This window comes from Scyliorhinus canicula, chromosome 1, assembly GCF_902713615.1.
Source record: "Scyliorhinus canicula chromosome 1, sScyCan1.1, whole genome shotgun sequence".
NCBI lineage: Eukaryota > Metazoa > Chordata > Chondrichthyes > Carcharhiniformes > Scyliorhinidae > Scyliorhinus > Scyliorhinus canicula.
In genome coordinates this window covers 81,992,555-82,050,517 of record NC_052146.1, presented here as the reverse complement: position 1 = coordinate 82,050,517, position 57,963 = coordinate 81,992,555, and the positions used below count along the sequence as shown (strand labels likewise).

General features: G+C 48.3%; 1 protein-coding gene across 1 annotated transcript; it reads right to left on the bottom strand.

The window, feature by feature from the left end:
- Positions 1 to 300: 300 nt before the first annotated feature.
- LOC119964525 (derlin-2) lies at positions 301 to 35,426 on the bottom strand. Its single transcript, XM_038794121.1, has 7 exons — positions 35,256 to 35,426; positions 13,893 to 13,958; positions 13,553 to 13,626; positions 4,037 to 4,130; positions 2,613 to 2,808; positions 1,518 to 1,608; positions 301 to 711 (listed from the first exon to the last, which is right to left on the bottom strand). The coding sequence occupies exons 1-7, from the start codon at positions 35,349 to 35,351 to the stop codon at positions 603 to 605; spliced, it is 726 nt and encodes a 241-aa protein (XP_038650049.1). The 5' UTR covers positions 35,352 to 35,426; the 3' UTR covers positions 301 to 602.
- Positions 35,427 to 57,963: the final 22,537 nt, after the last annotated feature.

Genomic DNA, 57,963 nt, shown 5'->3' with positions numbered 1-57,963 from the left:
TCCAGAGGCAAATGAAGTTAGAGGGCAGGATCCAGTTTGCCAAATTCTTTTCCATTTCTGTTCCAAACAGCTTGCTCCCTTTTACCTGGGATGAGTGAACCATCAGCTCTGGGTTGGATTTAGCCTGGGTCTAAAGCCCAGATACAGACCCGACAGATTCCTCACCTCACTTTCCTGAAACTTCCAACTCTCGCTGGCGCCATTCTTCATGGACAGTGAACGTCAGCAAAATATTCCACATTGCATACAGGGTGTGAGCCTACACAGTGTGAGCCTACACAGTAACAGCAGCTCTCAGTCTGTGTTGAATACTGCTCGTGTATTAAGATTCTCTCGGGTTACAATGGACTTACACACAAATGAAAAAGTTCAAAGCTCTTCTGCCGAGAATAAAACTCAAAGATATTCTGGAATTTGTCCATGATGGTGATGCAATAACTGATAAGTTAGCATTTTAATTGCCATAGTCAGAAATCAAAAACCGTGAATGGACCACAATCTCTACATAAAATAAAAATATTAAAAATCAACTCTCTTCAGTTCAATAATGTCCAGTCTCTCGACAGAATGTGAAGTATCACTGTCTTGCGTTAAGGCTCTGTTCATTCTGGCCCGAGTCTTTGCCCCTGACCCCAGTTGAATCCCCCAGGCTGATCTTCAGGCAGCACATTGTAATTGGGATCTTCCTCTGCGACATCAAATATGGCCTTCCTGTAATTTGGAGAGGAGCAGGAAACAGACTTACATAGTGCATGGAAATTATGATAAAAATCTCGACTACTGTGGCAGTATCCAATACAGCAGAGACTCTAAGCCCCAATAGTAATGGTGCAGCAGGGCATTTGCATTATCAGATTAACTGATCAGGCACAACAGGTTATTGGTTGTACATATTCAGTCTGAAATAAGATCACTACTAGAAAGGCACTCTCGCTAATACACAGGAACAACTGCCAAAACATGAAACCCATCAGTTGATTCTTCTAAGCTGACTGCATTGGGTGTGGTTATTATAGCTGGAGGGTTGTGAATACTGTACTGTAATAGATTTGAAGTCAGTTCTGGGGTACATGTACCAACCGTGTGTGGTAGCAGGAGCCTGAGGTCAATGCTGAAATAGCAGTGGAAAAGCCACAATTGGCCTCAGTAACTTTGGGATATGTAGCAGGAAAACCAAGACAACCTGGTGCTCACTCAGGGCACAAGGTCCAGTTTGGCTGTAATGTTACTGAAGAGATTGTTAGCACAGTGTTCAGAGGGAGAACTCAGGACAGGATATGAGAATACAGCAAGTGACATGAAAGCCTAACGCAGCATCAGGCAGCAACCTTCAGAACAGGTTAGAAAATAAAATTAACTGAAGCCAAATAATTGAAATTATGGAAAGGTAGAACAATGATTGCTTCTTGGAGTGAAGGGGATTTACTCCCTTGCTCGGCCAGCTCCATTTTGACAAATTTCTTCATTGTAACAGAAATGGTGTTAAATTCTAAACGAGAGAGAGAGAGAAGACTTACAGAAACCCGGGAGTCACCAGCAACTTCACTCCTCCCGGCTGATTTGGGAATACATCTTCCAGGAAGTAATATATATGGCCAACTGCAATCCCTGTTTCAAAGAGGGAGAGAATACAGATTTCAGTCTACTCAGGGTCTGATATTGATTCCATTGGCAGAATGATTTGACACTGTAGAGATGGGGAGGGAGTAGGATTAGATAGTACATTTGTACCTCACACACAACAGATTACATTTATGACCCAGGACATGATTCACTGTTAGTTTGCACTTTGAAATTCTTCCATTCATCAGCCCACGCTCCCCTGCATTCTTCCTCCCTTCCCCTCACTCCACTCTCCCCATTCCTCACTCTAACAATGCCTCTCCTGACCCCCTGGATATATGCACACACAGATCACATTGGAAGTCAAGGTAAGAAAAACAGAAAATGCTGCAAATTCTTGGCAGGTCTGGCAGCATCATGGTGAGGGAAACAAGGTTAACATTTCAGATCCATGGCCTTTCACCAGAACCATCACAACCTGAACTTCTTGCTGCACAGATGCTGCCAGATCTGCTGAGTATTTCCAACATTTTTAATGCAGGTTTCCAGAATCTGGAATATTTTGCTTTTGGGAATTCCACACAGAGAACAATGAAACAAAATCTCTCCTTCCAAACTGCTGTTTAAATCAACATTGATGAAGTTTATTAAAATAAAAGTTTAGAGTACCCAACCTTCTTTTCCAACTAAGCGGCAGTTTAGCACAGCCAATTTACCAACCCTGCACATCTTTGAGTTGTGGTGGTGAGATCCACACAGACTCGGGGAGAATGTGCAAACTCCACACTGACAGTGACTTGGGGCCAGGATCGGGATCCTCAGCGCTGTGAGGCGGCAGTGCTAACCACTGTGCCGCACAGCGCATTGATGACGTTTAAGAGCAAAGCAATAGGCAGATTGATATCCCCCTTTATAATACTATTTTCAGAAACAATTCGCAGAATCTACTTTGAATCAGTTTCCCATTAGACATAAACAACGATTAATTCAATTAGACTCATCTGGGATGAACATGAACAACTTTGTAAATTCAAGCACTTCAATCTTACCCAACAAGTCAACGATGACAGAGTTGCCCAGAAGCAGTGAGAATCCCATCAGCACCCATGGTAAGAATGGAGCCTGAAAGTTTAGCAGCCCAAAGAAATTCATTCGTACAAATGGGTTCCTCCTGCTCCAGATGTACACCAGCATGATGGTGAAGGCCTGGCCCAGGAAGAACAAGCTTGCAAAGATTCCAAACAGCTGAGTATTAGAGTCAAGGGTCACTGGACAGGAAGAACAGGTTAGACACTGGGCTGGTTCTCATACAGTGAACTGCCTTACATTCAAGTGCATTTGATGAAAGCTAACCTTTTGCTTTGTTTGCTCATTGCTTGGTTCATCAGTCACTGAAAGTAAAAATGACCCCCTGTTTATCACAATGCTATTTAACAAACACAGAAGATGTCATTAAAAAAAAAAAGAGTAAAACTCACACTACCAGCCGCCCCCTCTGCTAACAGGCCAGCATTTCTTTGCTTTCCTGTGAATGGTTTATAAACTATTCCCGAGCTGTACAATTTTGTAAGCAGTCCCCAGGTACTGTGCATAGACATCTGCCAGGCCTTCGTTTTGCTTATTACTGCCGATGCTGGAATCTGAAATAAAAACAGAAAATACTGGACAATCTCAACAGGTCTGACAGAACCTGTGGAGAGAATAAGGAGCTAACATTTTGAGTCTGGATGCATAGGGAGTCATCCAGCCTCGAAACGTTAGCTGCCTTTTCTCTCCACAGATGCTGTCAGACCTGCTGAGAGTGTCCAGCATTTTGTTTTCATCCATTCCCCCTTCTGGAATGATGTGTACAGCTGAGCTCATCTTTCTGTGGGCCATTTGTGCTCACTCAGAAAGTTGCATCAAGTGGACTCCAGGTGAACAGCTACATCCAGACTACAATGCTGTCTAGCTCCTGAAAATTGGGAATTAATATTTAGTGATTTACAGGAAGTTCCTCTTTGGTGCTCTTCTGAGCCCAGCGTTTCACACTGCTGATTGGTCAATCACCCTGAGCCCAGTACATGCACTGGGAGAGGGAGAACTGGCCATGTTTCACTGCATTGGAATCATTTCCCTACATTGCAACAGTGACTAAACTTCAAAAAGTAGTTCATTTCACGTAGAGCATGCTGGGAGATCCTTGACTGTGATAGGCGCTATATAAATGTAAACCTTTCTTTTATTACAAACAACCCTGCTCTGAATACAGTACTTAGAACAAAGTGATCAAAAATTCAGCATGGTGGATAGTCAGGGAAGAGAGTTGTGATCCTCACTACACAGTCCACAGCAAAAAGTTCAGAATGATCTTCATCAGCTTAGAAATGAGGCACTCATCATTCTGAGAAGAAGAAAACATATAATGAAGCACTGTATGAGAAACCAACAATAATGACGACGGCAGCTATCAGGTACATTGCAAAAAGGATACGGTCATTAAAAACCCACCAAAAATAAACATGAGCAGAAAGTCAGCTGTCCTTCCCCTGAATGATCCTTCTTCAAGCATTCGACAATATCTGTATCTGGGACACTTGAGTGAAAGAAGACAGACTGCAATTCACCATCACATCCAATCCCACTGAAGTTGTGGGTATTCAACCCAAAACCCACCCAGCCCCCCCCCCCCCCCCCCCCTCCACCCAAGTTACCACACAAAACCAGTCACTTTACAGATACTAGGATTCAGAAATTACAGACACCGCATGGTATGATCCTGGATGCTATCCAATACTGTGACTGCCGGGGGGGGGGGTAACTGGCGAGGTTTGCAATTCTACTCTCCAACACTTCATTCTGCACCTCAACCATTCTGGGATGAGATCCATTAACCTATCCCACCAATGATTCACTCAAATGGATACTATTCATGCCTAAATAGGGAATGTTGGCCAGGATTTCAACTCTATGGGCCGCCCGATCACGTATAGCAAGAATCACTTAACACAGATATCAGGAGAAAAGATAGCTTACGGATATATCACAATCTCTGAACCAACAAGCTGACTTGGCATGGAGCCGAGACCCAAACAACATTCAATCAAGCACAAATTGGATTCAGTAAGATCTCAGTGGTTTCACTCCTTTAAACACACCCTTCAAATGTTCTGACTGCCAGCTGAAGGATGAAATTTCTGAAATGTGTACAGGAGAACATCCTTAACCAGAAGGTTCTCGTTCAACTGAATGAGATGAGGGAATGATGATGGGCGAAGAGGACCAAGTAAATGGAAAGAGTGATCATTGTATCATCAACTTTAGATTAGTAATCGAGGTGTAATGAACTCCAATTGGCTTTATTGGTTGGCCAATTGGAGTATGAGCTCCCTCAATGATAGCTCATTGAGGGGGCACATATAATCACCCGTGTAGGCTTTGTGAGCAGTCTTAAATTGACTGGACTGTTAGCAGCACTGTTTGTAGCTGCTCCTGTAATATCGTTATTGTAAATAAATATTGGTGTGGTGACGGAACTCCTGCCTCCCGTGGATTACTACAGTGGCGACGAGGAAAACTACGAATTTTGCAGAGACCAGCTGCCGCACTCGGAGGGTAAGCCTTGCCATTAAAAAAAATGCCGTTTTTTGGGAGGTTAGAGGCATTCGACCCGGCTATTGAGGACTGGTCCCAGTATGTGGAGAGAATGTGTTACTTCTTCCGGGCAAATTATATACTGACGGACGAAAGGAGACGGCTTATCCTGCTGTCGGCGTGCGGACCCTCCGCTTTCGCCATTATACGTAGTCTGACTTATCCCGATGCGCCGGACACGAAAACTTTCCAAGAAGTAACGGAATTGGTGAAAGAGCACTACGACCCAAAACCACCCCTCATTTTGCGTAGGTACAGATTCTACACAGCAAAGCGGGAAGACAGGGAGTCAGTCACGAATTTCTTGACCCGCCTGAGAAGGCTGGCGGAAAAATGTGAGTTCGGCCCGACGCTAAATGAAATGCTTCGGGACCGGTTAGTGTGTGGTATAAACGACCTCACAATACAGAAACTTCTGTTGGCGGAAACGGAGCTAGACTGCAGGCAGGCGTTACAGCTCGCACTGTCCCTAGAAAAGGCAGCAAGTGGGGCGCAGCAACTACAGGGCACGCCAATGGAGGTAGATACCTGTGAGCGGGACTACCACAATGGGTCCTGCTACCGGATAGCCGCTCTCAGGAAAAACCTGAGGAATAGAGGGAAAAAGGTACACCCCGCTCACTTCGGAGAACGACCCGGCGGACGACGCAGAGGTGACAGACCCAGACACGAGGAGCAGGAAGAAGCTCAGAGGAATGCCAGCTGCCAGGAATTCCTAGGACCTTGGGGGGGGGGGGGGGGGGGGGGTGTAATGAACTCCAATTGGCTTTATTGGTTGGCCAATTGGAGTATGAGCTCCCTCAATGATAGCTCATTGAGGGGGCACATATAATCACCTGTGTAGGCTTTGTGAGCAGTCTTAAGTTGACTGGACTGCTAGCAGCACTGTTTGTAGCTGCTCCTGTAATATCGTTATTGTAAATAAATATTGGTGTGGTGACGGAACTCCTGCCTCCTGTGCATTACTACAGAGGAGTATTTTTAACTGGAGTTTACAAAGAAAGAGGAAGCTGACAAAATATAAATATTTGGTAGAGGTAAATGGATGGGGTAAAAATTGATATGCAGGACATACTGGAAAGGCTTAAAGAGTGAATAAGTAAACTGGTCTGAATGGCTTACATTCCTCGGTCACTGAAGGGGGGGGGGGGGGGGGGGGGAGTGAGGGAGAGAGAGTGAGAAGAGATACCAGATGATTGAATAAAACACTTCCCCAAAAATTGGTGTAAGGACAGTCCTAACGTCAGTGGTGGGTAACGTTTTAGGAACAAGAATCAGGAGTGGGTTGAATTAATTAAAGAGAATCAGCAGAAATTGGTAAAAGAAACACTGAATTTCTCTAAACAAATTTAACATTTTGATGAAACAACAGAGACGGTTCATGAAGGGAATATGGTGAATGGTGTCTTACATGGATTTCCAGAAATTGCCAAAGTATCAAATAAGAGGCTGGTTAACCAAATTGATGCGCCTTAAACATACCTCTTTGACCAAGCTTTTGTTCCTGTCCTAATGTTATGTGGCTTGGTGTCATATTTTGTTTCATAATGCCTCTCTGAAGCACCTTGGATGTTTCATTATGTTAATGGTGCTATATGAATACAATAAGACGTCTTACAACACCAGGTTAAAGTCCAACAGGTTTGTTTTGAATCACTAGCTTTCGGAGCACAGCTCCTTCATCAGGCTCCTCGCCTGAGGAAGGAGCAGTGCTCCGAAAGCTAGTGATTCAAAACAAACCTGTTGGACTTTAACCTGGTGTTGGAAGACTTCCAACTGTGCCCACCCCAGTATCTCCACATCATATAAATACAAGCTGTTGTTGAGGATTTGCATTATCTATTCATAAATCCTTGTTTTAAATTGTTTAAATTAAAGGCATAATTAACACTAAATGTGACTCTTTCTTTCTCTACTATTCACAAACTAACCTAGTTCCAGTACCTGTTCATTCCTTATTTGGCACAGTTTGGTCAAATATCCCACAAGGCAATTCTCAGAGGAGTGGCTTCAATCCCAACCCCCTACACAAACTCTCCTCCATTCTGACCCATTGGGAGGCAACCCCTCTAACCCAGCTCTATACCTTCTCCACATTCGCTGCCCAGTAATAATACATTAGGTTCAGAAGACCCAAACCCCCTGCCTGCCTTCCTCTCTGTCGTGGCACCTTTCTAATTCTGGCCAGCTTTGGAGAGTGATATTGATTACTTTTAAGGATTTCAGATTGTGTGAAGTTAAATTTTTACTTTGGTTTTTCAATAAGTTGGTGCTGACTTTCATCGTGTTACTTTGACCCATCTTGTCCACACCGGCACGAGGACACCTACGTGCCATTTCTAATCTCACCTTCCTGCGCCCGGTCCAGAGGCCTGTAGATCCAGGCATTTTTTTTCTTCATTTTTAAAAAAAAAGTGTTTAGGGTCTCTACCTCCACCACCAACTCGGGCAGGGAATTCCAGACTCCCACTACCCTCTGCATAAAAAAGCTCTTCCTGATGTCCCCTCTATACCGTCTGCCACTTTTCTTGAATCTATGTCCCCTGGTTCTAGAATTCTCCACCAAGGGAAACAATGTTATCCTGTTCACTCTATCTCTTCCCCTCATAATTTTGTACACCTCGATAAAGTCACCCCTCAGTCTTCTTTGTGCCAAGGAAAATAACCCTGACCTATCCAATCTCTCCTCATACACTTTTCTAGACTTTTCTACACTTCTCAAGCCCTGGCAACATTCTTGTAAACTTCTTCTGCGCTCTCTCCAGAGCAAATATGTCCTTCCTGTAATGTGGTGACCAGAACTGCACACAATACTCCAGTTGTGGTCTCACCTGTATTTTATACAATTCTAACATTATATCCTTACTCTTATATTCTATACCTCTTGCCAATGAAGGAGAGTATGCCATATGCTTTCTTTACAACCTTGTCTACTTGACATACTGCTTGTACACCAAAATCTCTCACTTCATCTACCTCTATTAGTATATTCCCATTTATTGAATATTCCCTATAACTGTTTGACTATATATACTCCCTATAACTGTTTGACCTATATATTCCCTATAACTGTTTGACTTATATATATTCCCTATAACTGGTTGAATAACCTTTGCAGTCTCTGTCCTCAGTACAGTTCATTCAAAAATAAAAACTTAGGTCCATAACCTCCAGGCTATGGGGCATTTTAACTGGAGGGTTCACAAAGATAACCCACCCAAGCCCCAGAATCCCCATGTAAGGATTGCCAGCAATTTCCTGGAAAGATCAAACTTCCATTGAGCAAACACCCTGCAATGGGAACCATCTGAAACTAAAATAAAACTCCCACACACTGACCAACCTCCTGACCACCTAAGCCACCCTACACCACCTGCCCCAACACCACCACACCTACCCATTAATTTATACGCTTACCCTCTCTCTAGCTTCTCAAAGTGGGTGGACCTTTAAACCTACCTGCTTTTCAACAACCTCCTTACCTAGGGCTCTGCTGCCCTTGGCACAGGTGTTAGGGACCCACTTCACTACACAGTTTTCACCTGACACGAGTCAGAAGGTTGGGCGAGAAAGGAGCAGCTTAAGTTCCAGGTAAAGAGGGCGGCACAGTGGCACAGTGCTGCCTCACGACACAGAGGACCCGGGTTTGATCCCTGCCCCGGGTCACTGTCTGTGTGGAGTTTGCACATTCTGTGCGGGTCTCAGCTACAACCCAAAAAGATATGCAGGGTAGGTGGATTGGCCACACTAAATTGGAAAAAAAGAATTGGGTACACTAAATTTATTTTTTTTAAAGTTCCAGGTAAACAAAGAGCAGATTCGAATCCGACTGGGATCAACACTCCTTGGAAAATTCCTGATTTAGAAAGACAACTCATTTCAGTTTCCTTCCTGACTTGAAAACATCAACTTTATTGCAATAAAACTCCATGTGTTGACTAGCCTGTGATATTTTGGCTTTCTATGTCAGCCTAAACAACGAATTGTGCCAACCTATTCTACCACAGGAATATCACACTCAAGCCCTCATCCTTTCCTTACCCAATTTCCACCCTAGGAATTGCAGGATTTTACAGTGTAGGAGTCACCAAATCACCCTGTGTGCCTGCTCGTTTATCTCTTTTAAAAAAACACTGATGGGGCAGCACGGTGGTGCATTGGATTAGCCCTGCTGCCTCACGGCGTCGCGGTCCCAGGTTCGATCCCGGCTCTGGGTCACTGTCCGTGTGGAGTTTGCACATTCTCCCCGTGTTTGTGTGGGTTTTGCCCCCACAACCCAAAGATGTGCAAGGTAAGTGGATTGGCCATGCTAAATTGCCCCTTAATTGGAAAAAATGAATTGGGTTCTCTAAATTTATTTAAAAAAACACTGATTAAATAGAATAATGCTGCAACTGGGGGAGGATGAGGGGGAGCGGTGGAGGGGATAGAGTGATTGTCAGGTCCTCCTGGGTAATTGAGTAAAGGTGGGCTAAATAGTATTCCTCATCAATAATAATCTTCTTAATGGGGAAATGAAGGAAAATCTATTTCCACTGGGATAAGAGAAATGTTTTCATATGTGAAGACATTGATGTCAAAACTTTACCAAAGGGGTGGTAACAGAAGCAGAGAATTTTGCACGTACCTAGTGAAGATTAAACATTTGAAGTTGGGCAATGGGTTTAGTTTGGGGATTGATGCAGGGCTACGGAGAGACAGTGAGGCAGTGGGATTAATTTGGGATTGATACAGGGCGATGGGGAGAGAGCGGGACAGTGAGATTAGTTTGGGGATTGATACAGGGCTGCGAGGAGACAGCGGGCCACTGGGATTAGTTTGGGATTGACACAGGGCTATGGGGAGAGCGCGGGGAGTGGGATTAGTTCAGGATTGATACAGGGCTATGAGGAGAGAGCGGGGCAGTAGGATTAATTTGGGATTGATTCAGGTCTGTGGGGAGAGTGCGGGGCAGTGGGATTATTCTTGATTTGCTCGACAAAGAGCCAACACAGCTTGATGAGTCGAATGATTTTTGCTGTAATGTAAATTCATAGGGTACTAATTTAATTGGGTTAGAAGGTTACTAGGGTATTAATTAATAGGGTTACAGTGTTAACAGGTTACAGGGTTAACCAGGGATTAATTTAATAGGATTACAGGGTTATTGGGAGGGTTTAATTTAGTAGGTCACAGGGTTAACAGGTTATTAATTTAATAGGGTCACAGCGTTAACCAGGCATAATTTTAATCGGGTTATAAGGTTAACAGGGTTTTATAGGGTTTCAGGGTAATGCTCTTATGACCTTGTTCTATCTCATTTATCAAAACAATTGCAGGAAACCATTAATTACTGTGTGACAAGTTTACTAAGGCAGTTTCCACTATAAATATGGACAAAGAAATTTAGAATAGAACATTAAAATAAACGGAGATTTGTGACTTTAAAAGATTGAATTCCAGTGTCCTTCAGTTACCTCCCCTTGCAAACCCACTTTACATGAAGGTTACGCTAGGGTTGTACCTACCCCCCACGCAGTCACCACAGGAGGTAGACTGGTTAAAAAATTATCAAAGGCCGTAACCTCAAATATTCACACGTTTTCTCCTGTGCAAATAACATTTAATTACAGGTCAAGGACAGAGCAAGTTCATGCAGAAACTTCCAATAATGACAGTACAAGAACAAAGCTGAAGCTTATTGAGAGTTTGTGCTGCTTCTGCTGCCTAGGAGCACGAGGGTGGACAGAGCAGGCACCTTACACCTGGGTAGGATGCTTTTTCAGAGGGTCAGTGCAGACACAATGGGCCAAAATGGCCTCCTTCTGCACTGCAGGGATTCTATGTATACAATAGGTTTCTATGTGTCAGGTGTGGCTCAGTCAGCAGCACTCTTACTTTGGAGACAACAGGTTTCATTCAAGTCTCACTCCAAGGCTTCAGCACAAATACCTAGACTGACACTCCAGTGTCGTACTGGGCGAGTGCTGCACTATTGGAGGTGTGACCTTTCAGTCAAGACTTTAAAGCGAGGCCCCACCTGCCCTGCTCTGGTGGATGTAAAAGGTCTCACAGCACTATTTGAGAGCAGAGTTATCCACATTTCCGACATTACAACAATGACTGTATTTCAAAAGTACTTCACTGGTTGTGAAGTGATTGAGATGTCCAGTGGTCGAGAAAGGTGCTGTAAAAACAGAGTTCTTATGGAAATCAGAATGAAGTAATGCCAATATGTTAAAATGATTCAATCCTTTGGTTAAGCCCGCAGGTCACAGGAAGTTCAAGGATATTAAAGACATGATAGCTCACCGTTCAGATGGCTCCAAAAGTGACCTAGTGGAACCAGATGATCACCGCTTCCAAATGCTACCAGAATGCATGAGCAGAATTTAGCCACACCAGCAGTCGGGGTTCTGTGATTAAGCTCAGTGAGAAGTGAAACAATCACCTTCGATCAATTTGAACAGGTTAGGGCTTTTTCTCTCGAAAAAAAGAGATGATCTAATGGAGGCCTTTAATTAGGTCTTAGATTCAATAGGGTAAATGTAGAAATGTGGTTTCCATTTACAGACACGATCAAAACCAGCGTTCATAAACATAGGATAGTGGCTAATAAATACAATAATGAATTATTTGAAAAATTACACAGAGTGGAACACACGACCACAGCAAATAGTGGAGATGAATATCAAAGATGCATTTGAGCTGAAATGAATGTCAAAGATGCATTTGATGGAAAGATGGATAAATACATCTGGGGGAAAGAAATAGAAGAATATGGCGGTGCAATGAGATGAGGAGCAGGTTGGGGGCACTCAATTTACAACAAATATCAGCACAAATCTGTTAGGATAAAAGGCTTGTTTCTTCTGCACTGGAAAATTCACTGAGGCTCCTTCGACAGCACCTTCCAAACCCATGACCACTATCATCCCGAATGACAAGGGCAGCAGACACATGGGAACACCATCCTTATTTGGAAATATATCGCCGTTCCTTCACTGTCGCTGGGTCAAAATCCTGGGAACTCCCTCCCTAACAGCACAGTAGGTGTGCCTACACCACATGGACTGCTGCGGTTCAAGAAACAGCTGATCACCAACTTTGAGGGTAACTAGGGATGGGCAATGAATGCTGGCCCAGCCAGTGATATCCAAATCATGTGAATGGATAAGATGTGAGATTCCAGCAGAGATCCGCTGGTAAGTAGTCATGAAACAGCGCACTGGAAGAGAAGAACATTGGACTGGACAATGATGCCCCCACAATCTTGACCAACTGCACTGGCCAATTTCACACCTAAGAAATGGCTACATTAGTCAGCTTCAGAGAGCTGGCATGAACTTGATGGGCTGAATGGCCTTCTTCTCTGCTGTGATGACTTGATTAAGTGCCCGATTAGCCAGACATGGTTTCTAACTGCTCACCAAATCTAGAGTCTTTTTCTTAAATAGCTTACATCAGAAGACAGATGGCATTGTTTTTAAAGATAGTGAGCCCCCATTGATAAATTACTCCCAGCTATGCAATCACAGACACCAGACAAGACACGAGAATATTTCTAAAACTGTTTCAAAAGCACATTAAAAAATTCAAAGTGATAAGGTCTCCAGAAAGCGTTGTGCTGTCAAGGGCACATAGCCCACACAGGCTGCAGAACAGAAACCACAGCAGCTCAGCATTATCACATTACACACACGAGCCAAGATTGGAGAACAGCTGCAGACCACTAACAGCTTTCAGTCTCCAGCTGCCTTTGTGATCTCACCTGGGGCAAAGCCCACTCATTGAACTGTGTACAAAGTGAAGGCGTTTCATCCGGTCTAGAACTGGACTCGACAAGGAAGAGCCCAACTGTAAATCCTCACACACCTGAAGGGTATAAAATCTACAAAGTCTTTAAAGAAAGGTAGAGCATTCACATCTAGCCCAGGATCAATGCCTGAAAGCTTCACTCATAGGCAAGTCAGCTTGCAATCAAAGAAGTTCAAAGTTATCTTTAGGAAGTAGCCAATACCTGAAGCTGTGAGCACAGGCGAATAGGAAGATTTTTTTTTTAAACGCACACAATTTCAGATTCGCTGAAAGCTCCCTCCAGCAAGCCCCAGCATTGCAGTAAACTCCTAAACTGAGCATCCAAGTCGTGTAAAGTTTTTTTTTTTTGCAACCTCACTTCTACCATGTAAAGAATCAGCAGCAGAAACAGTGCTGCGTGCGATGCTCCAGCACAGCACCCATGCAGTCAGCTGGTATTTGGGTTTAGGGAGAGTGCGTATCCCACAGCACCATCAGACCCAGGTCAGAACTCAGACTGGGTCTGTGTGTAAAACCCAAATCCATGTGATACCCATTTTTCCAACACACAAAAGGATACAAAAAGATCATATTGAACAAAAAGCTAAATCCCAATGGTCCGAAGAAAAGAAAGTTGGTTAGTAACCTCCACACCTGCAACAAGATAAGAGAATACAAAAAAATAAATTAAATACACACATGCACACAATATAGGTTGAATAAACTTGACAAAATCTAACTTATTGAATTGAAGACGTTCACGGAGGTGAGATTTTCAGAGTGATAAGACTACGGATGGTGATGAATTAATATCAAACAAGAAAAAAATAATTATTACAGGGTTCAGAACTGATAATCAGATAAATAAATCTGAGGCCAATGTATCATGAAGTGTGGGGTAAAACATTTCTTAAACTTACTTGATATTTCTTGACTATCAAGTCAGGATTGAAGTAAAGCTGGAATGGGGTGATGAACTCCAGCTGCTGTGAAGAAACAAGAAAGAATTTACTGGCAGAGGCATCAAAAGGTGTAGCTTAAACACCAGTCCCAAAGCAGTAATACACGGGCATCATATTGAGAAAAAGAGGGAGAAGTCTGGAGATAGTCAGAGCTCAGGTACACAGCATGTAGCTTTATCACATCGGCATGATGGAGATGATTGTGGTTAACAGGTTAAGGCTCATTTTGATTATTTAGGACACAGGTGCGATGCGTACCAGAAGATTTAAAGTTATAAACCATGCTTTGTGGTGAGATAACTAACCTTAGCCAGTGCCTTGGGTTGTAGGGAGAAACCAGGATCAGCAAAGATTCTTTGCTGGAGAGTAGACAATTATAATAGCCCAGAGCAGTCAACTGGAATATCTGACCTAACCCATAAACTACAACTTGTCAACACACTCAGCGCCGGAGAGAAATGATCGGATAAGTACTGGAAATCGCACCCACTGCTTTCACTTCATTTGGCAGCATGAATGTTCTGGCTCCTGGGCAGCTCGGCAGCGCAGTGGTTAGCAGTGCTGCCTCATGGCACCGAGGTCCCAGGTTCGATCCCGGTTCTGGGTCACTGCCCGTGTGGAGTTTGCACATTCTCCCCGTGTTTGCGTGGGCTTCGCCCCCAGAACCCAAAGATGTGCAGAGTAGGTGGATTGGCCATGCTAAATTGCCCCTTAATTGGAAAAAAATATTTGGGTACTCTTGAAAAAAAAATGAATGATCTGGCTTAAAAATGTATTTCTCAATCAATGTCACCAAAACATATTTTCTGGTTCTTACCGTTCTGCGAATTGTGGAATCTGGCTCTGTACAAGATTATAACCATGTTCCTTAGGTCACAATAATGGCCATTACCTCAAATAGATACTTCAGCGACTGTAAAACACTTAGGAATGCCTTGGGGTCATGGATTGTACCTCAGATATCCAAGTCCTTTCTTTCATTAACCTTGGGCCTCGAGTTACCATCATTGGGAGAACAGAGGAGAGAGGTCACTCAGACATTTCCAATACCACCCACCGCACACGGCCAGCCCCGCGGCGGGGCCCGCCTCACACGGCCAGCCTGGCGGTGGGGTCCCACTCTCACACGGCCCGCCCCGTGATGGAGCACTGCCCCCACACGGCCAGCCCCGCGGCGGGGCCCCACTCTCACACGGCCAGCCTGGCAGTGGGGTCCCACTCTCACACGGCCAGCCTGGCAGCGGGGTCCCACTCTCACACGGCCAGCCCCGTGATGGAGCACTGCCCCACGCCCCCACACGGCCAGCCCCGCGGTGGGGTCCCACTCTCACACGGCCCGCCCCGTGATGGAGCACTGCCCCCACACGGCCAGCCCCACGGCGGGGCCCCACTCTCACACGGCCAGCCTGGCAGCGGGGTCCCACTCTCACACGGCCAGCCCCGTGATGGAGCACTGCCCCACGCCCCCACACGGCCAGCCCCGCGGTGGGGTCCCACTCTCACACGGCCCGCCCCGTGATGGAGCACTGCCCCCACACGGCCAGCCCCGCGGCGGGGCCCCACTCTCACACGGCCAGCCTGGCAGCGGGGTCCCACTCTCACACGGCCCGCCCCGTGATGGAGCACTGCCCCCACACGGCCGACCCCACGCCCCCACACGGCCAGCCCCGCGGCGGGGCCCCACTCTCACACGGCCCGCCCCGTGATGGAGCACTGCCCCCACGCCCCCACACGGCCAGCCCCGCGGCGGGGCCCGCCTCACACGGCCAGCCCCATGATGGAGCACCGCCCCTATACAGCCGTGCTGCCCCGCCCCACCAAACACAGCCAGCCCCGCGGCGGGGCCCCACCCCCACACGGCCGGCCCCGCCGCCCTCCCACACGGCCGCCCCCGCCCCCCGCCCCCCCTCCCACATGGCCGCCCCCTCCCACACGGCCGGCCCCGCCCCCCTCCCACACGGCCGGCCCCGCCCCCCTCCCACACGGCCGCCCCCGCCCCCCTCCCACATGGCCGCCCCCGCCCCCCTCCCACACGGCCGGCCCCGCCCCCCTCCCACACGGCCGGCCCCTCCCCCCTCCCACACGGTCGGCCCCTCCCCCCTCCCACACGGCCGGCCCCGCCCCCCTCCCACACGGCCGGCCCCACCCCCCTCCCACACGGCCGGCCCCACCCCCCTCCCACACGGCAGCCACAAGACGGCGCTCTGCCACCCACACCACCTCTCATTGGCAACAATGGGTATGGAATAAATATTAACATCACAACAATACCCAGATCATTTTGTTTTTAAAAAGAATCAGGACTGAGCCAATGAGAGTAACCAGAGGATGGATAGAAATGTTCACAAAGTTGCCCCGGTTTTGAATAATAAAATTGTTGAATGATAGCACAGGTTGCCATTTGGTCCATCACTTTGCAAATAAATTAATGTTTGTTTTACCTTTGTAGACAAACATTTGTAGAATCACAGAATCCCTACAGTACAGAAAGAGGCCATTTGGCCCATTGAGTCTGCACTGACCCTTTGAAAGAACACCCTATCTGGGCCCTATCACCTGCCCCGTAACCACACCCGAAGGGGCAATTTGCATTGTCCAATCCACCTAACCTGCACATCTTTGAACTGTGGGAGGAAATCAGAGCACCCGGAGGAAACCCATACACACACGGGGAGAAAGTGCAAACTCCACAAAGACAGTCACCCAGGGTGGGAATCGAACCTGGGACCATGGCGCTGAGACAACAGTGTTAACCACTTTGCCACCATGCTGCCCCATTCATACAGTTTCTATGAAAGCAGTGCTAACCACTGCACTACCATGCCACCCCATTTGTACAGTTCCTGTGAAAGCAGTGCTAACCACTGCGTTACTGTGCTGCCCCATTTGTATGGTTCCTGTAAAAACAGTGACAGTTCAACACAGAACTGAGGGGCTGTAGTTACAGCAATTTAGATGAGTTTTAAAGGAGTTAAACATTTCAACCTCAACCATCAGCTTAGGCACTACATTCCAGATGGCCACCTCTGGGTGAAAATATTTTTCGGCATGTCCCTTCTAATCCTGCTATCAATCACCTTAAATCTATGACCCCTGGTAACTGACTCCTCAGCTAGAGGAAATAAGTAATTCCTGCCCAACCTGTGTAGGCCTCTCATAATTTTGTACACCTCATTCAGGTCATCCTCTGTTCTAAGGAAAACAATCCCAGTCTATCCAATCTTTCCTCATAGCTGCAATTTCAAGCTCTGGCAACATTCTTGGAAATCTCCTCTTGCACTCTCTCCAGAGCAATCAAGTGCTTCCTGTAATATGGTGACCAGAATTGTACACAATATTCCAGCTGTGTCCTCACCAGCATTTTACACAGTTCCAGCATTACATCCCTGCTTTTGTATTCAATACCTCCCCAATAAAGGTGAGCATTCCATAGGCTTTCTTGACCACCTTTTCCATCTGTCCTGCCACATTCAAGCTTCTGTGGACATGCACTCCAGTGTCACTCTCTTCCTCAACCCCTTTCAATATCTTCCCCTTTATTGAGTGTTTCCTTACTTTGTCGCCCCTCCCCAAATCCACTACCTCACATTTTTTCAGATTGAATTCCATTTGTCACTTATCCTCCCACTAAACCAAACCATTGATATCAGTCTGGAGTCAACAGCTATTCTCTTCACTATCAGCTACACGGCCAATTTTTGTGTCATCTGCAAATTTCCCAATCATACCTCCTCCATTTTAGTCCAACTCATTCATATATACGAACTGCAAGGGCTCCAACGAGCCCCGTGGAATGCCACTGGAGACCACTTTCCATTCGCAAACATGCCCATCGACTATTACCCTTTGATCCGGTCACTGAGCCAACATGTCACCTTCCCCTGTATCGCATGAAAGTTTACTTTTCTGACCAGTCTGCCATGTGAGACATTGTCAAATGCCTTCCTGAAATCATGATGTGGAGATGCTGGCATTGGACTGGGGTGAGCACAGCAAGAAGTCTTACAACACTTGATTCAACTGAGGAGCTGTGCTCCGAAAGCTAGTGATTCGAAACAAACCTGTTGGGCTTTAACCTGGTGTTGTAAGACTTCTTCCTGAATGCAGTGTCGACAAGTGTAAGGGTTGGTTTAGCACAGTGGGCTAAACAGCTGGCTTGTAATGCAGAACAAGGCAGCAGCGTGGGTTCAATTCCCATACTGGCCTCCCCGAACAGGCGCCAGAATGTAGCAACTAGAGGCTTTTCACAGTAACTTCATTGGAGTCTACTTGTGACAATTATTGTTATTAGACCACATCTACTGCACTATCCTCATCAAACCTCCTTGTTACTTCCTCAGAAAAATTGATTAGTTAGTGAGACACATTATTCGCCTAATTAAACCATGCTGACTACCCCTGATCAATCCATGCCTCTCTAAGTCAGTGTTCTTCAAAGTCGGGGGTGCGACCCACGGGTGGGTCACGGGCGGGCGTCGGGAGGGTCACGGAGCCGTTGTCCGCGGCGCTCACGATCGCACAAATCCCCACGCAGCAGCTGGCTTTTCATAACACCGGCTGCAAGCGGCCGGGAACATGTCAAAAAAAAAATTCAGCAGCATTGCGCATGCGCACACGGTGATCGGAAAGCACGCACATTCCGCGAAGATGTTAAAAAAATTCGGCCGCATTGTGCATGCGCGCATGATGATCGGTGCACATGCGCAAATTGGGCACGCATGCGCAGTGCGGCAGCTATTTTTTTTAAACAGTTGCAGCTTTTTGTTTTACAAGTTCTGTACTGTTTTTTATTCATTTAATTTTTATTTTTTTCATTTATTTTATTCTTTTTTTTAACAGGTTGGGGGGGGGTGTTTATTTATTTTTCCATTTTTTTTAAACAAGTTCGGGGGGGTTTTATTCATTTTTTTCATGTATTTTATTCATTTTTTTTACAAGTTCGGGGGGGGGGTTTATTCATGTATTTTACTCATTTTATATATTTTTTTACAAGTTTGGGGGGGGGGGTTTATTTGATAAAATGTTACAGGAAAAAAATTCAGAACTTTGGACAGATGGAGACTCCATACTTTCCGACACAGGAAGGCTTCACCTTCTTCCAACAGGTTCCATTGGAGGAGCGTGTACGAGGGCCAAAGGGACCCAAAGCCATTTCCTCCATTTTTGTCAGCAGCAAAGAAGGTAAGAGAAAATGGTGGGTCGCGCAGGCTGGCCGACGTGGGTCGCGAAGGTCGGGTGGTTGGTAAAAATGGGTCCCCAGAAAAAAAGTTTGAAGAACACTGCTCTAAATGACAGTTTATCCTTTCTCTCAGATTTGATTCCAATAACTTAACGACCCCCAAAATCAGATTGACCGGCTGATAATTTTCTGTCCTTTCCCTCGCACTCTTTTGAAATAATGGTACATCATTCACAGACCTCCAATCCTCTGGTATCTCACCTGTACCTCGTGAGGATTGGACAATGATCCTCAGAGCATCTGTTATTTCCTCCCTGGCTTCCTTCAACACTCTGGATACAATCTATCTGTCCCTGGCGATTTATCCACCTTCCAGGATGTCAGTCCCTCCAGTACCCTCTCTCTCATTATGTTTATTATCTCTAATATTACACATTCCTCTTTCACCAGAAAATCTGCAACATCGCTCTTGTTGGTGATGACAGAGACAAAGAACTCACTGAGAACCCTGCCCACATCTTCAGCATCAATGCATTAGACACCATGTACATCATAGGTCCCACTTTTACCTTTGTTATCTTCTTGCTCTTAATGTACTGCGAAACCACCCCAGGATTTTCTTTGATTTTACCCGAGACTATTTTTCCCATATCCTCTCTTTGCTTTTCAAATTTCATTTTTTTGCGTCACCCCTGTATTTTCTATACTCCTCTAGGCTTTCTACTGTATTAAGCTTTTTCTGCTTCGTCTGTTTTAGCTACATATAGCTTTTACAACACAGAAAGAGTCCCTTCGGCGCATCGTGTCTGTGCCGGCCAGCTAGCACCTATCTATTTAATCCCATTTTCCAGCAATTGGTCCATAGCCTTGTATGTTACGGCGTTTCGAGTGCTCATCTAAATACTTAAATGTTGTGAGGGTTCCTGCCTCTACCACACATTCAGGCAGCGAGTTCCAGATTCCAGTCACCCTCTGAGTGATAAAGTGTTTCCTCAAATACCCTCTAAACCTCCTGCTCCTTACCATAACTCTATTCCCCTGGTTATTAAACCCTCAGCTAAGGAGAAATGTTTCCTCCTATTCACTATATTGATGCTCTTCATAATTTGTACACCTCAATCTGGTCCTCCCTCAGCCTTCCCTGCTCCAAAGAATACAACCCCAGCCTAACCAGCCTCTCAGAGTCTCCCCAAAAGCCTGGAATATTGAAGCCACTGGATTGTGAGCCCTCTGGACCGGTTTGTCATCAGAACTTTGCTAAGAGATAAGCAGTGAGTGGAGAGAGCAGAATCAAAGCTGAGGGAGATGGGACCTCGGTGTCTCACTGTGCTGCTGTGAGCAGTTATATCAGAGATTCCCCTGTATGTGCCTGGATTACCAGGGTGCTCTAGATTTGGCAGTACATTCATCCAGTTTCTGTGCGACTATAGAATTTTGCTTTTGAATGCCTCCCCCGGGTCTGGTACTGATTTACTTTCTAATAGTCCACACTCACCAGATCACCTCTCAGCTTTATAAAATTTGTCTTCCCCCAGTCCAGAACTTTTACTCCCATTCTATCTGTGTCCTTTTCCATGATGATGCTAAAACTATCTATCCGGCCATGTGGAAAATTGCCAGGTATGTCTTGTACGCAAGGAACAGGACAAATCCAGCCCAGACAATTACCGTCCTATCAGTCGACTCTCCATCATCAGTAAAGTGATGGAAGGAGTCTTCAATAGTGCTATCAAGCGGCACTTACTCAGCAATAACCCGCTCACTGATGTTCAGTTTGAATTCCACTAAGGTCACTGAGCTCTTGACCTCATTACAACCTTGGTTCAAACAGGAATAAGGGAGGTGAAAACGACTGCCCTCAACATCAAGGCAGCATTTTTTTTGAAGAAACATAATTTATTGTGAGTATTTTCAAATATATACAAAAACAGAAAGATTCAAAGAGCCATAAATCGGCAAAAAAAAACAATAAGATATCTAATGCTAATTATACACATTTTCTCCTACCTCCCCTTTTTTAACCAGTATAACCCTCAACACCCCCTTCTCCCTTAACAAAGAAAAAAAGAGAAGAGGGAAAACAAGACCCCCCCCCCACACACACAACTGCCATTTCAGTACGCTTTAAAAGAAGTCGATGAACAGCTTCCACTCATGGAGAACCCCTCATCCATCCCCCTAATGGCGAACTTAATCTTTTCTAAGTGGAGAAATTCCGCCAGGTCACTCACCCATGTCCCTTCCCTTGGCAGCTCCAATCCCGCCAACGCAGCAAGATCCTCCTCTGTGCTAGCAGGGAGGCAAAGGCCACTGCATCAGCTTCTTTCCCCACGAGAGCACCAGCATCATCCGACACTGCAATAATTGCTACCCATGGGCTCAGTGTTACCTCCACACCCAAAAACTTTGACAGTACTTCGGTAACCCCCGTTCAGAACCCCAGCGGTTCAAGAAGGCAGCTCACAAACACCTTTTCAAGGGCAATTAGGGATGGGAAATGGATGCTGGCCCAACCAGCAATGCCCATATCCCGTGACTAAATAAAGGACTCGCTCCAAAATGTTTCCCCAATGTTACAGGTCCGGGACAGAACCCCAATTTTGGTAAAGATCCCGGACTAATACCCAACTATTTGCATTTGGTAAAACTGTGAGGAAATGCGACTGCACAACAGGAATGATAACATTGACCAGTAGGCAGCTTTTATATCAAGATAAACGTTAATTTGAGTACAGAATTGAGCACATTAGTATCAAAGAAATAGCTTTACATTTAACAGTTACAACATCTTAACTTGCTTTCTGAAACCTGCCTCTATATTCCAATTAAACAACCCATATATTTCAAATACCACCATGTATAAAGTAAAGAACAAGGTTTTACTTGCTTAACTTGTTGCAGAGTTCTTGGAGATATAAACCTTTTTTTAGGACCAAGCTGAAAACCTTCTACTCAGCTTAGAGTCCTGGAAGCAACTCCTTTGTCCGGACAGACCTGTACCCACTACACTCAAAGCACACAGCATTCTTTTGTCTCTTGTTACAAGATGTGCCTTGATTTGATTAGCCAGGCTCAAATGGTTACAACATTACATTAGCTCTCTAGCTGCAAATAGGTAAAATGGCTTTTAATATCTATTTCCCATGTAAAAGTCACTGATTACCTCACTTTTAATCACATCTCTAGCATACATTTGTCAGCAAGCATTATGATGTAGGTTTTAATAATATTACTGCAAAAGTACAAACTATAAAGTATGACAATTTCTTCTATTCATTACACCCTCTGATACTTCATCTGTACGCCCAGCCTCATTTCCGAGCACTAAATCTCTTGTTGCACACCTCTTGTGGGCTTGTTATTTCACTGGTTAAGAAGGTTCTCTTGAACGCATTCAAGAATTTTGCACCCTTTGTGCCCATTACAATGTTGATATTAGGATAGCTGAAGTCTTCAACGACGATTGTTTTTACCCTCAGAAATTTGCTTACTCCATCCCAATATTTGGTGGTCTTGGGTGGATGCAAAAGATCCTACAACACTTTAAAGAGCTCAAGAGTATGAGTGGCACGTGGTGCAGTGGTTAGCACGAGGAATACAGCGCTGAGGACCTGGGTTCGAATCCCAGTCCTGGGTCACTGTCCGTGTGGAGTTTGCACATTCTCCCTGTGTCTGTGTAGGTCTCATCCGCACAACCCAAAGATGTGCAGGTTAGGTGGATTGGCCACGCTAAATTGCCCCTTAATTGGGGGAAAAATATAATTGGGTACTCTAAATTTATAAAGGAAAAAGAAATCCAAAGAGCTCAGGAGTTATCTCTGGTGCTCCGGACAATAATCAGAAGCACCAAAACAAATGTTCTAATCATTATCTCACTGCTGTGTTCAAATTACAAATGTGAGCACAAATCACAAAGTATCGCTATTGGCTGGAAAGAGTTTTTAGGCATCCAGTTGTCAAAGGTGCTAAAGAAAGTTTTTCCTTGACCAGCCATTGTTCAGGGTCAGAGGGAGACACCACATAGTTCCCAGATGCTGTACTTATCATAAACAAAAGCTCGTCTTGTGGAGAAGTCTGCAGAAACTCCAAGTGCCACGTCACCTGTGCACAGAACGACACATCATACTGCAGACAGCAGCTGTTTCCTGAGCAATGTCTCTGAACAGCCCCGGTCAAACAGTCTACTCCTGAATACCAGTCTTCCCCAAAGCAAACTTGAAGTGCTACATAGATCCCATTCCAGAATCCAACCCCAACTTTTATCCCCCCCCCGCCCATGAACACAGCACTCAAAGCATGACTCCCCAATCCGCACCACACTCCCAATAACTCTCCAACCCTGACGCCCCACTAATGTCCCCCAACCCCAGAATCCTGCATCCCCCTCTACCAAATGACCGGCACTGACCACCCAACCCCCACTGACAGCCCCAACCCCCATTACCATTGACCTCCCTCATGTTCTGGTCAATATTTATCCTTCAATCCTGTGGGATCTAGCTGTGTATATATTGGCTGCTGCACTCCGCATATTACAACAATGGTCATACTTCGAGATGGCTTCACGGCTGGTGATTGTGAAAAGCAGGATATCGATCTCTCTTTCTAATGGAAGCATCCCCACCACAGGGGATTGGAGTAGTTTGAAGGTGCACCATATTCACTGATAAACAAGACAAATTCTTGGCAGAAATGCAATTCAGTAGCTGAATTTTACCGGAATTGAAAATTCTATTCTCCTATAAATCTCACTGACGGTCCTCTCAGTAATCCACATCCATACTGCCCCCATCCCGGCTAGATGCTGACCCCATCCTTTCCCCTTCCGGTCAGGTGCAATTTTGTACACTTCAATGAAATCCCCCTTCAGCCTTCTCTACTCTAAGGAACCATGTCTCTGTGATAGCAATAATATCATACTCCCATGTGTTAATCAACACCCTTAATTCATCAGCCTTGCCTAAGACTCCTTACATTAAAATAAATGCTATCCAGCCTTGCCATATTCTCTTATGCCTTAACATGTCTATCTTCACCCTGCCTTCCAGACTGACTTGATTTTTTTTCTATATTTGGCTGTACACCGCTCCCTACTCTATACCAACTCTGTACCCACCCCCTGTCAAATTAGTTTAAACTCTCCCTAGCAGCACCAGCAAACCTTCCCGCAAGGATGTTAGTCCCGTTACAGTTCAGGTGCAAACTGTCCGACTTGCACAGGTCCTACCTACCCGAGAAACAGACTCAGTGATCCAGCAGACTAAACCCTTCCCTCCTGCACCATCTCTTCAGCCACACATTCACAGCTCTCCTCCTATTCCTATACTCACTGGCACTAGGAGTAATCCAGAGATTAAACCTTGAGATCCTGCTTTTCAACCTACTACCTAGCTCCCTACATTTCTGTTGCGGACCACATCCCTCTTTCTACCTACGTCATTGGTACCAATGTGAACCACAACCTCTGACTGTTCACCCTCCACCTTCAGAATGTTCTGCAGCCAGTGACAATCTTGCCCCTGGCATCAGGGAGGCAACACACCATCCTGGAGTCAAGTCTGTGACCGCGGAAATGCCTGTCTACAACCCTCACTATCGAGTATCCTACTGCTATTGCTCTTCCACTCTCACTCCTGCCCCCATCCCGGCTAGGTGCTGCCCCCATCCATTCCCCATCTCCCATTCCGGTCAGGTGCAATTTTTTACACCTCAATGAGGACCCCCCTCAGCCTTCTCTACTCTAAGGAACCATGTCGCGGTGATAGCAATACCCACTTTGTGCAGTTGACCACCACAGTTACATGAACGTAGCTCCGATTGCACTCGCCAGAGGAATCGGCAACACGGAAAAACGGTTCTTGAATGAGATGCACTCTGGGATTTTCCACTCGACCAGCCTTCCCTGACTGATGATCACTCATTCCCTCTCTGTCTCCACTTCTTGAAGCTGCAGGGTGATCATGTCTAAAACGTGCTATCCATGGACCTCCCTGCCTCGCGGAATAGCGTCTAGAACATAGAACATAGAACAGTACAGCACAGAACAGGCCCTTCGGCCCTCAATGTTGTGCCGAGCCATGATCACCCTACTCAAACCCACGTATCCACCCTATACCCATAACCCAACAACCCCCCCTCCTTAACCTTACTTTTATTAGGACACTACGGGCAATTTAGCATAGCCAATCCACCTAACCCGCACATCTTTGGACTGTGGGGGGAAACCGGAGCACCCGGAGGAAACCCACGCACACAGGGGGAGGACGTGCAGACTCCACACAGACAGTGACCCAGCCGGGAATCGAACCTGGGACCCTGGAGCTGTGAAGCATTTATGCTAACCACCATGCTACCCTGCTGTCTAGGAATTCCCAAATCCTACAAGTCGTGCCTAACACGGGACTAAGCTCCACATTTCAGCTTAAAAGACTCTTTTCTTAAATATATGCAAAGTAGAAAATCATGAAAGTCATTTTTTTAAAGCTAGAATTCTTATCATTCCTTAATGTAGCTTTAAAGGGGAGAAAACAACTTACCCACTACCCACCAATCAGTGCTCTCCATTGTGCTAACATCACATTCAAAAACTGACGTCAGGTTTTTGAATTCACTCGGATTCATGACTTCTCCATCTTTTACCCTCCTGCTCCGCTCTCAGTCTCACTTTTTTATCCTCCTAGATCTGCTCTCAGTCTCACTCCTTCTCACTATTTTACCTTCATGGCCTCACTCTCAGTCTCGCTCTTTCTCACACTCTTTTACCTTCCCGGCCCACTCTCAGTCTCATTCTGTCTCACTCTTTTACCTTCACAGCATTGCTCCCAGTCTCGATCTTTCTCTCTCACTTTGTTAACCTTCCAGCCCCGCTCTCAGTCTCGCTCTTTTACCTTTACAGCTCTGCTCTCAGTCTCACTGTTTCTCACACTCTTTTACCTTCCCAGCCCACTCTCAGTTTCATTCTGTCTCACTCTTTTACATTCCCAGCCCCGCTCTCAGTCTCGCTCTCTCACACTCTTATACATTCCCGGCTCCACTCTGTCTCGCTCTCTCTCACACATCTTTACCTTCTCGGCCCCGCTCTCAGTCTCATTCGGTCTCGCACTCTTTTTCTCCACCCGGCCCTCCTCTCAGTCTTACTCTTATACCTTCATGGCTCTGCTCTCAGTCTCGCTCTCTCTCCCTCTTTTAACCTCCAGGTCCCGCTCTCAGTCTCGCTCTCCCTCACTCTTTTAACCTCCCAACCCTGCTCTCAGTCTCGCTCTCTCCCTCTTTTAACCTCCAGGTCCCGCTCTCAGTCTCGCTCTTTCTCTCTCACTTTTTTAACCTCCCAGCCCCGCTCTCAGTCTCACTCTTTTACCTTCATGGCCCTGCTCTCAGTCCCGTTCTATCTGCTCCTATGTCTTATGGTCTTATAGATAGGTTCTTGATTAATAAGGGATATGGGGTTATGGCAAGAAGGCAGGAGAATGGGGATGAGAAAATATCAGCTATGATTGAATGGCGGAGCAGACTCGATGGGCCGAGTGGCCTAATTCTGCTCCTAAGTCTTATGGTCTTTTCTCGCACACTTTTATCCTCCCGGTTATACGCTCAGTCACACTATTTCCCGCACTCCTTTATCCTCCCAGCCCCACGCTCATCTTGTTCTTTTATCCCTGTGGTGAATGTAATATAGATGTATATGTTAATTCACACTGTCTTTGTAAGCGCAGTAGCGCTATCCTACCACTAGGGGGAGTAGCGCTGGGAGCACTCAGGAACTTGTACTGGGCTCCACCCTTGGCTCCGCCCATGACTCCTCCCCCTAGTGCAGCTGTACAAATACCCGTGTCCAGAGTCAGCCTGGGTCACTACGAGTTCATCGACAGGTAACAGGCTGGCTCTGAAGTAAGTCGATTAAAGCCTAGATTCACATCGGAAACACGTGTCTCGTGAATTGATGGTTCCATCAATTTAATCCACTTAAAAACAGTAAAGATCAATTATGGAATCGGCCCTCAAGCCTGGACGCCTGGAACTCAACCCGCAGGATGCAGAGGCTAAAGAAATATTCTCCCACTGTATCCGGTGCTTCAAGGCCTATCTGGCCGAAGCAAGCACAGCCGAAACTACAGAGGATCAGAAGCTAAGGCTACTGCACGCGAAGGTGAGCCACAGAATCTCTACGCAACTAAACTCGGCCAGTTCATATACTGCGGCGGTAGCAGTTCTCGATAAAATGTATGTAAGGCCCATTAATGAAGTTTACGCTCGCCATGTGTTCACGACTCGCCGTCAGCGGCCTACAGAATCACTCGCCGAATTTCTAAGAGAACTTAATAATTTGTCCAATGACTGTAATTACCAAGCAGTTACCGCGGCTGAACACAGGGAATTAGCGGTACGTGATGTTTTTGTAGCGGGCCTCAGGTCTAACTATGTGCGCCAACGACTGCTGGAAAAAGGGGCCCAGGACTTAGAAACGACTGTGGGAGCTGCTACCACGATGGAGGTCTCCTTCCGCAGCCTTAACTCGTTCCCCGCGGACCCCGCGACCCCATTATGGGCCCCCGACCAGCGACTCCCCCAGGCCTGTGCTACGCGGCCGCCCAGCCACCATGCTGCCCCAGCCAGCCACTATGCTGCCCCAGCCTGCCATTTCTGCGGCCAGAATCACACCCGCGGCAGCACTGCCCGGCCCGCAATACGACCTGCAGCAGCTGCGGGTGAAAAGGGCATTACGCAAGAGTGTGCCTCGCTAAAAGGGCCCCAGCTTCCAACTCCCCAGCGACTCGCAGTAATCGCTCCCCTCACCCGCAGCCCCGCGGGGCCCGAAACGTTGTGGCCTATGCCCCGACTCCGCCCCCTTCAGCCACGTGCGATCCATGGGGGCCGCCATCTTGGAAAACCTCCACCACGCGGCCGGCCACGTGCGACTCATGGGGGCCACCATCTTCCTCGCCGCCCGCCACGTGCGACTCATGGGGGCCGCCATCTTGGACGCCATCTTCCTCGCCGCCCGCCACGTGCGAACCACGGGCCCGATCGGCATCTCCGCGCTCGGACAACTCAGCGGAGGAATTCGAATTAAACTATGAACTCAGAGGGCAGTCATCACGGGGCCACTCCAGCACAGCTGATCGAGCCGCCGACTACCCGCAACTCAGTGCGGTCACCCTGGACCAATCACGACCAAAGAATCTACGAAATGCGATGGCAGAGGTCCATATCAACGGGTACAAAACGCCATGCCTCTTCGACTCCGGGAGCACAGAGAGCTTCATACATCCAGACCTGGTAAGACGCTGTTCGCTCCCCGTTTTCCCCGCGCAGCAAACTATCGCGCTCGCTTCAGGCTCTCAATCAGTCCAGATCCAGGGGCGCACCGCCGCGACACTCACAATCCGAGGCGCTAGTTACTCGAAATTCAAACTCTACGTTTTGCCCAAACACTGCGCGCCACTCTTATTAGGCCTAGACTTCCAATGCAACCTCAAGAGCCTCGCCCTCAGCTTCGGAGGGCCTCTGCCCCCACTCACGATCTGCAGCCTCGCCACGCTGCAAATCCCCCCCCTCCTCTCTTTGCCAATCTCACTAAGGACTGTAAACCCATAGCCACTCGTAGCAGTCGGTATAGCCTGCAGGATAGGGTATTTGTCAGAGCAGCGGTCCGAAGGCTACTCAGTGAGGGGGTTATAGAGGCCAGCAATAGTCCCTGGAGAGCTCAGGTGGTGGTCATTAAGACCGGGGAAAAATTCCGTATGGTTGTCGACTACAGTCAGACTATAAATAGATTTACGCTCCTCGACGCGTATCCCCTCCCCAGGATTGCAGACATGGTAAACCAAATCGCCCAGTACCGGCTCTTTTCCACGGTGGATCTGAAGTCTGCATACCACCAGCTCCCAATCCGCCCGGAGGACCGCCACTACACGGCATTCGAGGCCGATGGCCGCCTCTTCCATTTCCTCCGGGTCCCTTTCGGCGTCACTAATGGGGTCTCGGTGTTTCAACGAGCAATGGACCGAATGGTGGACCATTACGGGCTGCAGGCCACGTTTCCGTACTTGGACAATGTCACCATCTGCGGCTATGACCAGCAGGACCACGATGCCAACCTCCACCGTTTTCTCCAGACGGCACAGAAACTGAACCTCACGTACAACAAGGAGAAATGCGTTTTCCGCACATCCAGACTAGCCATCCTCGGCTATGTCGTGGAAAACGGAGTCCTGGGACCCGACCCGGACCGTATGCTCCCTCCCCCTCATTGTCCCAAGGCCCTCAAACGGTGCTTGGGATTTTTTTTCCTACTACGTCCAGTGGGTCCCTCAATATGCGGACAAAGCCCACCCGCTCTTTAGGACCACACGATTTCCCCTGTCAGCCGAGGCACGCCAGGCCTTCGACGGCATCAAGGAGGACATCGCCAAAGCGGCCATGCGGGCGGTGGATGAATCCACCCCATTTCAGGTAGAGAGCGACGCCTCAGAGGTAGCTCTTGCAGCCACATTAAATCAGGCAGGGAGACACGTTGCATTTTTCTCCCGTACCCTCTCCGCTTCAGAACTTCAACACTCTTCAGTTGAGAAAGAAGCACAAGCCATTGTGAAGGCTATCCATCACTGGAGGCACTACCTCGCAGGTAGGAGGTTCACCCTCATCACCGACCAAAGATCGGTTGCCTTCATGTTCGACAACTCGCAAAGGGGCAAAATAAAAAACGATAAAATTCTGAGGTGGAGGATTGAACTCTCCACCTAAAATTACGATATCAAATATCGACCCGGGAAGCTCAAAGAGCCTCTGGATGCCCTATCCCGCGGGACATGCGCCAGCGCGCAGATCGACCAATTAAAAAGCATCCATAATGACCTCTGCCACCCGGCTCGCCCACTACATCAGGGCCCGAAACCTGCCTTTCTCCAACGAGGTAAAAGCGGTCACCAGGGACTGCCCGATCTGTGCGGAGTGAAAACCGCACCTCTATAGACCAGACAGGGCCCACCTGGTCAAGGCTTCTAGGCCCTTTGAACGCCTCGCGATTGATTTCAAAGGGCCACTCCCCTCAACTAACAAGAACGTTTACTTCTTAAAAGTCGTAGACAAGTTCTCCCGCTTTCCATTCGCTATCCCGTGCCCCGACATGACCTCCCACACAGTCATTAGGGCCCTCCATAGCATCTTCACCCTGTTTGGTTTCTCTAGCTACGTACACAGCGACCGGGGTTCGTCCTTCATGAGCGATGAGCTGAGTCAGTACCTGCTCGAAAAGGGCATTGCCTCGAGCAGGACTACCAGCTACAACCCCAGGGGGAACGGGCAGGTGGAAAGGGAGAACGCGACGGTCTGGAAGACCGTCCTACTGACCCTCTGGTCTAGAAAGCTCCAAGTGTCCCAGTGGCAGGAAGTCCTCCCAGACGCGCTCCACACTATTAGGTCCCTTTTGTGTACGGCGACCAACCAGACCCCTCACGAGAGGCTCGTCATTTTTTACAGGGGCACTACCACGGGGGTCTCACTTCCGGCATGGCTGAGGACGCCGTACTCCTGAGAAAACACGTCAGGGCGCACAAAACCGACCCCCTTATTGAGAATGTGCGCCCGCTCCACTCCAACCCCCAGTAAGCATTCGTCGAGTTCCCTGACGGCCGTCAGGACACTGTACCCCTCCGGGATCTGGCACCCGCCGGATCCAGCGCCCCCTCTACCCCCACAGAAGGATCTCTCACCCTACACCCCATGCTGCCGCCCCCTTGCGCTCCCGAGTCCACGAGCTCGCTCCACCAGTTCCGCACCCCCACGCCGGCCAGCCCCCAGTCTCCGGTCGAACCAGGAGAGTATGAAGCTCGGATACAACCCTCCCTGGAGTTCCCCATCGTACCCCAGCACACCACACCCATCCAGCCACCGCAAGAGGCTGCAACCCCGCTGCTCCGCAGATCTCAGCGGACAATCCAACAGCCGGACAGACTGACTTCATAGACTAGACCACCACCCCCGCCGGACATGATTTTTTGAAGGGGGTGAATGTGGTGAATGTAATATGGATGTATATATGTTAATTCACACTGTCTTTGTAAGCGCAGTAGCGCTATCCTACCACTAGGGGGAGCGTGGGAGCACTCAGGAACTTGTACTGGGCTCCACCCTTGGCTCCGCCCACGACTCCTCCCCCTAGTGCAGCTGTATAAATACCCGTGTCCAGAGTCAGCCTGGGTCACTACGAGTTCATCAACAGGTAACAGGCTGGCTCTGAAGTAAGTCGATTAAAGCCTAGATTCACATCGGAAACACGTGTCTAGTGAATTAATGGTTCCATCAATCCCCCAGCTTCATTCTCAGTCTTGCTCTTTTATCCGTCAGGTTCCATTCTCTGTCTTGCTCAACTCTCGGCACTGCCTGTGTGTTGCCATAACTGTCTACGTAAGATTTCCAGGTGGGGATATTCCAGGTGGTGTTGTTCCCGGGTATTTGTTACCCTTGTCCTTCTGGTAGAAATTGTGGGTTAGGAAGGTGCTGTTAAAGGGGCCTTGGTTAATTGCATCTTGTTGCTGGTACACAAGGCTGCTACTGTGCGCGATGGTGGAGTGGATGAATGTTGAATGTTCTCAAACTGACTCTACTTATTGCTTTTTAAACTATTCTCTTCCATTTCTTTTATACTCCACACTCTTCTTCCCGTTTACCCTCAATATATCCAATACTCCTTTCCTAAACCTCATTTAATTGAATGTCTTGATTTAGCACAACCTTTCCCTCTCCTGAGAGCAGGTCATGCATGAAACGATCTGTCTGGACAGTATGCAGAACAATACTTCTCACTGTACCTAGGTACATGACAATAAATCTAAATTAAAGATATCTTTCTTTTCCCTAACTCAATGATCCAGCTTTTGCACTGTGTCCAGCACACTCCATTCATTAGACACTGTGAGAGGACCTTTCACTCAAACCCCTAACTCTCCATTCATTATACACTTTGAGAGGACCTTTCACTCACACCCTAAATCTCTCCTTTCTTTTTTGACTGCTCAGTGCTTCCTGACTATTTCACATCGAAGCCATGCCTGGGACTGACAGGGTTTGAATGCTGTGTTCTGCTACTTCTGTGGGATTTAATATCAATGAGACAATAAGGAAAGCTGAAAAGTACCAAAAGAGCCTAAACCATTTCTTCAATATTGTGGAAAAGAAAGAAACGTGCTCAGGGGCAGCAGGGTAGCATGGTGGTTAGCATAAATGCTTCACAGCTCCAGGGTCCCAGGTTCGATTCCCGGCTGGGTCACTGTCTGTGTGGAGTCTGCACGTCCTCCCCCTGTGTGCGTGGGTTTCCTCCGGGTGCTCCGGTTTCCTCCCACAGTCCAAAGATGTGCGGGTTAGGTGGATTGGCCATGCTAAATTGCCCGTAGTGTCCTAATAAAAGTAAGGTTAAGGGGGGGGGGGGTTGTTGGGTTACGGGTATAGGGTGGATACGTGAGTTTGAGTAGGGTGATCATGGCTCGGCACAACATTGAGGGCCGAAGGGCCTGTTCTGTGCTGTACTGTTCTATGTTCTATGTGACTGAAGCTTTTTTCCTTGTACTTCAGCCACACACGTCTTTCTTTTCTTTTCTTTTTTTAAATTTAGAGTACCCAATTCAGTTTTTCCAATTAAGGGGCAATTTAGCGTGGCCAATCCACCTAGCCTGCACATCTTTGGGTTGTGGGGGTGAAACCCATGCAAACACGGGGAGAACTCCACACAGACAGTGACCCAGAGCCGGGATCGAACCTGGGACCTCGGCGCCGTGCTGCCCTACATCTTTCTTTTCAACAATAATCTGTTTCTGTGAACGAAGTTTGCCAGTTCAAACACCAACCAATAAGTTATAAAACTGCAATGAATAAATCTGGACATTTCTGGACTTATTTGAGAAATGAAGCAGTGGCATCGGAGGCAGTTCAGAGGAAGTTCACTGGACTGATTCTAGAGATCAGGGGTTTGTCATATTAAGAGAGATTGTGCAGTTTAGGCCTATACTCTCTAGAGTTTAGAAGAATGAGGGGAGATCAAATTGAGGTATACAAGATGAAAAAAGGTATGGATAAAGTAGATGTGGAGCGGATATTTCCTCTTGTGGGGCATTCTAGAACGAGAGGTCATAGTCTCAGGATAAGAGGTAGCAAATTTATAAGAGATGAGGAGAAACTACTTCTCCCAAAGGGTTGTGAATCTGTGGCATTCACTACCCCAGAGTGTGGTGGATGCTGGGACAGGGAGTAAATCTGAGGAGGAGGTAGACAGATTTTTAATTGGTAATAGGTTGAAGGGTTACAGAGAATGGGCAGGACAGTGGAGTTGAGGCAATGATGAGATCAGCCATGATCCTATTGAATGGTGGGGCAGGCTCGAGAAGCTAAATTGCCTATTCCTCCTAGTTCTTTGTTTTTGAAAATTTAGAGAGCCCAATTATTTTTTTTTCCAATTAAGGGGCAATTTAACATGGCCAATCCATTGCACATCTTTGGGTTGTGGATGCGAGACCTACACAGAGACGGGGAGAATGTGCTCCATACGGACGGTGACCTGGGGCCAGAATCGAACCTGGGTCCTCAGCATTCTAAGGCAGAAGTGCTATACTGCTCCTAGTTCTTATGTTCCATTATATTCTGTCTAATTCCATCTTCCAGCTCTTGGTCTGTAGCCTTGTAGGTAATAGCATCTCTCGCACAAGTCTGGTGTTCTTGATCAATAATGGAATTCCTTGATTAATTATGGGATATGGGATTATGGGAGAAGGCAGGAGAATGGGGATGAGGAACACATCAGCCATTATCGAATGGCGGAACAGACTTGATGGGCCAAATGGCCTAATTCTGCTCCCATATCTTATGGACAATTTTTACCATGATAAATTCCAATGTCCACACTCACACAGTTGACAGCTCCCACCAGTGGAGTCATTCACAATCAAAGTACAGAATTAATTAATTACTTATATCCGATCATTCCCAACCCTCTAACTCTGCTTGGCTTTAACTCCTTATATGCAACACCACAGAAGATTCACTGGTCTATTACAAAATATGGGGTTGGTTTAGCTCAGTTGGCTGAGTTCGTGATGCGGAAAGAGGCCAACAGGTTCAATTCCTGGCTCCTCACCCGAGTTGTGGTGACCCTCAGGTTAAATCACCACCAGTCAGTTCTCCCCCTTCAAGGGGAAAGCAGTTTATGGCCATCTGGGACATTGGTGACTTTATTCCACTTTTACTTTATGAAATATGGGTACAATAGCCAAATGCTTCAGGACCCAGGGATCAAGAGTTCAAATTGACTTCTACGTCCCTTGTCATAGAACGTAGAACAGTACAGCACAGAACAGGCCCTTCGGCCCTCGATGTTGTGCTGAGCAATGATCACCCACGTATCCACCCTATACCCGTAACCCAACAACCCCCCCCCCCCCCCCTTAACCTTACTTTTTAGGACACTACAGGCAATTTAGCATAGCCAATCCACCTAACCCGCACATCTTTAGACTGTGGGAGGAAACCGGAGCACCCGGAGGAAACCCACGCACACACGGGGAGCACGTGCAGACTCCGCACAGACAGTGACCCAGCCGGGAATTGAACCTGGGACCCTGGAGCTGCGAAGCATTTATGCTAACCACCATGCTACCGTGCTGCCCTGTTTAATCATTCGCTTAAAACAACCACAACACCCAACTCAGGAACTATCCCTGGTTCCAACTTCTTCCGCCTTTCATGTTTGGGACCCACCCATGTTAACAGGTATCTCCTGGACATTCAGCATTCTTCACACCACTCTTCTCACCACATCCTGAGGTCCACACTCTCCATATCTCTCTCTCTCCAGCACTTTCTGACACAGATGCTGCCCAATCTGCTGAGTTTTATCAACATTTTCTGTTTCTTCCCCCATACCATAATAGCTGCCAACTCTAACTGGAAGGATTCCTGCAGGATTCACCCGATTGTTCTCTGGATTGTGAGGGGAATGGTATCTCACTAGGGGCTGCTGCAGGTCACCCATCCGGCCTGCAGCAGTGCCAGGGGATCCGTGTCCCTCCCGGGTAATCCGGGAGAGTTGGGAACCCGATAGAACGGCGGTGATTATCTGGAAAGCAGTAATTGCAGTCCAGGCGTTTGATTCTTACCACGGCCGCCGTGGTGAGCACACAGGCGGTGGTGTAGGCCCGGGTGACGGTCGGCATTCTCCGGTATTCTTGCAGCAAACTCTGATAAGCCGCCATGGCCTCTCCGCCGCCGCCGCCTGACTGACACCCCCGGCAGCCAATGGCCGAGCAGCGCCCACACCAGCGACCAATTGGGCTGCAGGGTCCGGGAGGCGGGACTACAACCATGCAATTGGAATGGAGAGGGGCGGGGATAAATGACACGTCGACTCTGCTTGACCAATAGCAGTGTAGGACACGTCGCTCGAACTGACCAATAGGAACAGTCCAAAACAAAGCGGCAGCCAATGAGTGATCACCACGCGAGGAGCAGGAGCCTGGGCGGGGAGAGCAGCAGGAGGCCATTCAGCCCCTCCAGCTTGTGCCAACCATTCGCTCAATCTCCATAGCTTTAATATCTAGACATTCTGTCCATCTCTGCTTCGAGCATAATCAGTAATTGAGCCTCTACAGCCTCTGCGATACAGAATTACAAATGTAACCCCCCCCCCCCCTCCTTCCAGACAGGGGAAGCATCCTCTCTGTATTTATCCTGTTGGCACCTGTAAGAATTTTGTACATTTCAATGAGATCACCTCTCATTCTTCCAAACTCCAGAGAATATAGGCGCCATTTCTTCAGTCGCTCTTTGTGGGATAATCCCACCATCCCAGGAGTTACACCTGGATAAAAACAAATTACTGCGGATGCTGGAATCTGAAACAAAAGAGAAAATGCTGGAAAATCACGGCAGGTCTGACAGGATCTGTAGGGCGAGAAAAGAGCAAAAGTTTCGAGTCCGATGACTCTTTGACAAAGCTCCTTGCACCAAAGCAGTGCTTAGACAAAGAGTCATCGGACTCGAAACGTTAGCTCTTTTCTCTCCCTACAGATGCTGCCAGACCTGCTGATATTTTCCAGCATTTTCTCTTTTGTTCCAGGAATTACATCCTTTGGTAAGAAGACCAAAACTGCACATAATAATCCAGGTGTGGTTTCAGCATGGCTCTGTACAACTGCAAACCTGTACTCAAATTCCATTGCAATAAAGGCGAACATAGTATTTGCCTTCCTAATTGCTTGTTGTAACTGCATGTTAGTGGGCAGTGTTGCTCGTTCTGGTGAGTGTGCTTTACACTCAATTGGCTCTGTTTTATTCCTTAGCTCTAGAGTCGCCAGGTATCTTTATGATACCGCCACGAGGTTCAAGTTCAAGTTCAGATCAATGACTCAATACACCAGTTAGTAAGGTTCAATCAAACACGTTTATTATTTACACAGTAAATCGATACTCATGCAACTAATACTAACGGACTAAACTATTCCTTCCACTATAAGCCAATACTTATCTTCGATAAGGGAACCCACTGGATCAGGGAACAATGGCCTCTTGTTCTGCCCTGAGACTGCTGGCTTCCAAGTTGGTACGGGCTAAGGGGTCAGGAGTGTCTATTCTCGTAGCGAGCGTTGGTTGGACACTTACTTGTCGGTGTAGCTGTTGGCCAGGCCTCTCCTTCTCACGGTCAAGTTCTTAGAGAGCTGCTGCAAAGGTGTTCTGCTGGGAGGGCCGGCTAAGAGAGCGAACTAAACTTGGGACCTGACTTTTATAGGTCCCAGGGGCTTCGCGCCCTTTTGGGCGGACCCCGACCCTACTGTCAATCGATTGGGTCTCATCCCAATCGATTGGTACGAATCCCCCAATACTGAGGCTGTCCCTCGATCGCGGGGCGGTTCTTCCTAACTGGTTTGTTTCCTTTTGTTTCAGACCCCGTTGGCGCCGGGAAGTCTGACCTGCCATAGAATGTCCAAATTGTAGTTAATCGTTGTATCCATTGTTCCCGGGGATCGCTTCATTAATATGCAAACTGCTGGTTTTGGTGCTGTCTGCTTTCTATGCAGCCAGAATACACATGAACTTCTGCAAACTGCTTGTCTCTTTATAATTGTCCAGTTTTCCCTGCAACCTTTGCGTTCTTCCATTTTGTGTGGGGAAGTGGCCAACCCAGGTGGCTACACTAGCACAGAAGCACAGTGGTTAGCACAGTTGCTTCACAGCTCCAGGATCCCAGGTTTGATTCCTGGCTTGGGTCAATGTCTTTGTAGAGTCTGCACATTCTCCTTGTGTCTGCGTGGGTTTCCTCCGGGTGCTCTGATTTCCTCCCACAGTCCAAAGATGTGCAGGTTAGGTGGATTGGATATGATAAACTGCCCTTAGTGTCCAAAAAGGTTAGGTGGGGTTACGGGGATATGGCGGGGTGCTCTTTCTGGGGCTGGTGCAGTCTCAATGGGCCGAATGGCCTCCTTCTGCACTGTAAATTCTGTGCTTTCAGTGAGTTACAAACAAGGACACCCAAGTCCCTCTGGATATCCATACTTCTCAATTTCTCCCCATTTAAGAAATATTCTGCATTTATGCTTTTCTTACCATTCTTCCACATTATATTCCATCGCCATGTTCTTGTCCACTCATTTAGCCTGTCGAAATCTCCTTTAAACTTCTTTGCATCCTCGTCACAACTCACATTGTGTCATCAGCAAACTCGGAAATATTACATCTCCTACCTTCCAATAACCAATGCACCCATTATGTCTCCAGGCACCTCTTTCAACACTCAGATGTGGATCATCAGGGGACGTATCAATTTTCAGCCCATTAACTTCTCCAGCATACATTTCTACTGCTAATTTCATTTAAAGTCCTCAATCTCACTAGTCCCTTGGCTCAGTAATATTTCAGGGAGGATTCTTCCATTTTCCTTTGCGAAATACAACACAATGTATGTGTTTAGATTTTCTCTCACATTATAAATTTTCCATTCTCTGCCTGTAATAGGCTCACATAAATAGTCAGGGAGTGCGGTAATAATAGCTTCATTGAGAATTTGGAGGCAGTTTCGCCAACACTTAAGGTTGGGGGCAGGGTCAAGGGAAATGGTAGCATTGTTAATAGCGCAATTGCTTCACAGCTCCAGGGTCCCATGTTCGATTCCGGCTTGGGTCACTGTCTGTGCGGAGTCTGCACATCCTACCCGTGTGTGCGTGGGTTTCCTCCGGGTGCTCCGATTTCCTCCCACAGTCAAAAGATGTGCGGGTTAGGTGGATTGGCCATGATAAATTGCCCTTAGTGCCCAAAATTGCCCTTAGTGTTGGGTGGGGTTACTGGGTTATGGGGATAGGGTGGAGGTGTTGACCTTGGGTGGGGTGCTCCTTCCAAGAGCCAGTGCAGACTCGATGGCCGAATGGCCTCCTTCTGCACTGTAAATTCAATGAAAATGCCGATTCGGGGGAACCACAGATTTGAGCCAGGGAGGTGGGACAGAAATTTTCGGAATTGGGAGGAGAAGGGGATGAAGACCCTAAGAGATTTGTTTCTTGGGGGTCGGTTTGCAGGACTGAAGGAGCTGGGAGCGAAGTATGGGTTGGAGCGAGGGGAAATGTTTAGATACATGCAGGTTCGAGATTTTTGCCAGGAAGGAGATACAGAGCTTCCCGGTGGAGCCAGCCTCCACATTGCTGGAGGAGGTGCTGATGAAAAGGGGTTGGAGAAGGGGGTAGTGTCGACGGTTTGCAGAGCTATTTTGCAAGAGGAGAAGGCACCGCTGGAAGGGATCAAAGCAAAGTGGGAGGAAGAGTTGGGAGAGGGTATGGAGGAGGGGTCCTGGTGTGAGGTGCTCCGGAGAGTGAACGCCTCCACCACATGTGTAAGGTTGGAGCTGATACAGCTGAAGGTGGTATATGGAGCACACCTCACAATGGCGAGGATGAGCCGGCTCTTTGAGGGGATAGAAGATGTATGTGAACGTTGCGGGGAGGGGGGCCCGCGAATCACATTCATATGTTTTGGTCCTGTCCAAAGCTGGAGGATTACTGGAAGTAGGTTTTTAGGGTAATCTCTAAAGTGGTGCACGTGAAACTGGACCTGGGCCCTCGAGAGGCCATATTCGGGGTGTCGGACCAGCCAGGGTTGGAAACGGGTGCAGAGGCAGATGTTGTAGCCTTCGCCTCGTTGATTGCCCGAAGGTGGATGCTGTTGGGATGGAGAACAACCTCTCCACCCTGTGCCCTGGCATGGCGGGGGGACCTGTTGGAAATCCTAACTCTTGAGAAGGTTAAGTTTGAACTGAGGGGAAGGATGGAGGGGTTCTACAATTCATGGGCGTTATTCATTGTACATTTTGAAGAATTGGATAACATCGAACATTAGGTGGGGGGGAGGTTGGGAGGGTTGGGGGGAGGGGCACTGTATGTGTATTAATGGTAACTATGGGTGATTCCTGATTCCTTTTTGTTATTTGTTTATATGAACATGCGGGCAGTTGTTTGGGGGTTGGTGGGAGGATGGGATTGTTGTTGTTGATATGGGGATTGACATTGTATTCATTATTGTTTATTGTTTATTGTTGGTGGGTGTAAATTTGGGAGAAAATGTGGAAAAGGAGAATAAAAATATTTTTTTTTTAAAGTAATAGGCCCACATTTGTTTTTACATTTCATTTTGACATGCCTTATAAGCTTTTACATTCCATTGAAGCATTAACATTCCGTTTTTATGTTTCTCACTAGTTTACTTTCATTTTCTATTTTCTCTTTCTTTATCAATTGCTCAGTTCTCCTTTGCTGAATTTGAAAATGCTCCCAATACTCAGGTCTACTAATTTATGACAACTTTATAAGCCTCTTTCTTTGATCCAACAGAATCTTTAACTTTTCTCATTAGCCACGGTTGGATCACTTTTTTGCTGGCTTGTTATGTCTTAAGGGAATGTTAATTTGTTACAAACCATTAGTTCTTTAAATGCTACCCACTGCTGTCTACTGTCATACCTTTTAATGTAGTTCCCCAAACTACATGGATGATTTGGAGTTGGGGACCAAGGGCAATGTGTCCAAGTTTGCAGATGACACTAAGATGAGTGGTAAAGCGAAAAGTGCAGAGGATACTGGAAGTCTGCAGAGGGATTTGGATAGGTTAAGTGAATGGGCTCGGGTCTGGCAGATGGAATACAATGTTGACAAATGTGAGGTTATCCATTTTGGTAGGAATAACAGCAAACGGGATTATTATTTAAACGATAAAATATTAAAGCATGCCGCTGTTCAGAGAGACTTGGGTGTGCTAGTGCATGAGTCACAGAAGGTTGGTTTACAAGTGCAACAGGTGATTAAGAAGGCAAATGGAATTTTGTCCTTCATTGCTAGAGGGATGGAGTTTAAGACTAGGGAGGTTATGTTGCAATTTTATAAGGTATTAGTGCGGCCACACCTGGAGTATTGTGTTCAGTTTTGGTCTCCTTACTTGAGAAAGGACGTACTGGCACTGGAGGGTGTGCAGAGGAGATTCACTAGGTTAATCCCAGAGCTGAAGGGGTTGGATTACGAGGAGAGGTTGAGTAGACTGGGACTGTACTCGTTGGAATTTAGAAGGATGAGGGGGGATCTTATAGAAACATTTAAAATTATGAAGGGAATAGATAGGATAGATGCGGGCAGGTTGTTTCCACTGGCGGGTGACAGCAGAACTAGGGGGCATAGCCTCAAAATAAGGGGAAGTAGATTTAGGACTGAGTTTAGGAGGAACTTCTTCACCCAAAGGGTTGTGAATCTATGGAATTCATTGCCCAGTGAAGCAGTTGAGGCTCCTTCATTACATGTTTTTAAGGTAAAGATAGATAGTTTTTTTAAGAATAAAGGGATTAAGGGTTATGGTGTTCGGGCCGGAAAGTGGAGCTGAGTCCACAAAAGATCAGCCATGATCTAATTGAATGGCGGAACAGGCTCGAGGGGCCAGATGGCCTACTCCTGCTCCTAGTTCTTATGTTCTTATGTTCTTATGTACCACAGCCACCTTGTCCCTCATGCCTTCACGTTTCCTGTTTGCATTAAAGACCCTAGTTTCAGGTTGAACAACATAACTTTCAAACTTTATGTTTTGGTCATTCTTCCCTAAAGGGTCCTTTAAAATAAAATGATGAAAACACCAGCTTAAAGTCCAACAGGTTTATTTGGAATTGCGAGCTTTTGGAGCATAGCTCCTTCATCAGGTGCGTCACTACCCAATGAAGGAGCTAAGCTCCGAAAGCTCATGATTCCAAATATACCTGTTGGACTTGAACCTGGTGTTGTAAGACTTCTTACTGTGCCCACCCCAGTCCAACGCCAGAATCTTCACATCATAACATAATTATTAATTAGTCATTTCTCTTTGTGCAATGATATGTATATAGGTATGTCAGTGAAGGATTAATTATTACATCTCAGTGTAATTCAAACGCTAGGGGGTACCACCAGTTCCCAGTATAAATATCAGACCTCAGGGAATCTTGGGCAGCATTAGCAGAGGAGAAGTATTGAACACAGCACAAGGAGTAGTTTAGATTAGAGAGAAGTAGCATGAGAACATCATTAGTTAATACTAGATTATAGATTACTGTTTAACAGACTCAATCTTACTTTATTAGTAGTTATAGCTCTGTAGTGTATGCAAACTCTATTTAATTTCATCGTTATTCAATAACTCAGTTTTGCTTCAATCTAAAGATTGGTGGTTTCTTTATCATCAACTCATCAGACTATTCTGGATCACAAGGCAAAGAATAACGACATATTACCACAAAGTGTAATATAACATGGTACCAGGTATGTCTACTGGAGCTAACTGGTATAGTTTAGTAAGTATCTAGTACAGAAAACTAAGAAGCTATTCGAATCTCGAAGCACCAACCTGTGACTGCAGAACTTCGAAGAATCCAGGACTGATGGGCAAAGCTCAAGCTCCATGACAACTCCGGATCACCGGTAAGCGTGATGTTAACTGGCGGGTGTTCAAGCAGCAGTTTCAAATTTATTTAGAGGCTTCAGATTGAAATAATGCTACTGATGCTCGTACAATTGCTCTTCTACTAACTATGCCTGGTCCACAAGCCATCAAAATCTATAACTCTTTCCAATATACAGCAGATCAAGATAAAACTAAGTTTGACGCAATAATTGCAAAATTTGATTATCATTGCAAAATTCAAACAAATGAAGCTTTTGGGCGTTTTATTTTCAAAAAGAGAATGCAAAACAAGGGTGAATCAATTGATTGCTTTGTTACTGGTCCTAGACTGCTAGCTCATTCTTATAACTTCACAGTATTGAATGATTCAATGATCAGAGACCAAATAGTCTTTGGCATAATTGATGAAAAGCTCAGAAAACAATTGCTGAAGCAGAAGGATTTCAAACAATTGAAATGTGTTGTTTACATCAGTTATTGAAAAGTCAGTATAATTAATTTTTTATCCGTGAAAAGGGCGCGGAAACAACCATGAGGTAGAATGTGTTGAGGTAGTGTCGCAGATGAAGATTTGTGTTTTGGATGGCAGCCATCTTGCGCACATGCATTCTAACCCTACACATGCATACTTCGTTAAAAGATGCGAGACGGGCGAAGACTGATCTGCGTATGCACAAAGAAGTGTGGCGTGTGATGACATGTACGTTATGACGTGTGGAACCGCCCACCATCAAAACAAATGCCCTGCTCGAGGAAAGCTATGCTCACAATGTGGCAAACAAAACCACTTTGCTGCTCAGTGCAGATCCACACAGGCATTTGAATCTGCAAAGTCAAAATCAAGCCAGATTAATGTTAGAAGTATAGATTCTAAAGGGGCTGGTTTAGCACAGGGCTAAATAGCTGGCTTTTAAAGCAGACCACGTCAGGCCAGCAGCGCAGGCTCAATTCCCGTACCAGCCTCCCCGAACAGGCGCCGGAATGTGGCAACATGGGGCTTTTCACAGTAACTTCATTTGAAGCCTACTTATGACAATAAGTGATTTTCATTTCATTTTCATTTCATAAGGAAGAAGGTTTTGAACAAAATTTTTTCAATGAGCCAGATGCTTATTCCTTGGAAGACTCATTCTTTGTTGGCATCATAGAGAAGTATGATAGAATCACAGAAGTATCATCACCTCTCAAGACAGTCCACTCCATCAACACTGACTTGGAATGGAACACAGTATTGCAAGTCAATGATTATCCAATCAACTTTAAGCTGGATATTGGCGCTTCTGCCAATTTGCTTACTCAGCTTGACGTCAAAAAGCTAAAGTAAACTCCGAAAATAACTCAATCAGCATGTCAACTGCGCGACTACATGGCAATGTAATCAGATCAATGGGATCTTAGTTGCCAAAAGTGATATAGCGATTGTTCTAAGATTTGAGATTATTGATTCAAATAAGTCTTCACTCTTAGGTGCACAAGCCTGCAAGGATTTACACCTAATTCAGAGGATTTATAGTGCAAATTCATCCCAACCAATGATTCAAGATGACATTCAAGGGATTCTAGATCGATTTCCAGATGTCTTCGAAGGCATGGGTACTCTACCCTACAAGTACAAAATTCTGTTACGACCGAATGCCAAACCTGTGGTACACCCTCTGAGAAGAGTTTCTGCTCCACTTTGAGAAAGATTGAAACTTGAACTGGCAAGATTACAACATCAAGGCATTATATCCAGAATCAGTGAACCGGGACTTCTGGTGGCAGCTATGAGGGAGTAAGTTGCACATTTGGTGGCTCTCGGTCTGGTCGGACCTTTGGACCTTTTTCCCCGACTTTTTTGTACTTTTGAGCACAGGATTTGAAGGCAAAGGCACTCAAGCACTGCCTCCAGATATAGGTGTATGGAATTAAGAAGCAGAAAGAATCGCAAACAGATGAAGAAGTGGGCAAACAAGGGCAGTGTAGAAGGTGCTGCTGAGGACAATATGGCCGATGTCCAGACCCCGGTGCAGACAGCCCAGCCAACATCGGAGCATCTGCTGAAGGTCATCCAAGAGGGCTTCTCTGCGCTGAAACCGGACAGTTTAGACCGGATCCAGAAATCAATCGAGCGCCTGGAGCACAGGCTGGATGCCGAGGATCGGACGATCTAGAAGCTGGAGAAGGCACTGGAGGAGCACCAAACGGTGGTGGAGGTGGAGATGGGGAAGCTGAAAGACCAACAAAAAAGGCTCTGGAGAAGGTAGAGGACCTGGAAAATAGGTCCCGTCGGCAGAATTTGAGAATCGTTGGTCTCCCGGAGGGGCCTGAGGGAGAGGATGCTGCCACGTATGTGGCATACATATTCCAGAAGCTGTTGGGGGATGATGTCTTCCCTCGTCCGTTGGAGGTGGACAGGGCGCACAGAGCGCTGACGAAGCAGCCGCGAGCGGGGACCCCCCCGCCCAGCTGCGAGCGGGGACCCCCCCCGCCCAGCCGCGAGCGGGGACCCCCCCCGAGTGATGGTGGTCAGGTTCCACAGGTTCCTGGACAAGGTGCAGGTGCTACAGTGGGCCAAGCGCATGTGGAGCTGCAATTGGAACAATAGTGTCTTGCACATTGACCAAGACATGAGTGTGGAGGTGGCCAGAAGGAAGACATGCTACTGGCAAGTCAAAGAGATTCTGTTCAAGCAGCAGAGGAAGTTTGGGCTGCTATACCCGGCGCGCCTTTGTTGGGTCACTCACGAGGGGCGGCACCATTACTTTGAGGAGCCCGAGGACGCGATAGATTTCGCCAAGAGAGAAGGGCTGGTGCCGAACTGAGGACTGGGTAAGTGGTGTTGATGGGCCGGGGGGGAGGGTGTCAGAGGGAACAATAGGTGGGAGACTTGTTGGTACCGGAATCGAAAGTCACCAGGCTAGCTGGGTGAGCTGGTCCACGGAAGCCAGGTGAGGGCTGTGTATATAGCTAGTTTATGGCGGGGTTAGGTTACAGGGTGTTGTTGCTGGGGGAAGGGGAGTAGTTGATCTACTGACGAGGGAGGGACTTGGGTTTGGTAATATGGAGGAGGTCGGAGGTGGGGGCTGCCAGGAGGCGGGCCAGGGGAAGCACGACACAGGATCTAGGGGCGGCCCCAAGAAAGGAGATGGCTGATCGGTGGGGGGTGGGGGGGGGGGGGGGGGGGGGGGGGGCGGGCACGGTGCCCTTCAACCAGGCTGATCACCTGTAACATTAGAGGGTTAAACGGGCCGGTAAAGAGGGCACTTGCGTTCGCGCATCTGAGGGTGCTGAAGGCGGACGTAATAATGCTTCAGGAGACTCACTGAAAGTAGCTGACCAGGTCAGATTAAGGAAGGGCTGCATTAGCCAGGTCTTTCACTCGGGGCTGGACACTAAAACCAGGGGGGGGTCGCGATTTTGGTTAACAAATGGGTGCAATTCGAGGTGGGTAGCACAATCTCGGGTAGGGGAGGCAGATTTGTCATGCTGAGTGGCATGCTCAAGGGGATGAGGGTAGTTTTGGTCAATGTATATGCCCCAAATTTTGGGACAATGTGGATTTTATTAAGAGACTGCTGGGGAAGATACCTGACCTGGACTCGTACAGGCTGATTATGGGAGGTGATTTTAACACAGAACTTGACCCCGGCCTAGACCGGTCGTGTTCAAAAATGGATAAGGTGCAGGCAATGGCGAAAGAACTGAGGGTGTTCATGGAGCAAATGGGGGGGGGGGGTTTGCGGGGGCTGGCCCATGGAGAGGTAGTCGGCCGACGGGGAAGGAGTTTTCGTTCTATTCACATCTTCATAAAGGGTATTGATTTTTTTCCCGAATTGATTTTTTCATCATGAGCAGGGATTTGCTGGCGGGGGTGACAGACGTAGAATATTCGGCGATCGCTATTTCAGACCATGCTCCACACTGGGTTGATCTGCAGGTCTGTAAGGATAGTTTTCAGCGCCCTCAATGGAGGCTAGAGGTCGGTCAGTTGGCGGACGAGGCAATGTGTGAGAGGGTGAGGAAATGTATGCAAATCTACCTGCAGGTCAATGACACAGGGGAAGTCTCAGCAGCGGTGCTCTGGGAGGCGCTGAAGGCAGTGGTGAGAGGGGAGCTGATCTCGATTCGAGCACATAGGGACAGGACGGACAGGGCAAAAGACTGGTGAAGGAGATTTTACAGATAGACAGGAGATATGCGGAGATCCCGAGCGTGGAGCTTTTAAGGGAACGATGAAGGCTACAGACTGAGTTTGGGGTGTTGTCCACAGGTAAGGCTATGGAGCAGCTTAGGAAGGTGAGGGGTGCGATTTATGAGCACGGGGAGAAAGCCAGTAGAATGCTGGGGGGGAGGGGGGTGGTTGGTAGACAGTAGGGAGGTCGAGGTTGTGGCAATGGATACTGAGAAGGCTTTCGACCGGGTTGAGTGGGACTATTTATGGGAGGTGTTGGGACGATTTGGGTTCGGAGAGGGCTTTATTGACTGGGTCAGGCTGTTGTACCAGGCTCCGGAGAATAGTGTAAGGATGAATAGGACGACATCTGACTATTTTAGACTGTACCGAGGGATAAGGCAAGGGTGTCCCCTCTCCCCACTGCTGTATGCGCTGCAATAGAGCTGCTGGCAATTTCCCTGAGAGCTTCTAGGGGTTGGAAGGGCTGGTACGGGGGGGGGGAGTTTTGTTGTACGCCGATGACCTGCCCTTAAACATCACGGATCCAGTGCCTGGGATGGATGAAATCATAGGATTCCTGAGGGAATTCGGCCGGTTCTCAGGGTATAAACTAAACATGGCAAAAAGTGAGTTGTTTGTAGTCCAGGCAAGGGGCCAGGAGGGTGGGTTGAGAGGGCTCCGTTTAGGTTAGTAGGGGACAGTTTTAGATACTTAGGGATACAGGTGGCACAGGACTGGGGCCGGTTGGACAAGTTAAACTTATCTCGGTGATGCGACCATCAATTCACGCGAAACAGAGAGTAGATGTAAACTGTGGCTTTAATCGACTAGAACAGTGCCTGCCTGTGACTGCTCTGCTACTGAGAGCCGCCTACAGGGCTGCTGCTCTTTATACCTCCCCTCAAGGGGAGGAGCCGGGGCGGAGCCCACAAAGGCACCAACATGATACATTCCAGGTAATATCTTACCAGTAGTCCATAGGTGGAGCCCACATGGGCAACAGCGTGATAAAGTGACATACATGGTGAATGGTTAATACAATACGTTCACCACATTCACCCCCTCTTAAAAAAAATTGTAAGTCCGGCGGGGGTGAAGGGTTCACAAGGTCAGCCTATCCGGCGCCCTGATCGTGCGCTGTGATCGCTGAAGCTCTGGTATCGCAGCTGGCATGCGTGTCGAACTCATCCGTGCGGGCATGGGTAGTGAAGTCGCCGGTGTGGGCACAGACGCGGACTCTGAGAGCTTGTCTTCTGGAGCTTCGTTCCTGTGGGTCGGTGAAGGGGGAATGGAGGGCGGGAGAGTGTAGGGGTGCCTTGTAGGGGCGGGTGCGCTGGTCAGCATAGGTTGGGTGGGGTAAGTTGGGGTAGTGGTGGGGGTGGAACCTGCGGGTGCCAGGTCACAGAGGGAAACCGTATCCTGTCGGCCGTCGGGGTGCTCTATGTATGCCTACTGGGGGTTGGTGTGAAGGAGCTGGACCCTCTCGACCAGGGGGTCGGACTTATGGCTCCTGACATGTTTGCGGAGTAAGACTGGCCCCGGTGTCTTCAGCCAAGGCGGAAGCGAGGCCTCGGAGGTGGATTTCCTGGGGAAGACAAACAGGCGGTCATGAGGGGTCTCATTTGTGGCCGTGCAAAGGAGGTACCTAATAGAGTGGAGTGCGTCGGGGAGGACCTCCTGCCAGTGGGAAACTAGGAGATTCCTAGACCGTAGCGCCAGGAGGACGACCTTCCAGACCGTCGCGTTCCCCCTCTCCACCTGCCCGTTTCCCCAGGGGTTATAACTGGTAGTCCTGGTTGAGGCGATGCCCTTACCGAGCAGGTACTGACGCAGTTCGTCGCTCATGAACGACGAGCCCCGGTCACTGTGGATGTAAGTGGGGAAACTGAACAAGGTGAAGATACTATGTAGGGCTTTAATGACGGTGGCCGCGATCATGTCGGGGCAAGGGATTGCAATTGGGAAGCAGGAGAACTCATCAACGACGTTGAGAAAATACGTGTTGCTGTTGGTAGAGGGGAGGGGCCCTTTGAAGTTGATACTGAGGGGCTCAAAGGGCCGGGATGCCTTTACCGGGTGGGCCTTATCCAGTCGATAGAAGTGTGGTTTACACTCCGGGCAGATTTGGCAGTCACTGGTCATGGCTCTGACCTCCTCGGTGGAGTAGGGCAGGTTGCGAGCCTTGATGTAGTGGAGAGCCAGGTGACCCCCCAGGTGGCAGAGATAATCGTGGATAGCCCGGAGTCGGTCATCTTGCACGCTGGTGCATGTGCCGTGGGACAGGGCATCTGGGGGCTCGTTGAGCTTCCCAGGACGATATACCATTATAGGTGGAGAGTTCAATCCTCCACCTCAAGATCTTATCAAATATGAAGGTTACCGATCGTTGGTTGGCGACGATGGTAAACCTCCTACCAACGAGGTAGTGCCTCCAGTACCGCACAGCTTCCACGATGCCTTGGGCTTCTTTTTCGACCGAGCAGTGTCGAATTTTGGAGGCATTGAGGGTACGGGAAAAAAATGCTACTGGCCTGCGTGCCTGGTTAAGGGTGGCAGCGAGAGCGACCTCTGACGTATCGCTCTCCACCTGGAAGGGGATGAACTCGTCCACCGCGCGCATCGCCTTGATGCAGCTGGAGGCCTGGTGGGCCTCTGCCGCCAGTGGGAAGATGGTGGCCTTGATCAGTGGGCGGGCTTTGTCCGCATAGTTGGGGACCCACTGGGCGTAATAGGAAAAGAACCCAAGGCACCTTTTCAGGGCCTTGGGGCAGTGGGGAAGGGGGAGTTGCAGGAGGGGGCGCATACGGTCGGGGTCGGGTCCCAGAACTCCGTTTTCCATGACGTAGCCGAGGATGGCTAGTCTGGTTGTGTAGAAAACGCATTTTTCCTTGTTATAAGTGAGGTTGAGGGTTTGGGCGGTTTGGAGAAATCTCTGGAGGTTGGCGTCGTGGTCCTGCTGACCATGGCCGCAGATGGTGACGTTGTCCAGGTACAGAAATGTGGCCCACAGCCCGTACTGGCCCACCATTCAGTCCATCGTTCTTTGGAAGACCGAGACCCCATTTGTGACGCCGAAGGGGACCCAGAGGAAGTGGAAGAGCCGGCCGTCTGCCTCAAAGGCTGTGTAGTGGCGGTCCTCCGGGCGGATTGGGAGCTGGTGGTACGCAGACTTCAGATCCACCATGGCGAACACCCGATAGTGTGCGATCTGGTTTACCATGTCTGCGATCCGGGAAGTAGGTACGCATCAAGGTGCATGTACCGGTTCATGGTTTGGCTGTAGTCTACAACCATCCGGTTCATTTCCCCGGTCCTGACGACCACCACCTGAGCTCTCCAGGGGCTATTGCTGGCCTCGATGATCCCCTCCCGCAAGAGTCACTGGACCTCGGACCTGATAAAAGTCCTGTCCTGGATACTGTACTTAAGCGACTGGCTTACAGTCAACGATGAGATTTGCGAAGAGCGGGGGAGGGTCGACTTTTAGGGTCGCAAGGCTACATACGGTGAGTGGGGGTAGGGGCCCACCGAACATCAGAGTTAGGCTTCTGAGGTTACACTGGAAGTCCAGTCCCAACAGGAGAGGAGTGCAGAGGTCGGGGAGTAGATGTAACTTAAAATCGGCATACACGGCGCCCTGTATTGCGAAGGTTGCGGTAGTGCACCCCCGGATCTGCACCAAGTGCGACCCAGAAGCGAGGTAGATGGTTTGGTGCGCCGGGAAGATTGCGAGCGAGCAGCGTCTTACCATGTCTGGATGAATAAAGCTCTCCCTGCTCCCGGAGTCGAACAGGCAAGGTGTTTCATGTCCATTTACCCGCACGGTCATCATGGAGCTCCGGAGGTGTTTGGGTCACGACTGGTCAAGGGTAACCGCGCTGAGTTGCGGGTAGCCGGCGTGGTTGGAGGTTCTGGGATGGTCCCAAGATGGCTGTCCCCGTCGGTCGCACGTGTTGGGCGGCGTTGCAAATGGCAGCCAAGATGGCGGCACCCATCGGTCGCACGTGTCAGGCAGTGAGGAAATTGGCGTCCAAGATGGTGGCCCCCATGAGTCGCGCGTGGCGGGCCGCCTGGGCGAGGATGGCCAAGATGGCGGCCCCTGTGAGTCACACAAGTTGTGCGGGCTTGAAGATGGCTGCCCCCACGGACAACACGAGGCCAATGACGCGTCCTGGGGGGGGCAGAGCCGGCAGAAACGCTGCCACACTGCGGGGTCTGTTGGCCTGTGAGTCCGAGAGTCGGGCCTGCAATTTTGAGGATTTGGACCTGGCCAGGCAAACCTTAGCGAAATGTCCCTTTTTACCGCAGTTGTTGCAGTTTGCATTCCGGGCCGGGCAGCGCTGCCTGGGGTGCTGATGCTGGCCGCAGAAATAGCAGGGTAGCCCCCTGTGGTGGGCAGGCAGCCGCGCGGCACAGGCCTGGGGTACTCTTTGGTCGGGGGTCCACTATTAACCTCAATCAAATGGTAAAGTGGAGAAAGGAGTTCAAGTCAGGTGATAGACCAGTCGAAAGCGGAGTCGCTCTATATAGTAGTAACGCTAGATTGATACCTGAACGAGAATCTAAAGCTTTGTTAAGAAGCTGTTTGATGACTTGAACTCCTTTCTCCACTTTACCATTTGATTGAAGTTAACGCGGACTCAACATGATATGAGCGAAGTTGTATTCTCAAGAGAATTCAGCCCATTCATGACGGTCGGAGCACGGTCCATTGTCAGACATGACAGTGGTTGGAATACCATATTCTGGCAAAAGTTTCCTTACTTGCTTTAATAACAGATCTGGATCATATGTTTTGGGCCTGTCCAAAGCTGGAGGAATACCGGAAGGAGGTTTTTAGGGTAATCGTTAAAGTGGTGCACGTGAAACTGGACCCGGGAGGCCATATTCGGAGTGCCGGACCAGCCAAGGTTGGAAACAGGTGCGGAGGCAGATGTTGTAGCCTTCGCCTCAGTGACCGCCCGAAGGCGGATCCTGTTAGGGTGGAGGTCAACCTTGCCACCCTGTGCCGTGGCGCAGCGGGGGGGCCTGCTGGAATCCTTAACATTTGAGAAGGTTAAGTGATTACTTGTATTACCCTTGTTACATGCACCTCTAATTTCCTGACACATACTGTAATGAACTCCAATTGGCTTTATTGGTTGGCCAATTGGAGTATGAGCTCCCTCAATGATAGCTCATTGAGGGGGGCCCATGTAATCACCTGTGTAGGCTTTGTGAGCCAGTCTTAAGTTGACTGGATTGCTAGCAGCACTGTTTGTAGCTGCTCCTGTAATATCGTTATTGTAAATAAATAATGGTGTGGTGACGGAACTCCTGCCTCCCGTGGATTACTACACATACCATGCCCCATTGCCACTACTAAATAAAAGCAAATTACTGTGGAAATAGCTTTGACAAAGAGTCATCTGGGCTTGAAACGTTAGCTATTGTCCCACCCTACCGCTGCTGCCAGACCTGCTGAGATTTTCCAGCATTTTCTCTTTGGTTCCCAGTGCAACTACTGTTTGGTGGCCTATAAACAACTCCTACCAATATTTGTCTGACAGCATCTGTGGCGAGAGAAGGAAGTTAATGTTTTGAGTCTGGATGACTCTTTGTCAAAGCTTTGTCAAAGAGTCGTCCAGACTCGAAGCATTAGCTCCCTTCTCTCTCCACAGATGCTGTCAGATCTATTGCAATTGTCCAGTATTTTCTGCTTTTGTTTCACATTCTAGCATCCGCAGTAATTTGCTTTTATCCTGCCAATCTTTCCTTGCTGTTTGTTAGCTCTATCCAAACTGGCCCGACACCTTGATCTTCCAATCTAAGAGCCTCTCTAACTGATAGACTAATCTTGTATCTTTTATTACCAGCACTGCTCCACCTACTTTCCCCTTTTGCTTATCCTCCCCAAATGTCAAATACACGTGAACCTTTAGCTCCCTACCCTGGCACCTGGCAGGCAAGGCAGGATATCTTCTCTGGACTGGAGAGAACTGGCAGTGGGAGGAGGAAGATCCGTGGTCATGGTTCATGTAAGTACCAGTGACATAGGTAGTGACCACAGACGAGTCTGAGGCGAATGGATAAAGAGAAACTTGTTTTATTCCAAAGTAATGATATGTACAATACTCTTCAGATCCCAGCCGGGTCTGAGGTGTCAGTTCCAAACCTGGCAGACTTTTATATCAAAGGTTTTTAGCGTGTTCAAGGCTCCCTGCCCCTCAGTGGGGAACTTGTACCCTCGAGACTCACGGGGCAACTGATTGCTTCTACTCCATAGATATCATGCAGGTTTTAACAGTAGAACTAGAAAGGAGGTTCTGCTTGGGCTGGAGGAGCATCTAGGGGCTAGATTAAAAAGCAGAACCTCAGATAATAAAGCCTGGATTACTACCTGGGCCATGTTATTATCCAAGAAGGGGAGAGGGGGGTTGAAAAAGAGAGGGAGGCGTAGAGAGAGGGAGGGGGTGAGAGAGGAAGGAGGGAGAGAGAGGGAGGCTATGAGGTAGGAGAGTGGGAGTAAGAAGGGGAGAGAGAGGGGGAGGGTGTGTAGTAGGGGGGAGGGAGAGAGAAAAATGCAGTAAAAGAGGGTGAGAGAAAGGGGGGTCAGAGGGGACGAGGGAGGGAGGGAGGAGAGAGATGGAGGGGGTGTGAGAGGAGAGAGAGAGGGAAGGAGCAGGAGAGAGAGGAAGAAAAGAAAGGGAGGGAGGAAGGGAGAGAGAGAGAGAGATGGGTGATTAACTTTGACAGGAAGAATATGGGGAGACAATAAGGGGAGAAAATCTAAAGGAGGTGTAGGAACAGAAGAACCTTAGTGTGAATGTACAGAAGTCATTGAAGATGGCGGGGCATGAGGACTTCCAGTTGCAGCATGTAGGTGGAGGTCGCATGTTTGGTGGCTCATGCCAGAACTGTTTTTTGTGACACTTTTAGCCCTGTGGGTGAGGATTTGTCCATGAGGAGCTTTGGGAAGGTTTGGGTGAATGTCGAAAACCGGATAGAAGAATCTAGGGAAGAAGGCAGAGCGAAGGTCCACCGTCGTGTGTGGTAAGGGGTGCAGCAGGAGGAAAGATGGCAGGAGAGAGCCCGTGGGGTGGGGCCACATCAATCACGGTGGAGAAGATGACGGAGATGATGGCTGGGGTGTTCGAGCAACTGTTTTCAAAAAGCATCAGATGGTGATGATGGCCTCGGTCAAGGCGTAGATGGGAGAGACCCTTGCCCCGGTGAGAGAGGCGTTGGTGAGAACTTCGGCGAAGGTGCAGGAGCAGGGGGAGAAAATGAAAGGGGTGGAGGAGGCCCTGTCAAGGCATAGTGACCATTTGATCTCGGTGGATGAGGAGCTGCAGAGGGTGACGGAGATCAATAGAGGGCTGAGACCAAGGTAGAAACCTGGAGAACAGGACGCAAAGGCATAACCTGAGGTGTGCCCGAAGGGGTGGAGAGCCAGAGGTCTACAGAATACAGTATGCTGCTGAAGTTGATGGGGTAGAAGCCTCCCAGTACGGGTTGGACAGGGCCCACCGGTCGCTCCAGGCGAAACTGAGGATGAATGAGCCACTGAGGGCGGAAATCATGTTTCCATAATTTACAGGTAAAGGAGAAAGTGCTGAGGGGGGCGAAGCAGAGGCGCGAGGTGTAATGGGTTTACGCATATACCATGACCTGACGACAGAGCTGGGAAGGGGGCAGGCAGCCTTCAGACGGGCCAGGGTAGCATGGTGGTTAGCATAAATGCTTCACAGCTCCAGGGTCCCAGGTTCGATTCCCGGCTGGGTCACTGTCTGTGTGGAGTCTGCACGTCCTCCCCCTGTGTGTGTGGGTTTCCTCCGGGTGCTCCGGTTTCCTCCCACAGTCCAAAGATGTGCGGGTTAGGTGGATTGGCCATGCTAAATTGCCCGTAGTGTCCTAAAAAGTAAGGTTAAGGGGGCGTTGTTGGGTTACGGGTATAGGGTGGATACGTGGGTTTGAGTAGGGCGATCATGGCTCGGCACAACATTGAGGGCCGAAGGGCCTGTTCTGTGCTGTACTGTTCTATGTTCTATGTTCTAAAGCGGCGCAGAAGAAGCACATGCAATTTGGTGTGGTCTACTCGGCAAAGCTGAGGTTCATGCAAAACAGCAGAGACTATTACTGTGAGACGGCGGCAGAGCCGGAGGTGTTTGTGAAGGTAGAAGGCCTGGGACTGAACTGAGGTTGGACTTTTAAGAAAAATATATTTTTATTGGCAATTTTCCAGTTTTTGCAGGCTAACAGTTTAACATATAGTGCACCTGACATTTATAATGTGACGTTTTCTTATTTACAAATTTTACATACATTATCACCGTCCGCCCTCCACCCGTCCCTGCCCTCACCCCCACAACCTTGGACAACTCCTCGAAGAAGGCTGTCCAGAACCCAACAAGTCTGAGGCAGGCCCAGAACATGTGGGCGTTGTTGGCCGGGTCTCCCTGGCATCATTCCCATTATCCACCTTTAGGAAGAACCCGTTCATTCGAGTTCTGGTCAGGTGTGCTCTGTGCACCTCTTTAAACTACAGGAGGCTGAACCTGGCGCAGAAGGATGTGGAATTGGCCCTACTCAGTGCTTCACTCCAAAGTCCCCACCCCATCTGGATCCCAGGTAGCGGAATTCTCTTTGGGCTAATTTGAATGGTAGACCCCTCCCCCCCTCCAGCTCTGTCCCTCCCTCGTTCGGGTTCAACAGGAAAGCCTCGCTCTTGCCCAGGTTGAGTTTGTAGCCCAAGAAGGTCCCGAACTCTTACAGGAGCTTCATGAGTACTTTCAGGTCTTTCTGTGGATCCGAATTGTAGAGGAGCATGTCATCCGCATAGAATGAGACTCTTCGGATGCTGTTCGGTATCCCCTTATCCCCTTCGGTATCCCTTGCTAACGAATCTGTGAACATCTCCCATTGGTGCGGGGCCAGAGCTGGTGCGAATTATTAATAGACGTCTGCAGGGAACCCATTGGGTCCCGGCGCCTTCCCCGCCTGCATGGAGTTGATGCTCTCCATGATCTCTCCCAGTCCTATTGGTGCTTCCAGCTCCCCTCATCTACCGCCCCCCATGACTGACATGTCCAGTCCGTCGAGGAACCGTATCATCCCCTTGTCCCCATCGGGGGGGGGCTTGGGGGTGTACAGTCCCCGGTAGAAGGTCTCAAATGATTGGTTGACCTTTTTTGGTTCGGTTACCAGTCTGCCTCTGCTATCCTCCACCTGCACTATTTCTGTCGTGGCTGCCTGTTTTCTCAGCTGGTGAGCCAGTAGGCGGCCAGCCTTCTCTCGTCTTAATAGAAGGTCTCCCGTGTCTGGTGGAGTTGATGCACTTCCTTCCTGGTGGATAGCAGGTTAAAGCCTATTTGTAGCTTTTTCCTCTCCATCAGAAACTCTACAGCCGGGGCCTCGGAGTATTTTCTGTCGACCTCCAAGATGGAATCGATCAGTTGTTGCCGAGCCACCCTCTCTTCCTTGTCTCTATGTGCCTTGTAGGTTATAATCTCTCCCCTAATCACCGCCTTCAGTGCCTCCCAGAACGTGGAAGGTGAGACTTCCCCGTTCTGGTTGTTGGTGATGTACTCGCCTATGGCCTGTGATCTTTTCTGGCAGAAGACCTTGTCGGCCAAAAGGTCCGTGTCCAACCTCCACATGGGCATTAGGCAGGGCCAGTCTCCAACCTTACATCCATGTAATGTGGAGCATGGCCAGAGATGACGTTTGCAGAGTATTCCGCCCTTACTATTCCTGGAAGAACCAATTTTCCCATTACAAAGAAATCAATACATGTGTATTCCTTCTCACTGGGGTGTAGGAACTACCATGGGTCCACTGCTCCATGAATGCTCCCAGTTCCCTAGCCATACCTGTCTTTTTCCCTGTTCAGGTGCTCGATCTCGATCGGATTGTCAATGGGTCCTGTCACAGTTGAAGTCACCCCCCCCCCCCCCCCCCCCCCATGATCAGCCGGCATGTGTTGATTTCTGTTATGGTCTTTTTTATTAAATCTGCGTCGTCCCAGTTGGGCGCATACACCAGAACTACCGGTGCCCTGTCCAGGACATCGCTGACCATGACATACCGTCCCCCTGGGTCCGTAACTGTCGTCGTAAACATCGCCTTCTTACTAATCAGTATAGTTACTCCCCTAACCCTTGTCCGTTACATGAGTGATACGCCTGTCCCACCCAGTCTTTTATTGCCTGCAGTCAGTCCTTCTCCCTCAGGTGTGTCTCTTGCAGGAAGTCTATGTTGGCTTTCAAACTTCTCAAATTAGCAACGCCTTTGGATCTTTTCACTGGGTTGTTAAGTCCCCTTATATTCCAGGTGATAATTCTGGTGGGGGGGGGTTTCTGTCTCCCCCTCCACCCCCTTGCAATATCAACTATACTTACCTGGTCGATGCGCCTCTGCACTCCGGGGTTTCCCTTTGTTAGGGGGCCATCCAAATTGACCACGGTCACCGTTCCCACCATGAGGCTGGGCCCCTGTGTCCGGGATTTCCCTTTGTCCAAGGGACACCCAGTATGGCCACCAACTGTGTGTACACCACGTGGGTGCGTCCCTGCACCCCAGGGTCTTCCTTTGATTCTGGACCCTTGCGGCACCACCTTGTTCCATCAGCGTGCACCTTACCTGCTGAAGCCAATCCAAAAACCAACCCTTTCTTCCCTTTGTGTTTCTTTTGTGTTCCTTCTCCACCTGTGCCCCCACCATCCCCCTTCCCGGTGCCCCTCCCCGCCCCCCGCTGTGCATTCCCCCTCCCTACCCTTGTGCCCCCCCCCCCCCCCTCCCCGAGCTAGTAGCTCCCTCCCTGCCAGGAGGTGCTTTGCAGTCCCCCTCGCTGTCTTTCTTCCTGTGCTAGCTATCCCTGCCAGCGGGGTTGCTCCCCTCTCGGGGCTGATCTTACCCCTAAGTTATGCCTGCTGTCTAACCGCTCCCTCTGCCTGTACTTCACCCTGACCTGCATTCCCCTGTCCTCGCCCTTCCCTGTGATGCAGTCTTTATGATCAGAGCAAGGCAGCACAGTCCTGCGCAAACATATCAAGTGTCGACAAATTCTTTTTCGCTTTCTTTCTCTGTTCCACCTTCATCTCTGCCTTGCCTGCCCATGGTCCAGGCCAATTACCACACAAATTTGTCCACCTTCGTCTGCTCCTTGTTCTAGAATGCGACCCAGAGCCTGGCTGGGAACAGCATCCCGAATCTTACACCGTTCTTGTACAGGGTGATTTTTCCAGATTAAATTCGGCTCTGCGTTTCGCCAAGTCCGCCCCAATGTCCTGATATACCCGGATTTTGTGTCCTTCCCATGTACTTTTTTGTTATAAATTTAGAGTACCCAATTATTTTTTCCAATTAAGGGGCAATTTAGCGTGGCCAATTCACCTAACCTGCACATCTTTGGGTTGTGGGGGTGAAACCCCGCAGACACGGGGAGAATGTGTAAACTCCACACGGACAGTGATCCAGGGCTGGGATTTGAATCCTTCCCATGTACTTACCTTGGTCTCTCTCGCCCACCTCAGGATCCTCTCATGATGATGGTATCAGCGTAGCTTCGTGATGACCTTCCTTGGTTATTCCCCCGTCTTTGGTTCCAGTCTGAGTGACCTGTGTGCTTTGTCGATCTCTGGGGGAGTTGGGGAAGCCTTCTCTCCTGTCTAGGTTGCCCAGCATTTGGGTGACGTAGCTCGTCAGGTCCCTGCCCTCAATTTTCTCTGGCAGGCCCACAATCCAAATGTTCTGCGATCGGGTTCTGTTTTCTTGGT

Excerpts from the sequence above, each read along its gene's own strand:
- LOC119964525 (XM_038794121.1), bottom strand. The coding sequence starts at position 35,351 with ATGGCGGCTTATCAGAGTTTGCTGCAAGAATACCGGAGAATGCCGACC. Across the intron at positions 13,959-35,255 it reads TGCTCACCACGGCGGCCGTG|CAGCTGGAGTTCATCACCCC; the intron begins GTAAGAATCAAA and ends GTTTCTTCACAG. Across the intron at positions 712-1,517 it reads CTGGTGACTCCCGGGTTTCT|GAAGGCCATATTTGATGTCG; the intron begins GTAAGTCTTCTC and ends TCCAAATTACAG.